Raw genomic sequence first — 72,089 nt, 5'->3', positions numbered from 1 at the left:
TCGACCGTTATCGAATGTATTTTTCCCCATTAAATCAGAGGATGCCCGTCCATTTACTGCTCTGAGCCCTCTTGATAGACAAAGACTCTTCAGTTGGATTGCTACTGTGCTCCATTTTCTAATTGCTGGGATATCCAGTTGGGGAATTCTCCACTTGGTATCCTCATCTTCGGCCAGGGTCCTATCCTCTTCGCCCAAAGGTTCGAAGGTGGTGTTAAAATCCCCGCCTATTATTACATGGGATAGCACTGGTAGCATTTCAATATAGTGCTCGAGGGTCGTTAGGGTCTCTGATGGTTTACCCCTACCAACTCCCCTGGAATAGAGATTGAACAGGGCTAGTTGTTGACCATTTTGCCAACTAATGTCAAGAGCTATAATATCATTAGAGGGTATAGACCTTTGTTTAACTGAGCAATTCAATGTTTGACGTACCCAAATTAACAGGCCCCCAGAGTGTCGACCCACTCGGTTTCTTATGGCTGGGACATGAAAGTTCAAATATCCTTGCCGGAAAATTGGGGTGAGCGCCCAAGTTTCTTGCAACATTATTATATCGTGAAGGTCGATAAAATCGACCCAATCTGGGATGTTTAGCTTGTTTGTAATGCCAGCTATATTCCAAGAAATAATAGATAATGGCAATATGTCCAGTTGGTGCTGAATCTGATCAATATCAGAAGTGTATATTCGATCTTCGAGTTCTATACCTGGCGCTAAGTCACCATTCAATATTGGTGGATTCTCAATTACCTCTAGTGTTCTTTTTTGCCCCATCCAAACTCTACTTAGATCCTCTGGGGAGGGAGTGGGGGATGCCTTAGAGACCGGGGTCAATTTATCTAATACAGGCTCATTAGAAATAAGAGTCCTATCATGTCCCTGGTGCAGCTGGATTTCAGGAGCGACAGGAAAAGCACATGCGAGTCAATCACACTCGTTTAGGTCAGATAGCGCGGAGTAGGGGTTATCCAACCTTAACCCCCACTCGTATAATGGGTCAGTCCTGGCCCTTCTATTTCCCACAACTGTCCACTTTGTTCTCAATATGCTAGGTTTAGCTACTAGTCCTCTTCTACTATAGAAGAAATCCAGTGTCAGTGGTATTATTTCTGCTGTTCTAAGTTGTGGAGGGAAGATGTTCCGTAGGACATCAGATAAAACTTCAGGGCCCTTAAAATTCAAAACCACACAATCCCCTTGAAATTTCTTTGCCTTAGTGCCTATCCACTTAACCCTTCTTGCTATGAGCAGATCATCAGATAATTTTTCCTTACCCCAGGGGGATATGTGCATGTTATTGCTAAGCCACTGCAAAGCCTTATTTCGTAAGGAGTCCGAAGACTCGATCTGCCCTATTTTCAGCGTTGGTGTGTTTGCAAGTACTAGAATCAAGGGGGAAGCTTCAACGATTAATTCAACTGGGCCAGTTTCTGGATTAAGAGTCTCAGAGGCAGTATTGCCTACTGGTTGTACTGTTTCTAATGTTGAGGCGGTATTAGGAGTCTCACCCTGTCCAGAGCAGGCTTGATGAATATGTTCAGGTGGAATTTGTAGGCCTGTATTTATAATTCCCCCAAGTGTTTTCCCTGCAGCCTCTATATGTTCATTTGCTTGATAGAAGGACTTTCTATTAATTGATTGTAGTGGTGTGCTACTTCACTTAAGAGAACATAGGCTAGGGCTATTCATTTTTTAATTTGATATGCAAAATTCAATTTTTGGCATATTCTACACTTAAGGTAGAATTTTGTAGATGGCACCATATACTTTGGTTAAAGTGATAGTAGCATCCTTGTATTGCTGTGTGGGGATACATTTTTAAAATAGCTTATATCATTGCTTGTTCAAAGTCAATGAATATTTTTGGGGCGTAGTAATTATTAGTTAGTTCTTTTAATTTGTGTTAACAGTTCTATATAAGTTGTTGATTGTTTCTTAGGTACTGCTGCTTATATTAAAGGGATATTGTTTCTAAGGTACTGCTGCTTATATTAAAGGGATATTGGTGTTGTGGTATTTCCCATGGTTGGTATATAGTTGGTAAAATAGTTTGGGACACATTTTAAATGCCCCTTCCATCATCCATGTTTTGCATTGTCCCAACTTTGTATATTAGTGGAGGGGTAGAAAAGACAACAATTATTTTTCATGACATAGATAAGGAATTGTTATATTTTTGTGTGCAATTGTGAATTCGGGTAGGATTTCTTCTTCTCTAAATGTTTTTGGGGCTGGTGATGTTTTGCTGGTGAATTTTTTGGTTCTCACTATTGGGCGTTTTAGAATTGGGATTGCAGGTAACTGGCCAGTTACGTGCTCTAGAACATGGGTAAGATATTTTTTTATATTTCAGTACTTGGTTGTTGTGAGCTACTGCTTGCTTCATTAATGTTTTCTAAAAAGTACTCTAACATAAATTTCAGTGACGCTGGGGGGGGGGTGATTATGTTCTTTTACATTTATCACTGTAGTTTCCTAAATTGCTGCCTTCCTATAGCAGGAATAAGAGTAGCATATGGAAAATCTTTAATGAATATGGTTAGATAATGTGTAGCCCATGTAACAGAGAAAAGATTCACTTTTTGAGATGATATAAATTTAGCCCCTTTTTTTCATTTTCTGGGTTATACTCTAAATGTATATATAAATATAAATTAGCAAATGCAATGGCTATATTTTCACTGTCACATTTCCATTTAATTAAATACTTGCATATATGTTGTGCTTGTATATCTTTTTGTTTTTTCCTACTTTCACGTTGCTGTTTGGACCTGTTGGGGTTGGGGGAAATGTAATTAGTATTCAGAACTAAATGTTATTTAAGTCAAGTTTAGTTATGGGCAGTTAGAGGTTAACTGCTTTGTATCTAGTTTTTTTTAAAAAAGCTGGCTATTTTTGTTCATTTAACAAATTTAGATTTTTTGAAGTTTGTGATGGCTGTAGAAGAGAGGAAAAAAGTTGGAAAACTTTTATTAGTTATATTTGTTAGGAAATTTTGTTAGTTAGCTAGATTTTCAAATCAATTAGCGGTCATACTTTCTGTGCCTTATATATAATTGGTTTATTTTCTTGTGTCTGTAATATGTTGTTGCTAAAATGTTGCACAGATTGTTAACTCCGCAGCGTTTATTTTTGGTTAGGTTTGTTAGTTTAAGGTGTTTAGATTTGTGGAAATGAGAACAAATGGGCATATGATTATTTATTTAATTTTCCATGTTTTACTTGTTTTAAGTTTAGTTAGAGTATTTCTTAGATATATTAGCTATTCTACTTACTTTGTAGTTAGGATTTTGATGTAGAGGTTTTGAAGATCTTCAGTTGGGGTAGCAATCTGGCAGCATTTTGTTCTTTTCCAATCTCTGTAGGTTGTGATGTAATTTTTTGTTAAATAATTGTCTTCTTTTATACTGTTGTTTTAATTAGTTGAATGTTTCTATTGGTTTTTGTTGTTTATGCTATTTTTGTATCTGATATTAATTCTGTAGACTCTTTTACCAATGGAATTTTTTATGGATATTTTTGTATTTCTAATAGTAAGTATATCTATTTTATATTTTTATATGCGATATTAGTGTCTCAATATTTTTGTGGGTTGAAATTGTAGGTGTTGATATTGTGTCAGCATTTGTGTGCTAACATTATCTGGATACCTCAAATGGGCAATTAATCAGCCAAGAAAGTTTTAGGAAAATTTGCTGCTGCTTTATTTTAGATGTAATTCTTTCTGTATTCTCTTAGATTCTTGCCTTCTTTTGGTGAATTCAGTTTTGCTGGCTACAGGGCTATGCACTCTTTCCTTCTGCTAACCAGTGATAAAGAGTTTGAGCTCTCCTCTAAACATTTTAGAATTTGCATACCCTAAATTGGCACCTTTACTTTACTTTTTCTCAGATGAAGTACTTCTTCCATAGAATATGGTGATACATGTACCCATGGCCTGTATAATAAATGCTACTCGTGGGCTGCACCATGCATCTTGCCACCAGGTAAAATAGCACTGTGAAACATGTCTCCAGGTCTGCTACTGAAGCCTGCGTGTGCATTTCTAAACTGACATTTCGACCAGGCAAAACAAACCTTTGGCCAGGTATAAACTTTAATTGTTAATACTTATATGTCACCCGTAAGGTAGGCCCAAAATAACCACAGAGTGTGCTGCATGGTATTTAGAAAATAGGCTGTGGCAGTGTAAAACTTCCAAAACCATTTATCACATTTGCAAAGATTGCCTCCCCCATAGGTTAACACTGGTTTACACGGGTACATTTGATAGGTGCTATATCCAGCATTAGAGTAGCCAGAAAAATGGTTCAAGAACCCATTTTATTGATAATTTAAAATACAACAGAATGTTCAAGTCAGATTTTATATTACAATTTTGGAAATACTACTTTTAGCAAGATGTCATTTACCTGCCTAGAAACCAAAAGGCTTTCCTGCCAGTGTACAGCTGTCAACTGACCCCTAGTGTCAACCCTGCGGTGAGATGCATATTGTTCCGAGACCGCGGACATAGGGCTCTGGGAGTGGGGAGCAGGACCCCTTCCTTGATGAAATGGCCTGGGACCTGTACCTAGCTCCCTTCCTGAGCTTTAAAGGATGCCTACCTTGTCAATGGCAAATACCGCTCAAGCATAGGACTGTCTCAATTTTTTGTTTCTAGTCACGCATGCTCTGCAAAACGTGGGAGGGGCAGAACAGACCATAACTGGTTTAGGGTGGGACAAAGAGTTTCCCAGCAGTGTGTATAAAAGTGGACCCCATACACCCCTCCTCCAAACACTGACTCCAACGGGCAGTTGGCCGACCTTCTGTTTTAACTATAGAGACACATCATACTTCCAGAGGCCTCCCTCCCTGCAACTGCCCAGTTAACCAGTTCTAACTGGATCTGCCCTTGATCCTGCTACTGTCTTCTTATGGAGTGAGTCCTAACTCGTAAATGGGGACTCCAGGTCTGGACCCTTGGCTAATATTAGAGTGTTCTCCTCCTGTCCCCATACAGAGAAAAAAAATCCGTACAGATTAAGGTGCCGATCACGATCCGGCAAAAACCGGGTACGAACCGTCGGACGGAGCATATTCTCCGTCCGACGCGTACCTGGTCGTCAAAATTTACAAACAAGGAATTACGATTTGCACGGAACACCATTTCCGTACGATTCGTAAAAAAGCCCGACCGAACAAAATAAACCTACCAATGCGATCCGGGAAAGCGCCGACCTGACGTCGGGACGCTCGCAGCCTGCCATTCACGAACCAGGAATCACGATTCGCACCGACGTCATCCCGCACGGTGAATATTTTCCGGCTGCCAAAAACTGCCGGGAAATCAGGACGACGCGAACAAGGACCACCAGTACGCGACGGACAGACAGGACGACGCGAACAAAGAGGACCAGTACGCGACAGGACAACGCGATCAAGGAGTACCAGTACGCGACGGACACACAGGACGACGCGATCAAGGAGGACCAGTACGCGACGGACACACAGGACGACGCAAACAAGGAGGACCCGTACGCGACGGACAGACATGGACCCAAACCTACGTGTCATCCCGGCCCTCATAGCAGTCCACCTCCTCTACAGGTTACGACGCAGACGCCGCAGAAGGTCAGAATAACTAAGGGAGGGGGGAAAGTGGGGTGGGGTGGGGGTGGCAGGACCAGGGCAGGCCACAAAACCCCCACCAAAGTCACACACCACACATGCCCAGGACATACCTGACACCCATGCCCTGGTCACTACGAGGGGGTGGGGGCGTGTCCAGCTTAGCCAGCGACCGCCACAACGGAAGTCCGTCACCACGCGAACCAGCAACACAACCAGACCGGTACGTCCCGTACCCACGCCTGAAGAGCGTGGGTACGAGACGTACCACGCCCACACCCACGTCACCCCAACAATGGCGGGACGGATCGTACCCACGTGGCAAAGGCCTGGGTACGGCCCGCACAAGCATCACATAGCGTGGGGACGGATATGTACGGACCCTACCCCCACCCGCGTACGTATGGAGCGTACACCCACCCCAACAGTGTAAGTACGACTCGTACCCTCACCCGCGGACGTACGGACCGTACCCTCACCCCCACCAGTGTAAGTACGACACGTACCCCCACCCCCGTAGGCATGGAGCCCACCCCCACCCCACCAGAGTAAGTACGACTCGTACCCTCACCCCGTATGCATGGAGCGTACCCCCAGCCCACCAGTGTAACTACGACTCGTACCCTCACCTCGAATGCATGGAGCGTACCCCCACCGTGTATGTTCCAAGCGTACATATCCAGAAATAGGAGGTGTGTGTGCAGAGTCCTCCCAGCAGTGCCTTGAGACAGGAGGGGTGGGTGCCTAACACTCCCAGCAGTGCCCTCAGACAGGAGGGGTGGGTGCAGAGTCCTCCCAGCAGTGCCCTGAGACAGGAGGGGTGGGTGCAGAGTCCTCCCAGCAGTGCCCTGAGACAGGAGGGGTGGGTGCAGAGTCCTCCCAGCAGTGCCCTGACACAGGAGGGGTGGGTGCCTAACACTCCCAGCAGTGCCCAGTCACAAGAGAAGTGGGTGCAGAGTCCTCCCAGCAGTGCCCAGACACAGGAGGGGTGGGTGCCTAACACTCCCAGCAGTGCCCTGAGACAGGAGGGGTGGGTGCAGAGTCCTCCCAGCAGTGCCCTGAGACAGGAGGGGTGGGTGCAGAGTCCTCCCAGCAGTGCCCTGAGACAGGAGGGGTGGGTGCAGAGTCCTCCCAGCAGTGCCCTGAGACAGGAGGGGTGGATGCCTAACACTCCCAGCAGTGCCCAGAGTCAGGAGGGGTGTGTGCAGAGTCCTCCTAGCAGTGCCCTGAGATAGGAGGGGTGGGTGCAGAGTCCTCCCAGCAGTGCCCTGAGACAGGAGGGGTGGGTGCCTAACACTCCCAGCAGTGACCAGAGTCAGGAGGGGTGTGTGCAGAGTCCTCCCAGCAGTGCCCTGAGACAGGAGGGGTGGGTGCAGAGTCCTCCCAGCAGTGCCCTGACACAGGAGGGTGGGTGCCTAACACTCCCAGCAGTGCCCAGTCACAAGAGAAGTGGGTGCAGAGTCCTCCCAGCAGTGCCCAGACACAGGAGGGGTGGGTGCCTAACACTCCCAGCAGTGCCCTGAGACAGGAGGGGTGGGTGCCTAACACTCCCAGCAGTGCCCAGAGTCAGGAGGGGTGTGTGCAGAGTCCTCCCAGCAGTGCCCTGAGACAGGAGGGGTGGGTGCAGAGTCCTCCCAGCAGTGCCCTGAGACAGGAGGGGTGGATGCCTAACACTCCCAGCAGTGACCAGAGTCAGGAGGGGTGTGTGCAGAGTCCTCTCAGCAGTGCCCTGAGACAGGAGGGGTGGGTGCAGAGTCCTCCCAGCAGTGCCCTGACACAGGAGGGGTGGGTGCCTAACACTCCCAGCAGTGCCCAGTCACAAGAGAAGTGGGTGCAGAGTCCTCCCAGCAGTGCCCAGACACAGGAGGGGTGGGTGCCTAACACTCCCAGCAGTGCCCAGAGTCAGGAGGGGTGTGTGCAGAGTCCTCCCAGCAGTGCCCTGAGACAGGAGGGGTGGGTGCAGAGTCCTCCCAGCAGTGCCCTGACACAGGAGGGGTGGGTGCCTAACACTCCCAGCAGTGCCCAGTCACAAGAGAAGTGGGTGCAGAGTCCTCCCAGCAGTGCCCTGAGACAGGAGGGGTGGGTGCAGAGTCCTCCCAGCAGTGCCCTGAGACAGGAGGGGTGTAACACATGTGTGTGAGGCTGGAAGTACACACATGCATACTGCCTACAAGGGAACATGTCCCCATGAACTCATGTCAACAGACTCCATACACATGTACAGTGATCACCAAGGATGCCACGAATGTTGCAGGTGGAGACATGGCCCTGCATGCATGGCCAAAGTAGAAGGGCTCCGTCACACACACAGCTCATGTAGACACAGCTCTGCGCTAAATAATGGGAACACCCTGCAGGGAAGATATCAGGGTACACAGAGGGAGGAATACACCCTGGGACAATTGCACCATGCAGTAACTGCTTACATGAACAAAGAAAGTTAGCTAACACCTTGTGATGGCACACAGATCCCAGGGTCCCCCCAATGAGCAGCCCACTACTACATTTCCCACACACCCAACACATAAACACCACCCAAAACCATGTAGCAGCCCCACCAACACCAATACCAGCATAGCAGTAGTGTCAGAATGAAAAAAAAAGTAAAGCTTTATTCAGCATGATCACAGTGTCCGTGGATCGCAGGCAGTTAAATATTCACAAAGCCCATAGGGCAGTCAATAAGTCTCAGCTGGATGGGGGACACAGTGCGATGCGTGTCCCCTAGCTTGCCTGCACAGTTACATGCCGTCGTCTTCCACAGGGGTGAGGGCATCAGGGGGGGGGAGCACCAGGCACCGCAGGGACATCAGGGCAAAGGGGAGGCGTTGTGGGTGCAGGGATGGAGGACTCCACCACAGGGGGTGGGGCAGGGCCAAAGGCGGAGGCCAGGATGGCACTACACACCTTTGCAAGGTCCGCCAGGGATTCCCCTGCACCCGAAGGATCCACAGGCCCCAAGGAGGGGGGGGTCAGAGGGATGGGTCGCAGCGCCACTGTGGGAGGGTGTAGACAGGGGGGGAATCAAGCACCCTGACCGGGGACCTCCTTGACCGCTTGCGGGGTGGTGTCACTGTGGGGCTCAGGGACAGAGCGGCCATGAAGGAGTCTTTGGGGGAGAGGTGGCCAGGAGAGCTGAGGAGAGGGGATTTGGAGGGAGTGGATTGTGTGGAATGCGGACTCCCACTCTGGCTGCGTGTCACACGTTTGGCCCCCGACCCAGTGGGTGTGCCTACCTCACCCTGTGTGTGCGTGTCAGGAGGAGTGCGGTGGACCTTCCCTGCTGGTGTGGTGCCTGTGTCTGTTGATGTGGGTGCATGCCGACGTCTGGGTGTACGTGGGACAGGCATGGGTGTGGGAAGTGTGGATGGGGCAGGGGTAGGTGGTGGGAGGTCGCGCTGCAGGAGACCCACTGCTGCAGTCAGTGTCGAGTCTATCGACCTCAGCAAGCTGCGTTGGTCAGCCTGCGATGAATGAATGCCCTCCAAGTATGCCTCGATGTTGTTGAGGGTCTGGCCGTGGGCATGGAGGACATTAAGGATTGCAGCCTGACCAACCTGCAGCTGCCGCTGGATGTCCACAGACTCGGCATAGGCGGCAGCAGTGGAGACAGGGGCAGGGGGTGCGGTGCCTGGCATGAAGGAGACATGCGGTGACCGGGCACGCTGGGAAGGGACACGAGCAAGTGGGAGGCGGCTGATGGGAACGGAGGGGGTGGTGCGAGGTGTTGTTCCGCTGTCAGCTGCTGGTGCAGCCTCCGCCCACTCGGAGACATCCTCCTCGGACCTGTCAGCTTCGTATTCTGACGTGCCAGTCGACAGGTCCTCGGCCACACTCTCCTCCGCCTCTGTCCCACTCGATGTGCCAGCCACGATGTCACGGCTGGCACTGGTGCTCGGTCCCTCCGCCTGGTCTGTGTCCATGTCTCCCTCTGTGTCCCCCGACGATGCTGTGGGCAGGGTGGAGAGACAGAAATTAATCAGACACCTGTACACATCTGTCACATGAGTCCAATCTACATAGGTTACATTGCATAGCCTGAAAAGGAAGATCCCTAACATCTACTAAACAAGGTACCGATGTAGGGCATGAAACACACAGTTGGTTGACCCACCATGCCACTGAAATACCATGGAGAGCATGAGACAATAGCAAATGATAGGAAACGGAGTCTGACATAGCACCCAGGCCCTGGGGACAATCCAGCACTGCATCTGCACCACACAGCGTTGGCGAAAATAGGGATGACCTGGGACCATATCCATGAACTTGAGACACATGCTGCATAAGTAATGCTGAAAACATGCCCAACATGACTGGGTCACTGCACCTTGTGTGTATGTCCAGACAAACATCACACACTGCCCATACCCAGCAAGTAGAAATCAGGATTTTACATATAGGCTTTGCCCGCCCCAACCACCCCCTACACGAGGCAAATTGTTGAGACACAGGTGGCACCAACATCTCATAGTCTGGGTGATAAACACCGGGGCAGGCAAAATGCAAGATTGGACGCCAAACACCCAAGGTGCGCCTGTACAAATAATGAGGTACCAGTGCCCATCCTCAGATGAGTATAACAAGTAGGCCTGGGCGGTAAATTCCGTTCCGTTCGCGGAATTTGCGGAATTTGGGTAATTTCGCGTTCCGCGGAGAACGCGAAATTGCCCAAAAATCTGCGTTCCGCGACTTCGCGAAATTTTTTGCTTGTTCGCGTTCTCAATATGCGTGTTCGCGAGATATTTCACCCCGAGCACGCAAACAGCGATCGCGAACAGGCAAAAAGTATCGCGAACAAGCAATTCCGCGTGTTCGCGGAACTTCTGCGTGTTCGCGGAGATTTTTTACCGTTTCGCGGAGATTTGCGTAACGCGATTACGCAAATTCCGCCCACCCCTAATAACAAGACACACAGGCACTGGCAACTGTGAGTATGAAGAAGGACATTCAGGTCAGGCTGCACAGTGGACACCTGTATTAAATTTCACGTCTATATACATGGTGCCAGGGGACAATGGCACAGAGCACAACCTACGCTGTCGACACTGAGAGTGTCCACGTTTTTGGATGACACATACAACACCGAGGAAAAGGTGCCCCAGGGGACAGTAGTGGCCACACAACTCCATGCTCCTGAATGGTAATGACTGCAACACACGCCACCATCCCTGCACTATGCGTATCGCACACTCATGCACATCATGTCACAAGCCACTACATAGGACATGCGCGCTGTAAGGCATGACACTTGAGAGACTAACTCCCATGTCTGGACTCAGCATCAGTGCCAACTGACATGGAACCCACATGCAGTGAACTGGACAGGGCACAGGCAAGGTCCCAAAACCTGTTACACACCACCCCCACACATGATGCTACAGGCATAGTTCTCGTGGACAAAGCGCCAGCCTACATTACCTTGTGAAGGAGTGACCACACACAGACCAGGGAACACATTGCAAGGAGGGGAAGGGTGGCAGGAGCTCTGCGCTATACTGGGGCAAACTGGATCTGCACAGCACCTTTAAACCCTGGCAGTGAATTCATGCTACTGTGCCCTTACAAATGCCGGTGACACACAACAAACACACATGTACCTACCCCCTTCCGGCTGCTGCATCTCCTGTAAGCGCCTCTCCAAGTCTGGAAAGACCACCGGCAGCACACGCCTGTGGAGGTGGCTCAGACGGCGGCGCCCGCGGTTCTTGTGGCTCACAGGTGAGTCCCCCAGCAGGACCCGTGCGATCCTCCGCGTCCAGCACCGGATATCCTGCCAGGCTCTGCCTCCGACCATCCACACCCCTCACGGCACTGACGGCGGTCAGCCAGATCTGCTCCTTGGCAGTGGCGCCTACCTGTGAGGAAGAACAAGTGACACCACATCAATACACCAGCCACATGTCACAGAGAGACATATGAGGAAAAATTAGCTGGTTACAACAAGGCATGTCATGCAGCCAACGCATTGCACCTTTGTCATGGGGACATGATCCTCTGGGGAGGGAAGAAGCAGTACGTGCCATTGTAGGTACACAGGTGGAATGATGGCAATGTCACAATCAATGATCAAGGCTCACACTGTGCATCACACCCACCCCTCCTGTCTCAGGGCACTGCTGGGAGTGTTAGGCACCCACCCCTCCTGTCTCAGGGCACTGCTGGGAGGACTCTGCACCCACCCCTCCTGTCTCAGGGCACTGCTGGGAGGACTCTGCACCCACCCCTCCTGTCTCAGGGCACTGCTGGGAGGACTCTGCACCCAGCCCTCCTGTCTCAGGGCACTGCTGGGAGTGTTAGGCACCCACCCCTCCTGTGTCAGGGCACTGCTGGGAGGACTCTGTACCCACCCCTCCTGTCTCAGGGCACTGCTGGGAGGACTCTGCACCCACCCCTCCTGTCTCAGGGCACTGCTGGGAGTGTTAGGCACCCACCCCTCCTGTCTCAGGGCACTGCTGGGAGGACTCTGCACCCACCCCTCCTGTCTCAGGGCACTGCTGGGAGGACTCTGCACCCACCCCTCCTGTCTCAGGGCACTGCTGGGAGTGTAAGGCACCCACCCCTCCTGTCTCAGGGCACTGCTGGGAGGACTCTGCACCCACCCCTCCTGTCTCAGGGCACTGCTGGGAGGACTCTGCACACACACCTCCTGTGTCTGGCCAGCACCTCAAAGCAGTCACATGCCACAGGCCACTGACGCCACCTCAGCAGAGTACACAGACACAGGACATTCACCTGCCATTACCAAATGCAGATACAAACCTCACTGCACATGTGCCACTAGATCGGGGGGGCTCACAGGTGTGGGGCTGGCTCTGCACGTCAGACACACAGCACTGCTCCCTGCTCACATGAGATGTGCAGGGCATATCCAGGCCTCATGCATCTGGGGTGGTCCACTACACATATGCACCCACACAAATGACATTGGACTTACACACACAGATGTCCAGGGGACGAACACATCATGTGGACACTCTCAGCATAGGTACAGTGGACAAACACACATCTGTAGGTACAGTCACCTGTCACACTGGGGTAACCACAGAATCACAGGAGGACTGTAGTAGCTCCATACCCTGGAGGATTAGAAAGGCAGAATGTGTAATGCCACATGCAGTGAATGTCACAGTAAACACAATGCAAGTGAGGAGAGCAGACATGCACCACAGCATGCTCTGGCTGGGAGACATCAGGCATCCCCCCCCTGGGACCCCCCCTACAGTACATAGCATGTGTGTCACACCAGGACACAATGCCAGAAGTCACAGTCACAACAAAGGGACAGTCTGTGCCAGTGGCCTATGCACTCACCTGATACCCTGGTCGCCCATACAGAAAGGGGTACTGTGGGAGGTTCACATCCAGCAATGCCAGGTTCTCCTCCAGGGTGAATGGCTGTGTCCTCTCCACAGCCCTTGACATGGTTCCAGGGAATCAGTAGCAGCAGCTGGGTCGACGAATTCAAAGATGTGCAGGCAAGTTCTCCCTCATGGGACCTGGCTGCCTTATATCTTCCTTTCTGCCCTGTCTCATGCACAGGAGTACAGAGTGATTGGTCACTCACATTTGCATCCTATGTGTCCTCCAATCCCTTCAAACCTAGCAGTCTGTGGGTTCTCTATCGGTTTCATTCTCCTGCATGATGTCAGCCCCACAAACACATTGCAACAAAGTTGATTAATTCCAACTGACTTCTGCTGTGCACCTTCCAGAACAAATTCAAATTTTGAACTTGGTCTCCATGACAACCAGCATGCATGTAGGCCTTAATATTTGTCCCTCATGTGTCCCCTATGTAATTTGGAGCTTCACACACACAGGTACGGTGCGTTCCGGGGCCCTAGGGCACCCCAAATGCCTTGCAACGGGCCGTACACGCGTGCCTACGTTCACTATCACTATGGGTGTCCTCGCGTAGGCGTACACGTTGTGATAGGGAGCGTACAGGCGTGTGTACGGCCCATACCACTATGGGTGTTCTTGCGTATGCGTAGTCGTAGTGGTACGGGCCGTACACATGCCTGTACGCTCACTATCACAACGTGTACGCATACGCGAGGACACCCATACTGATAGGGAGCGTACAGGCGTGTGTACGGTCCGTACCACTACGAGTACGCATACGCGAGGCCACCCATACTGATAGGGAGCGTACAGGCGTGTGTACGGCCCGTACCACTATGGGTGGCCTCGCGTATGCGTAGTCGTAGTGGTACGGGCCGTACACATGCCTGTACGCTCACTATCACAACGTGTACGCATACGCGAGGACACCCATAGTGATAGTGAGCGTACAGGCGTGTGTACGGCCCGTACCAATACGAGTACGCATACGCGAGGCCACCCATAGTGATAGGGAGCGTACAGGCGTGTGTACGGCCCGTACCACTACGACTACGCATACGCGAGGACACCCATTGTGATAGGGAGCGTACAGGCGTGTGTCCGGCCCGTACCACTACGAGTACGCATACGCGAGGCCACCCATACTGATAGGGAGCGTACAGGCGTGTGTACGGCCCGTACCACTATGGGTGGCCTCGCGTATGCGTAGTCGTAGTGGTACGGGCCGTACACATGCCTGTACGCTCACTATCACAAAGTGTACGCATACGCGAGGACACCCATAGTGATAGGGAGCGTACAGGCGTGTGTACGGCCCGTACCACTACGAGTACGCATACGCGAGGCCACCCATACTGATAGGGAGCGTACAGGCGTGTGTACGGTCCGTACCACTATGGGTGGCCTCGCGTATGCGTAGTCGTAGTCGTACGGGCCGTACACATGCCTGTACGCTCACTATCACAACGTGTACGCATACGCGAGGACACCCATAGTGATAGTGAGCGTACAGGCGTGTGTACGGCCCGTACCACTACGAGTACGCATACGCGAGGCCACCCATAGTGATAGAGAGCGTACAGGCGTGTGTACGGCCCGTACCACTACGACTACGCATACGCGAGGACACCCATAGTGATAGGGAGCGTACAGGCGTGTGTACGGCCCGTACCACTACGAGTACGCATACGCGAGGCCACCCATACTGATAGGGAGCGTACAGGCGTGTGTACGGCCCGTACCACTATGGGTGGCCTCGCGTATGCGTACTCGTAGTGGTACGGGCCGTACACATGCCTGTACGCTCGCCATCACGATGGGTACACATACGGCAGCACTCCCATAGTGATATGGGAACGTACACAGGCACTCTTGGCAGCAGTACAGCGGTTTTCACACATCACAGTGGTGACAGGCGGCACACAGGTAGGGATAGGGCGGACATACTTGTACATGGATGGACATACTTGTCCATTAATTGACATCGAGGCATCGTCTGTGCATCACTACATGTGTGGGGCACAGGTGTGACGGCCTGTGATGTGGAACATTACTCCTGAGTCGAGAAGGCACCAGATGTATGATGAGATGTGTACAGATGTACTGTGTGATGGTGCGATGTGTGCCAGGCATGCCCTTGACTCCTTTGACATGTGTGCATGTCGTACTGCGCACTTGGGGTGAGCGTCACTGGCATGGCACGGACAACAACACACGGAAGTGTCCCCTGATGCCCGGTACAGGGGTTATGACACCTGACTTGTCACTACCCGTGGTGCACAATGTGACTATGTCATGTATGTGTGGGGGCTTCCCATCAGGTTGATGTTGGAGCACCCTCAAAAGCTGCAGCCGTTGCCGCAACCAACATGTGTCTGTGTGTAGATTGTCATTGCACACTGTTCCGCACACCATGCCACATGTGCTATCGGAGTTGAGGTGCACATGTATGCATGGGACACGGAGTAGCGTGACAAGGACATGTCAGCATCCTCACAAGGTATGTGTGGTGAGTCATGACATGTGCACCTTCATGGCAAGGTGTGTGGGCTGTCCTAGTGTAATGTCATGTGACCTGTGGCTCCAGTGTTCCGCTACCAGTCTCTGCAATCGGCATCCTACTGCTGCTGATGTGTGGGCGTATGTCACTCCTGTGTTGCGTCTGGCTGTTCACTTGCACTGGGACACAGCTATTCCCATGGCGTGGCATGGGGAGGTTCTCAATCTCCGTGTGTAGCTGGGTCTTGGAAGGAGTGTCACCTTGCATCCATACGTGTCCTGGCCATGTAGCACATACCTGACTCCCTATGTAGCATGTGTGTATTGACAGATTAACATGTGCTCAGTACACATGAGTTGTTGTCGTAGTGCACTCACTCTTCCTTGTCACTTCAAAATTACTGCAGAGCGCCGCCTCTTGCCCGAAGAATTCCAGACTTGGCTGCCATGCAGGAGAATGACAGCATCCGGCTCTACCGCTTCACCCAACCGTTGATTCTGGAGTTGACGGCGAGACTGGCACCACACCTGCAACCGCAGCACAGGTATCCCACGGCACTGACACCCCAGCTGAAGGTAATGGCTGCCCTACATTTTCTTGCCACGGGTACCTTTCAAAATACCATAGCTCATGTTGGTGGCATGTCCCAGAGCACGTTCAGCGGTGTGCTGCATGATTTCTTAGAGGCCATGTTGATTCACCTGGATGACTTCATCAAGTTCCCAACCCCTGAACAGATGACTGAGGTCAAGCGTGGATTCTATGCCCTGGGAGGGATGCCCCATGTCATTGGGTCCATAGATGGTACACATGTAGCTTTGGTACCACCACACGCACGGGAGGTGGCGTACCGCAATCGGAAGCACTACCACTCCATCAATGCCCTTGTGGTGTGTCAGTCCAACATGGTGATTTCACATGTCTGTGCTCGTTTTCCAGGATCAGCACACGATGCCTACATCATGAGACGTAGCGGGATGCCTGATATGATGATGCAGCTGCGCAACGAACGGGCATGTGTTGTTGGTGGGTACAGTCTGTCTGTCCTGTATTCTGTATAGCCTACCAGCACGACCGCTTCACCACTTCTAACGATGAGCATGTGCTTCTCATTTTGGGGACGCTGGCTATCCCAACATGGCTTGGCTGCTCACACCTCTCCGCAACCCCATCACGCCGGCCCAGCTCCGCTACAACACCGCCCATGGCCGGACAAGGGGAGTGATAGAGAGGACGTTTGGCATGCTGAAGAGCCGATTCAGGTGCCTCCACAAGACCGGCGGCGCACTCCCATATGCCCCGGCGAAGGTCTGCAAGATCTTCATGGTCTGCTGCATGCTGCACAACATGGCAGTTGAAAGAGCTGTGCCACTTATCCTGGATCAACATGACGAGGAGCATCCACCCGTGGAGGACGAAGGGCTTCGCAATGGGGCTAGTGATGTGGAGGATGTGGAGCCGCAAGAGGACATCCGGACTCGGCTCATACGCGACTTCTTTGCTTAGTGGTGAGTACCAGTGTCTGAGTGTGCACGCATTTGGCCCCGTGTGGCATGCGTTGTGATGTGTGTCTCCACCTGCATGTATGGCACGTGAGTCAGAGGTGTGTGTGGGTGTGTCACTGGAGTGATGGTGCCAGTGATGGTTGTACTTCCCCAGTCATAATTGTGACCTAGCATGTTGTCATCCATACATGTGTCGAGTAAATGCACATGCAAGTGGCTGTGCTTTTTGTGGCTGACTTCTTGTGTGTCTCTCTTCCCCAGGTACTTGCGCATGCCGTCTGCTGCTTGCATTGTTGTGGCACTGCTATTCCTCAGGGATACGTCATCGTGGGCTGACTCAGCGTTACAGGCACGGACACGTTTGGAAGTCTCCATAGGGTAAGGGATGCATCAGGGGTGTATTGGGTGTGGCAGTTGTTCACGATGTATGCACACTGCCCCTGTCGATGTTTGGTTCCTCTGCAGCCATGTCGCATCCCCATGGGACACGACATGCAGCTGTGTACACCTGAATAGATGGTCTGCCTGGTTGACAGTCATCAGTGATGGGATAGGGGATTGTGATGATGGCATCAATGTGTGTGACACTGCCCTCGGACACATACGGTTAGCTTTGGCTTGACATGGTGTGGGACTTCGACATCAGCGGATCTATGGTGTATGGCAGGCTCTCCGTGTGCAGCTGTGGGTATTTAGCTGTTAGCCGACGCTTGTGTGCCAGTTCCATGGCGAACACGCATGTGTGCTGCTGAAGGGGGGTGCCAGTGTTGGACCCACATGTTACTCCACATGATGTGTTCATGTGTACTTCGAGTTGCCTCAGCAATCCCGAATACATGACTAATAAAGGTGTCCCTATGCCTCCAAGGTGCCTCTTCTCAGTCAATGCTGGTGTATTGCCACGGTGCATCCTGCTTGTCTGGCATGGTATTCCCTGATTGTGGTATGTGTCAATGTGTCGAGTGGCAAGATGCAAGCTGTGTGTGTGGGCTGAGACTGTGTATTGGGCATGATGTCCATGACTGTGTGGGTATTGTGACATGTGCCATCCCCATGCATCCAACGTTGGCCAGGCCCCCATTCTCTGCATCCACCGGACTCAAGCTTGCAGGACATGGTTCTGCCACCTGTCTACACATACCTGGGTGCCCCCCAGGACACTGGACTGGATCCCTGACCTCTGCGCATGACTGTTGCTGTACTCAATGTGTGTGTCAGCACGGTTGTTCGGTAACCCCCTCAGCTGGTTGGGCCCATCACGGGTGTGTATGGTGCTCCATGTCTGTCTTGCCTAATACACTGTGACCCATGTGTCCTGTGCCAGACTCAGGCCCCAGGGTGTGGGTGGTTGAAGACAAAAGATGACTCAGGCATGTTTTGACTTTACAAGACACATGTTAGATAATAATGCTACCAGCAGGCATCTACTCTTCATAGTGTGATTTATTATTGGGGGAGGGGGGGGACAAAGTGAGGGTCTTTCCGGGATTTTGGAATCCAAAGTTCAGTAGGGGAGTTGGTGTTCTTGCCATTGGAAATCCTCAGAGTCCATGCTACAGTCTTTGTCAACATTGGTCAGCCAGTGACCAGCAGGGCCATGTGGCAGAGAATGTCTCTTGATGCTGTGATGCTGTTGCTCCAGTGGGCCAGGTGCCAGGCCAGGTGTCCTGGGAGATGGTGATGTAGCGCCGACCCTCACGGTCCTTTCCGTTGACGACCCGCCCTCCTTCGGGGAACCTCAGCAGCAGGCCGTGACGACATCTGGGATGCTCCGTCGGATGTTTCCTCCTCCTCCTCCTGATCCCTCCCTGTGGGTGGTGATGTTCTCCGCCTTCTGGCACAGGGAGGGTCGGCCATGTTGTCGGCCATCCGACGGAGTGTAGCGTAAATCCCCTGGAATGCCGTCACTTGCTCAGCCTGTCTGTCCTCCATCCTCCGTTGGTGTACCAGTAGACAGGCATGTAGCTCCGCATGTTGCTGGGCCTGCTGGGTCTTTATCTCATCGAGGCTCCCCTTGATCTCATTGAGGGTGGACACAACCTGGGCCATGCCCGTGGTGTCCTGCCGGTATGAGTCCAGGATGTTACGGACATGGGAAAATACCGGATCCCCAGCCAACTGGTCAGGCTCGCGCCTCCGCCGTCCTCCACTCCCACCACCCCTGCCCACTTGCGCCTGGCCTGCCCTTGTGGGCACATCGGGTCTCCGGAAACCCCTGAGGGGTGGCATTGGCGTTGTCGCCTGCCTCCTCCTGGGTGCCCGGGACACCGTGTCCCTCCTGGCCAGCCTGGCTGCATTGTGGTGTTGGGGCAGGGATCCTGGGTGTCTCCTGGGATGTGGCAGGAGTGGGGGTGGTGGTTGGCACAGTTGTACCTGACGCAGGTGCTGCAGGTGGTTGGACACCAGAGGGGCCAGGTCGGTCGGGGTCGTCCACAGAGTGGTGAGAGTGGTCGCTGCCGGTGGGATAGGGCTCCTGCAGATCCAGGTCCTGTGAGTCTTCCCCCCCTGTGTTGGGGGGTGCACCACGAAGTTGACCTGTGTGTGAGAGAGACAATGTTAATTTTGGTCCATGCAACATCCATGTTTCATCAGTTTCAAAGTTGGCACATTTCCTCTTGGAATTAGGATCTGTCTTGCATTCCACTCACAGTGCACTTGTGCATGATTGTGTCCCTTGGGCACCACTTTGTCCCCTTTAACTATGTGTGGCACAGTCTTACTTGCTGCGTCAAGTGTGACTGCAGTCAGCAGTGGAGTGGGCAGGTGTGGCGAGCCATGCATTGGCGCCTTCCGTGTAGCACTGTACATGTGCACATGGAGTGGATCCACACACTTATATGATCCAGGTAGCTGTCGTTGTGCTCGTGAACAGGTTGTGACATGGCCCTGTGTTTTGCCATGGTGAAGAGGGGGGGTTCTGGGACTGGCCACCCTTGTCTACATGCACGCAGTCTACCTGCTGACGAGCAGACATTCGCACACGCCACACGGCTGATTTGCTCTCCCTGTGTCTCGCTCCCTCTCTGTCCCCCTCTCCCTCCCTCTCTGTCCCCCTCTCCCTCCCTCTGTGTCCCCCTCTCCCTCCCTCTGTGTGTCAGCCTCCTCCCTCTGTCCGTCTCCCTCCCTCTCTGTCCCCCTCTCCCTCCCTCTCTGTCCCCCTCTCCCTCCCTCTGTGTGTCAGCCTCCTCCCTCTGTCCGTCTCCCTGTGTCTCCCTCCCTCTCTGTCCCCCTCTCCCTCCCTCTCTGTCCCCCTCTCCCTCCCTCTGTGTGTCAGCCTCCTCCCTCTGTCCGTCTCCCTGTGTCTCCCTCCCTCTCTGTCCCCCTCTCCCTCCCTCTCTGTCCCCCTCTCCCTCCCTCTGTGTGTCACCCTCTGTCACCTCAGCCCAGCTTCCTGGGCACACACTGTTAGCAGATCTTTGAGTGGCCCTTAACTTGTTGATGTGAGTTTGTTTCTGATTTCCAGGCACCCATTGGGTGTGATGTGTGTCTGTGCGCTGCTGCTGTGGTGGTGTGTGCTGCCACTCTTTCACAATGTTGGCTGTTCATTAGCTGCTGTCATGTGCAAAACAGTGCCTTCACCCCCATGTGTTGATGCAAGGCGTCCGCCATTTGCTGGCAAGTCATTCCTGTGTTGGGACACACTGTTTGTCTGGCTGTGACCTAGGCCATATGGGCAGAGTGCATTGTTGTCTGCTTCGGAGTCGCACTATGTGATTTTTGGTGCCCAGCCTCCCGCCATCCGGGTTACCGTGTCATGTGTTGTTGTCTTCTGTGGCCTGTGACTTGACATTGTCCAGCTGGGTGCATGGGGCATGGTGGCAGCAGTGGCATGTGCGTGCTCATGGAGTGTGGTTGAGTCATGCGATGGCTTGTGGTGGTTGCGTGCCTGTTAGTGATTTTGGTTGTGGATGCCGTTCCCCCCATGTGAGGTGCGTTGTTTGTGTACTCACCCGGGTCTCGGAGTCCTTCTAATCCTTCGACTGCCTCCACCGGCAGTATGGCCATCACCCTCTCCTCCCAGGGATGGTAGTGTACGGGTCTGCGGGAGGGCCCTCCTCCGGTGGCGTTGGCCTGGTCGTGTTCCTCCTGCCTCTTGGCTCGGACCCTCCTCCGCAGATCGTACCACCTGTTCTGGCATTCCTGCCTGGTCCTTCTGGTGTCCGCAACAGCATTCACAGCATCGACGATGGTCTGCCACATGGCTGTTTTTGCTGCCAGGCTGGTGTTTCTGACCAATGTTCCAAAGATCTGTGGCTCGACTCTGAGGATTTGATCAACAAGGACCTCCAACTCTCGGTTACTGAACTTTGAATTCTTGGTAGTGGGCATGGTGAGGGGTGTGGGTGGGGATGGTGGGGGGGGTGTGTGGATGTTGGGGGGGGTGTGGATGGTTGTGGGTGTGTGTGTGTGAATGTGATGAGGGGATGTTTGTGAAGGTGGTTGTGTGAAGGTGTGCAAGTGTAAGGTGTGGTGTAGCTTGTAGTATGGTTCTGTGGTGTCTGGCAGCAGTGAGTCTGTTGCAAAGGCTCATGGTTTGTGTATGTGGGCCCTTTTTATTCGTCCATGGGTGGGTGTGGCAGTGTTTGAAGTTTGGGTGGGTGTGTTATAAGTAGTGGTGGTGTTTTGGGCCTCTGTTTGTCTTTGGCAGTTGCAGGTCAGTGAAGGTGTTTTTGTAGTGTTTGTTGGCCATGTTTAGTGGCTTTGTGCCATTCGTATGGTGTATTCTTGTGTTGTTTAGTTTTGGCCTGGTTGCGTACGTGCGTTTTGAGCGTGTGTACGGTGTGTACATGGGCCATTTGGTTGTACGGTGCTGTCCTTGTGTGTGGGTTGGTACGACTCGTACATGCGGGTGTGATGTTGGGGCCTGGGGTGCGCTCCGTACTTAGGAGGTTGTGTTGGGGGTAGGACCGGAACGTACTGGGGTGTAGGTACACGATGGTACGACACGTACAGGGGTGGGGGTACGACTCGAACGTACTGGGGTGTACTTAGACGGTGGTACGACACGTACAGGGGTGGGGGTACGAATCGAACGTACTGGGGTGTAGGTACACGGGGGTATGACACGTACAGGGGTGGGGGTAGGACTCGAACGTACTGGGGTGTAGGTACACGGGGGTATGACACGTACAGGGGTGGGGGTACGACTCGAACGTACTGGGGTATACATAGACGGTGGTACGGCTCGTACAGGGGTGGGGGTACGACTCGAACGTACTGGGGTGTACATAGACGGTGGTATGGCTCGTACAGGGGTGGGGGTACGACTCGAATGTACTGGGGTGTGGGTACACGGTGGTACGACACGTACAGGGGTGGGGGTACGACTCGAACGTACTGGGGTGTACTTAGACGGTGGTATGACACGTACAGGGGTGGGCGTACGAATCGAACGTACTGGGGTGTAGGTACACGGGGGTACGACACGTACAGGGGTGGGGGTACGACTCGAACATACTGGGGTGTGGGTACACGGTGGTACGACACGTACAGGGGTGGGGGTACGACTCGAACGTACTGGGGTGTACTTAGACGGTGGTACGACACGTACAGGGGTGGGGGTACGACTCGAACGTACTGGGGTGTAGGTACACGGGGGTACGACACGTACAGGGGTGGGGGTACGACTCGAACGTACTGGGGTGTGGGTACACGGTGGTACGACACGTACAGGGGTGGGGGTACGACTCGAACGTACTGGGGTGTACTTAGACGGTGGTACGACACGTACAGGGGTGGGGGTACGAATCGAACGTACTGGGGTGTAGGTACATGGGGGTACGACACGTACAGGGGTGGGGGTAGGACTCGAACGTACTGGGGTGTAGGTACACAGGGGTATGACACGTACAGGGGTGGGGGTACGACTCGAACGTACTGGGGTGTACATAGACGGTGGTACGGCTCGTACAGGGGTGGGAGTACGACTCGAACGTACTGGGGTGTGGGTACACGGTGGTACGACACGTACAGGGGTGGGGGTACGACTCGAACGTACTGGGGTGTACTTAGACGGTGGTACGACACGTACAGGGGTGGGGGTACGAATCGAACGTACTGGGGTGTAGGTACACGGGGGTACGACACGTACAGGGGTGGGGGTACGACTCGAACGTACTGGGGTGTGGGTACACGGTGGTACGACACGTACAGGGGTGGGGGTACGACTCGAACGTACTGGGGTGTACTTAGACGGTGGTACGACACGTACAGGGGTGGGGGTACGACTCGAACGTACTGGGGTGTAGGTACACGGGGGTACGACACGTACAGGGGTGGGGGTACGACTCGAACGTACTGGGGTGTGGGTACACGGTGGTACGACACGTACAGGGGTGGGGGTACGACTCGAACGTACTGGGGTGTACTTAGACGGTGGTACGACACGTACAGGGGTGGGGGTACGAATCGAACATACTGGGGTGTAGGTACACGGGGGTACGACACGTACAGGGGTGGGGGTAGGACTCGAACGTACTGGGGTGTAGGTACACAGGGGTATGACACCGTACAGGGGTGGGGGTATGACTCGAACGTACTGGGGTGTACATAGACGGTGGTACGGCTCGTACAGGGGTGGGGGTACGACTCGAACGTACTGGGGTGTACCTAGACGGGTGGGGGTGTACATACACGGGGGGTACGTGTCGGACGTACGGGGGCTGGGGGGAGTGTTGGGCGCGTATGCGGGCACATGTCTCCATGGTTGCTATAGGAGTTCGGTGCGGACGGTGTTTTTTCCATACGGTTGTACCCTCGGACGCACGGGATGGATCGTGATTCCTCGGTCGGACTTGACTTTTCACGTTTGTACGGTAAATCGTCCGAGGACGTGTCGGACACATTTTCCGACCCGAGGACGTGTGGGGAATGATTCCCAATGCGGTTCGTATGGACTTTTTACCATGCGAATCGTGATTGCCAGTTCGTACGGCACTTGTACGATTCGTACGGTAAAAAGACCGGATACGAGTCGCACGGGGAAATTTTTTACCGGATCGTGATCGGCGCCTAGATGTATTAATTTTCCTGGAAAAAGAAGAAATAGTTGTTTCAAAATTAAACCTTAACTTTAACCCTAAAATAAATAATTGCAATGATAATCACAAAGTTGTCGAAATTTGTATTACAGCTACGCATGTACAATAAGGCTGAATTAACAAAAAGCCAGATGAGCTAGTTATTATGTCTAATATCAACTAACATTCTTTGAAATCTGTCCTTGGCCGTAAGCTCCATGAAACACGTTGGTGCATATAAGAAATATCCAAAAGTCAATGAAGAGTGGTTAAACTAGTACTAAGATCAGGAATGGAAGGATCAAAAAGGATGGTGGGTCCCTGCCCCGCTAAATATCCACTGCTGCTATGAAGAAATTGAGGCTGTCAGGTGACCATTACAGTTGCTGCCATGATGGGAGGAATACATCCAGTGAAAAAAGCATGTTATGTTATGCTGTGCTCCTGGACCACAGCAGACTAATATTCACAAATCTGTGTAGAAGCCTTGTGGCCAATACATGTAGCAGTTTAACATAAATCAGCAGTTTAAACTATGAGAATGTAGTGCTGGAGGCAGAGGACTGTGTTACCCCCATACCAGTAAAAGTGGCACAGGCAGGAATTATGACTACTGAGGGTGAGCTCATAGAAGGAGTTATATATATGATGTCATGCAGTCCTCAGTAGAGGCTGTGACAGCAGGAAGTAGGACAGATTCCCACAAGCTAGGGAGACGAGCTTCAGTAACTACATTTGACAGACAGAGCATTTTGTGAATGTATCCCATCCCTAAAACATTTTCCTGTTGATGATTGTACGATGAGTCATTCCACAGCTCATTCTTGGAAATACCATTCAGGGAAAGAGCAATTTGCTTCCTGGGAACCATCAGTTTTACAAATGCAGAGGAAGACACTGTGCCCACAACCTTCATAAATAATGAGCAATGGAGCAGGATTGACGCATTAAGTGAAATCATTCATTCTGGTGTTCTCTGCAGGCCATGTTTCTAATCAATGCATTTCTCGGAGAGTGGACTGTGTGATAAAAGGCAACCTATTCAAGTTCTCAGTTACTGCAGTGACCTCCCCACGGTTCCTGAACTCGGTGCAGTGGTCCTGTAGCGTCTCTCTGATGAGCACCTTCTTACAAAGGGACACATAAGTCTCTCAGTAGAACCTGATGTAGGTCAGAATTGAAATGCATGCATTGTCTGAGCTGTGCTCGTTTCAGTGTTGAAATAAGGTCCTCATTCTCAGTATGTCATGATAGCTGTGGCATTTCCTGCACTTGTTAAATTCTAGCACACACAGTTGAGGGAATACCTCTCATTGAGATGTTTGGAGGGTGAAAATGACATAACATTCAGATGAGGTATTAAGTGCACTGAATCCCCCATGCTTTATCGTCTTATCTCAAACTTTCTCCTGATACATTTTAGAAGGTTTGGCTTGCCATAATCTGCCAGAGGAAAACAGAGGGATTATTATTATTCTCATTACACAACTCAAAATTTCTGTTGCTTGAACATGAACTACATTGAAAAAATGGGAGACAAGAGGCGTTTTGCAACACAGGAACAGTTTGTCTAATTAAATAATGTGGCTGAGAGCACAGTCAGAGGCACAGAGTCTGAGGACTGTCTCAAATTACAATTGGTCTAACACAGACTTTTGTACAGTTCATTGAATGTAATAAAATGTGTCCGGTGATCCCTTTTTGGTCAGGAATGTGTACCTGTGTCTATGGAGCCATAAATTAAGGTACTGGATGAGGAATCCAGGTGGGCATCAACCTTACGTGGACACAATGCTGCTAGTAGGTAACGTGTCCAGATATCCGGCATATGGAGCACGTGATTACTGTGTGTACTGTGTGTACTGTGTCTTGATTGGCTAAGAGTTCCTAACTTCATGTGCATCTGACTTTATGGTGTTTTGGGAATGCGTGCACCCCTCTGGCAATGTGTGCTTCTTTGGGGCCAATCGCCCTGTGTTATTGTGCTATCTCCGCGCCTATCTATGGGGTCGATTCGGGATTTCCTGTTCGGGCATTTGACTGCTGGCTATATGCACCCCACCTGTGACCTATCAATCAGTGACTGCCTACTTACATATTTCTGACATGGAGTTTACAAAGGGCGAATTTGTCAATAAAGATGCAATTTCGTTTTTATACATGAATGTATTGAAATTCATTTTGACATTGACTTTTTCAATATCAACATTCCAATCCCTGTACAATTATCTCGTTGCTCAGCATTAAGAGTCAGTTCTTACTGTGTGTGATTCCCAAAACTGAAATAACTTGTGAGCTTTAGGTCAGGGTTGAGTCACAATGATCAATGATCTTTGCAAATACAATTTTGCACATGCAGTATCAAAAGTCAGCAGCATCACCGGGACATGCAAACAGTACTTTAGCAGGGTGGCCAGGCTTGTTTGCAGCTACGTGGAAATGAACAGCACTTTCTGCAAGTAATACAGCATTAGTTTCCATGCAGGTCTGTGTCAGAGAAGGTGTTCGATGCTGGACAGAACCTCCAGCTGACATGTCTATGTCAGGGAACTTGGACAGCCACCAACTGCTAATCACAGTTAGCATATCCTTTGCAGTTTGCAAATCCAGTATCGGTGTGCAGCTGGCTATGTACAACCTTCAAGGGCCTGCACTGGAGGAAAACCCTGTTTTCCCCAGACTAGTAACAGAGTCAAAGAGGCCAACAGGTGAATAAATAGTAAGGGTGAGATACGATGGAGGAGTGGAAAAACTATTTCTAAAAGAATAAGACATAAGGAAAACTCAGAACAAAGAGGAAAATGGTGGGAGGGATGACACAGAGGTACTAAAATGAGAGAGTCAGAGCTGTTCAACTTGTAAGTTGTCCTTATTTGCGAATGACATTTTGAAAATAGCATGGGGCTTACTTATCAAGATTGAATGTATTGTAACTGGTGTATATGTCAAGTGACATGTTAGTGGGAGATCTGCAAATCAAGACATTGTTACATTAGTGGACTTGTGTTTTGTATGTTCATCTCCATAATTGTATACGGAGTATCTGCAGTTCAGAACTAAGGTGTATTTTCAGGGATTTGAGCAATTTCATTTTGGAATAGAAAGGGAGCCGCAAGTAAATAACTACATTTAAAGCTCCGTTATGGTGGGAAAATCTCAAATCAAGGATGAAGTATACTGGCAGAATGATGTATGTGGAGGTTAATTGTTAGATTAAAGGTGAATATTACTGCTAGGGTTACGTTTTGTGCTATCTTCTTTGATATTTTCCATATAGATGTCCTTATGGACAAAAAGGTTAATTTTCTTCTTTTTTTGCCCTTGAATATTTCTCTTGTGCATGCTTGGTCGAGGTGGTCTTTCATTCACATGAAGAAGACTGATCTGAAGATGGGGAGGAGGAAGTGGCAGGAGAGTATCTCAAAATACTTGAGTGTGGTAGAGGTGCTAAAAGTGCAGGTGTGTATGGCTCTTTAGAGTGTGCGGTGTATCTGCTGGATGCTAAGACTATCAGAGTTGAGAATGTCCAGAATCTCTGAGGAGGAGAGTGTAAACCAGGCTTCAGTGATGATATCATCTAAGTTGTGTTGAATGATGATGTTAGTGACGTCTGGAGAATGTGTGACTGCAGACTTTGAATTGATGAGCCTCAGTTGAGTGTTTGTGTTAGAGAAGCAAGTGTGATTGGTATGTGGATGGAATTGGGGTTAGAGTGGATGGTCTGCGTGTGAGTGTAGTAACAGTGTGAAAATTAATGTTTTTGGGACACAACTAGTCCAAATAGGTGATGCACTTGTCTGTGTATGCGTTTAGTTGGGGATGTAAGGGCAATAGGACACACTGAACAAATGACTGAAGTAAGGGAGGAGGCAGGTAATGTCAGACAGCCTCAGAATGTGGTCCTTATTTCAATGCTGAGATGAGCACTGCTTAGCCAACTCATGCCTTTCAATTCTAACCTAGAACAAGTCTTACTGAGAGAATTATGTGTCTCTTTGTAAGAATGAGCTCATCAGAGAGGCACTTCACCTATTTCATGAACTGTGGGGCAGTAAACTCAATTAGGCTGACTTTTATCACACAAACCATGCTCCAAGAAATGAATTGCTTAGATAAATGGCCAGCAGAAATCGCCAGTATTAATGATTTCACTTCATGTGTCACTCCTGCTCCATTACTCATTATAAATGTTGCTGGCACAGTGTCTTCCTCTCATTTGTAAAACACATTTCTCACAGAAAACTAATTGTTGCGTCGCTGAATTGTTAATTTCGAGGATATGCTGTGTAATGACTCATCATGCAAATATCAATGTAATTTTTTTTAATTGATTTGATTCATTCAAGAAATTCTATGGCCTGTCACGAGTAGTTACTACAGATTGGCTCCCCTGTTTAGGGGAATCAGCTACTTCATGTAGATTTTGATGATGGGAAACTAGTAGATGCCGTCCTTTTGAAATTGATACTGAGAAATGAGGTCAGCTTGTCTGGCTTCCTCTTTTAAGAACAAATGGTATAGGTAAGAAACCAATTATGTTACTTCTTCTAGAGATGGATGATTTCAAATCTGGAGATGGTTTCCAATTGAGATAGGTGTTGGAAAAAATGACCACTGGGAAAAAGCACAGGCTACAACTTTCAGTCGAGTTTAAGAAATGGGATACAGTACAATAAAGCAACAGGAACTAGAGAATGTGTAATTTTTCCCCTTCACCCTATCTGAACATGTGCATGTTCAGATAGGGGGTTGTGGGTTTCCAGACTCAATCATGGCTCATAGTGAATTGTTATTTAATAAATATATGTAGTATATTCATTTTTAGAAAGGAATATTTCTAATACAAGAATTTAATGATTCATTTTTTCAATTACATTTGGTTTTCACCTTCCACCTCTCTGATCTTAGTATATTTGTTAGACTACACAGTGTCCATATAGAAGGCATTTGAGCTACTGCTCATTGTAGAGGCCATGAAAGCTTCAGACAGAGGTTTGTGCTAGTGATTAATGCACAGCTTTATAGGTCCATGTCTACAAAGATAGGAGAAGCGACTGCAGGTGGGGCTTCACTTTCCCAGGGCTATGATTCGGTGCTACCCAACATTTCTCCCTTTCCTCATCAGGTTCTTACTATGATTTACCATTATAAAGATGGCTGACAAAGGGTAACTGCTAGTCAAATTTAGTGAATACTTTGCTTGGACTTCTACTTGCAACAAGCATGGTGCACCTCTCTGTGAAATTTGCCGGTGATTATGGGTTGGGGGAGAAAGATGCAGAATCCCACTCCACAGGACTGCCTCCATCCAGTCTCTTTAAGCCAAGCAGTGGAAATAAACAGGCGAACAGGACCAGATTCTTCTGTGTCACTCTTCTGGGTAGAGATAGATTTCCTTCTAAAATGCCTCTCTACCTTAGTATAAGCATCTGCTCTTACAACTTACCACTTGCCTTGCTTTCTCTAAACTTGGTCAATTGACTTTTAATTTACTTAACATGGTGCAGTAGGATTATCTTCTGTTCTATATTTCTACCAACCATAACATGTTCTGTAGGGGACTTAAGGTTGTATTTAAGAAACATTCACAGAAAAGCCCATGAAATCGAGAGTAATATTTAAATACTTATGTGATTACACTTTTGTACTTGGTCCTCTCTGCAAGTCATCACCAGACATTTTGCTTTCTTCCCTCCTGTTTTCAGAATTTCATTTTTGTTGGTTTTAGGACTGCTAAGCAGTGCTAAAGTGCTTTAGCCTGCCCCCCCCCCTATAACATTGTACAATTGGCTACACCTGATTGACATATTTAATTAAGTTATAGGTCCCTAGTAAAGTGGTATACCATATACCCAGGGCCAGTAAAGGATACTGGTGAGCCTGGAGCACTTATTGTGCCACCCACCTACATATTCCTCTAAAACATGTCTCAGGCCTGCCTGGCAAGCCTGTATGAAGATTTAAACTACCAATTGGAAAAATAACCCTTTTACAAGTCTAAAATTCTCTATTTAATACGTATAGTCACCTCTTGGGGAGGCCCTAAACTGCCCTGAGGGTAGGGTTAATGCATTTAAACAGTTGAACATTTTCTTTTAAGTTTTAAGTTTTACATTTCATGGTATAGAGGCTTAGCTCTCCAATTGAAGTACAATGGGTTACTTTATTGAGTCTAGGAAGTATTAACTCTTGTTCAAGAATAGGTCAAAATATCATGTTTGGTGTCTAAGGAATTCTAATTTAAAACCCTCTTTAATTGTTAAGTAGGATTTTAAGTCACAATTCTGAAAATGACACTTTTAGAAAGATGGCATTTTCTTTTCCTAACAATTTGGTGGCTGCAGTTTGTTTCCTGAGTCACATGACTAGGAATAGTTGGAAGTTGGCCTTTGTGTATTCCTCTCAGACAGTCCCACAAAAAGGGGACTGGGTGTTGGCAAAGTGGGCCATCCTTATAGGGTGGATAGGGCGGAGTTGTGTACAGCCTTACTTACACTTCAAAGAAGCTGCCTCTTCCCACACCCAAAAATAATTCACACTAGCCTTTTGTGGCCTCAGACTTCCTAGGTCCAGGGCAGGGAGGAAAGAAATTCTAAAATCATCTGTATGAGAAAATCTCTATAAGTTTCTTCCACTTCAAAGATGGCACCAGTTATAAAATTAGGACCCTCAGACTCACTCTTCAGTTCACTTCTGGACTTTCAGAGGATGCTCAGAAGACTGTGATGCTGCCTTTGGTGTGCTGTATACTTCAGAGGACTGTGCCCTCAGATAACTGCTCTGTTGCTTGAGACCCGCTTTTATGGTCTAGGACTACCAGACTGACTCAAAGGGCTAGTAGGATGGCCTCCTGATCAGAGCCTCAGGGACAGTAAAGGCTCCAACCATCTTGAACCGACAGCCCATGTGAGTCCTGACCCACCAAGTCCTGCCCCTCCAGTCCTGAAACCTTGTAAGTGGTGATAAAGGTACCCAAATAGCCTAAATATAATACTTGGGACTTTCAAAATGTTCAGCAGAAAAGTGACCAGAGAACTGAGAGGAGACTGGGACCAACCAGCGCGTTGATCTACCCAAGGTATATCACCGGTCATCCCGAATTAGCAATAGCTCCCACTTTGTTCTTCTCTGCAACAACAAATCCTGTTCACTGCCTACTCTCAGGAGGGGTATCTGGCCTCATAGAGCCATCATCAGCCATAGCCTGCAGCTTCGCCCGCTAGAGATTTTTGACTTCCATAAAAGAGACTAAGCCTGAACGGTAACTCTTCAAAAGAAATTTTCTCCTTGATGATGAAGCCTGCTCCGTGGGCAAAGCTGGCTTTCTTTCCCCACTGACCTTTTCTTTCAAAAACATTTCTTCTAAAGTTCTTCAAAGTTTGAAGGTAAGCAAAGACTGTGCACAATCCACTTCATGTATTCAAACCTCGCCCCATTGCAGTTGGCCATAACTTTTGACTTTGCCCCCGTCTCATATGACTAGATGTCTGCTGTTGACCATTTAGGCTCTATTTTTCACTTTAAACTTTAAAAATGCAGAACTCTGGTTCTACTGAGTGGATTTTTGTCATTTTAGAATCAACTAATGTATTAACGCTTAACCCTTACTTAATTTTTTTAATTAGTGTGGGATTTTTCTTGTATTGTGTTTTCACTTCATTACAGCTTGAGTGCTGCATAAATACTTTACACATTGCCTCTCAGTTATGTCAGACTCCTTTTGAGCCAAGCTACCAAAGGGATAAGCACAGGCTAATTGAATGACTCTTGGTGGTTCATCCTGAAAAGGTTTCACCCCCCCAACCAACAATCCAATTTGTCACATACGCACAAAAGTGAATGCTCATAATTATACTCTAAAGATTATTGAAGGTGATTAACTGATTAACACTGCACCCAAATCAAATGAGTGCAATATCTGGTTTGTACAAAAGAAGACATTTTGCATTAGTTTATGAAATTTGGCCAAATTACTGTTACTTTGTCCTATAGTTAGAAAGGTGATGTAGTGCTATAGAACCTGCTCCAATTATTTATTTTGGAAGATGAGCATAGATATAGTAATTACTGTGCAAAAACTGCAGATGTTATCATACTGTAAATACATTGAAAATAATAGTGTTTCCTACAATGGAAATGATGTAATGGCATAAAAAGCATTTGTGTGATGACATTTTCTATTTACCTCAGATGAACAATTTATCTGATCAAGTTAAATCATTTACGAAAATGGACTACTGCTTCACCTTGGACTTATTGCTTTCAATGAGTCAGACCAAAATATTAGTTTCCATTCCGACTTCTAAATTGCAGCAAATTACAGATTCAGTTTTATTGCATTGATTGTTGACCATAAAAAGGAAAATGCACAACGACAACTTTGACAGGATTTTTTTAGGTGAATCACATAGAAGAATACAGGACCATCTTCTATCAAAAAAAGGCATAGAATATGAGAAAGTGAGGATATGTCTGATGTCCACTGCCACTGTTGAAAGAATCAAATTTAATGCATGCATTTTCGTTGAAAAGGATAAAAGAGTTATTTAAAAATTAAACCTTAATTGTATTTATAACCCTAAAAGTCATAACTGTTATGAAAATCACAAAGTTGTCTACATTTCAGCAAGAGACATGGGTGCACATTAAACTTGAATTCATAAAAAGACCAAGGGGCATATCAGCAACACCCGGCGATAATTATTGCTCAACGCTCTTAGCGTGAGGATAATTATTGCCGGGTAACGTGGATTTTTATTGCTGAGATAGCATGCTATTAGCAACGCTTATCTCCTCAGCGATAAAAATCCTCATGCTAACTGCCTAATGTGAGATTATCGCTGGAAACCCAGCGATAATCTCACGCAATGTGGTGTTAGCTTGCTGATAGGGACTCACAAACTTAGCCATGATATCCACCCTCCATAGGATATCATGGCTAAGTCAGTCCTGAAGCAGGCGTAAGGAAAGTAGCGATAACAGGGGTTATCGCTACTTTTCCTGACGCCATGCTTCATAGCGTGGGGCTTGATGATAGGAGAAATGTCGCTTAGCGACATTTCTCCTGTCATATTAGGTCAGGAACTCCCACTTTGCATCTCATTAGAGATGCAAAGCTGGGCGTTAGGAATCCCCATGCTAAAGCAAGGTTTCACGCGTTAGCGTGGCCTTGCTAATTAGGCGATAAAATTGTCGCTTGGCGACATTTCTCCTGTCATGTTAGGTCAGGAACGCCCACTTTGCATCTCATTAGAGACGCAAAGCTGGGCGTTAGGAATCCCCACGCTAAAGCAAGGTTTCACCCGTTAGTGTGGCCTTGCTAATTAGGCGAGAAAATTATCGCCGCTTTTCGGCTGAAAACGGTCGCAAAAGTGGCATTAAGTTTTTTATCGCCTGCTTGTAAATATGCCCACAAATTTGATAGTTATTGTGTCTGATGGCAACTGATTTTATTCAAAATCTTTCCTTGGTTGTAAAATTCATTAAACATATCCATAAACATAATAAATGTACAAAAGTAGGAGCAATCTCTTGATCTCTTTACCTGTTGTCAGCAGTGCGGGCAGGGGACCTGATTAAAAGTCTGCTTCCAGCTGGTAGGAGCATTTTTAAAGCTCCTACCCGCTGGGAGCAGTCTTTGGGCCTGATTTACATCTTGGTGGATGTTTGACGTGGCATCCTTGGCGTGGTTTCCCCTGACTTTTTGCCTCTACCTCATATATTTTTGACAATGTGCTGGAATTCGTTTTTGCGGGTTTAGATGCTTTGGGCACTTTGCCACTGCTGATCAGTGCCAAAGTGCAAGTGCTCCCTGTTTAAATTATTATTGTGATTGGTTATCCATGATTGGCATATTTGTTTTAACAGTAGGTCCCTAGTAAAGTGAACTGAGTGTGCCAGGTCTGTTGATTCAAATGCTACTAGTGGGCATGCAGCACTGATTGTGCCACCCACATGAGTAGCCCTAAAATGGTGTCTCAGGCCTGCTACTGCAGTGCCTGTGCGCAGTTTGTTAACTGCCATGTTGTCCTGGCCAGTGTACACACTTGCCAGGCCTGACCCTTCCCTTTTCTTACACATTGGACACCCCTATGGTAGGCCCAAAGTACCCCACTGGGCAGGGTGCAGTGTATGTGAAAGGTAGGACAATTTCATTTTTCACTATTGAAAGGCTATCTTGCCCATAGGATAACATGGGGAATGCAGTGTAACATGTTTACCTGCATATCTTCCCATAGCAGCAAGAGAGAAAGTTGGAATCTGGTATCCCTGAACTCAAAATGAAATAACACATCTTTTAGTGAAGATGTTTTTTAAATTCTATGGCCCACATGCATCAAAGCAAAAACCGGTCGCAAACGGGCAGATTCTCAGAATCTGTCCCTTTGCGACCGGTATTTTTGCATTTGGGATGCATCATCCCAAATGCAAAAATCGCAATTTAAGTAATCTCTAAATTGCGATTACTTAAATTGCCATTGCATTTAAGGAATCGCAAATTGAGTTTCCTTAAATGCAATGCGTTAAAGTATAAAAACTAGCTATTTCGCTAATAGGAGGAGCAAATTACCTTGAAGTTGAACTTCATGGTAATTTGCAAAAACTTAGAAAAATGCACTAAAGTGCATTTTTCAAAGTTCAATTTTATACACACACATGCCCTTGGGGCATGTGTGTATGCAAGATGTACTCATATGTAGATTTCAGGGGTGCAACAGGGTGTCCTTTTGACACCCTGGCACCCTTGAAATTGTATTCTCAATTTGCGATTCTCTAATTGAGAATAACAAATTGAGAATGTCTTCCCATTCAGAATGGGGAGGTATTCCTTAATTGCGACTCGCAATTTGCTAGTCGCAATTAGGGAATGTTTACAAATCGCAATTTTTTAAGCGATTTGTACATGCATAGCCTATTGCTATTCCTTATTAGCGAATCCTTATTTTTCGCTAATAAGGAATCGCAAATGGCATTGTTGATGCATGTGCCAGTAAGTTTGGAAATAGCACTTTTAAAAAGTGGCTATTTTCTTGTTCACCCTTTCTGTGTGCCTCTGCCTGTTTGTGGATTGACTGTCTTGTTTGTGAGTGACAGGGTCTGGGGTGGCTCCATGAGGCTGTGTGAGTCAGCACTGGGCAGAATAGATCTATCTGCATATAGAGTGGTGGGAGGAGTAGCACCTGGGACTGAATGGGGCCGTGCCTGTCTTCCACAATGCTGGCTCCACCTCCTGCAGTGCGTCTGATGGCCATGGCCCACACTCACAAAGTAAGAAGATGTGCACTGGCAGAGTGCACCCAGAACTGGTTCGGACTGGGTCCAGGAACCCTCATACATGAAGAACAAAGACATTTGGGGTATAAATATCTGAGCTGAAACCCCTAGAATTTAGATTAGGAAAAACTTTGTGATCAAGAAGGAATCCCTGCCAAAGTAGGAAGGCAGGAAAAGTGCTCCCATTGCTGAGTGTCTGAGAGCTGACCTGCAGTTGCTGTTATTGCTGAGGAAGAGGACTAAGGAACTTTCTGCTGTGTGCTGTGTCCCCCTTGCTTGAAGAGGAGCTATGCTGTGTGCTTTGCCCCCCTCTGAAGTCTACCTGTCTCCAAAGGCCTGAGAAGAGCTGGCCTCCTGTTGCAAACTCAGGGACACAAAAGTTTGCCAAGGACTTCTGCAACTCGCCCTACATCGTGCTCAGCTGTCCCTGCTGTCCTTGGGGTTATTTTTGTGTTCCTAGGACGTCCTTTGTTTCACTGTGCAGCCCGGCTTGTTGGCACGCTTGGCTGCTCTCCACCAGTACTGAGAGCGCCGCGTACATCACCGCCGACGGCCCGTGATCAAGACAGCGCACTGAGAGCCGGTATCTCTTTCCCACAGGCCCCTGATTGCCAAGATTGCGTGCATACTTTAAATTCACCGCCGTCTGCCCGAGTCTGGGTTTGCTGGAAAGAGGAGCTGCATTGCAGCAGAGCCGGAGGGTTGCCTGGCAACCAAGAAGCGTTCCAAAGGCCTCGCTGTTGTGGGAGGAACTGCCCAGCTGGGCATCATCACCGCGCTGAGCCAAGAAGTGAGAGGCGCCACCGAACAACCCGACTCCACCACGGGAGAAGAACTGTTGGTGACAACGCTGGCCTGAAGACGTGCAGCCGGAGGAGCAGAGGCGGCGAGGTAACCCCCCGCCAGGTAACCGCTCGGACTCCGGTCCAGCATGGCTGTGTGCAAGTACCTGTGCAAGTACCTGGAAGGGAGTGGGAAAGAGGCAGTATCCAGGCTGGTGGAGCCTCCACGCCCGGTCCTTCCCGGTGACCCGTCCCAGCAAAGCTGACATGCTGTGGTATCGAAGCCCGCTCGCAGGAGCTGGACACTTCCCTCCGAAATTGATTAAAGCCGCAACTTTTACATTTACAATGGGGGCAACACGAAGGAACGCATCCTTTTGATGTGTTTATGTACAGCGGGGGCAACGTGAAGGACATGTCTTTTTGATTTGTTTAAGTACATTGGGGGTAACATGAAGGACAGCGTCCTTTTGATGTGTTTAAGTACAGCATGGGCAACGTGAAGGACAGCGTCCTTTTGATTTTCAAAGGGATCAGCGCTACTATCTGGAGGTAACCAAGAGGGATAATCTCTACACTTGTTTCCTTTACAAATTGAAAAGTTAACTTTTTACCATAGAAACATTGCTAGAGAGAGATTATTTTTGCATGTGGGATTTATGTCGTTTTGACTCTGCCTAATCAAAATAAAGTGATTTATATTTTTATAAATAACTTGTGTAGCGTCCATTTGTGGTGTTTCACTATATTACTGTGAGTGTTGGTACAAATACTTTACACATTAACTTGGGGATACGCCTGTCTGCTTGTGCCAAGATAATAAGGGGGTGAGCAGGGGTTATCAACATTGTGTTTCCCCATTACCCTGACTAGACGCAAGGGTCCCTATTTGGTCAAAGGTACTTACCTCTGCCAACTACAGACCCCCAGATCTAACAGTGGACGTGTTACTCCATCACAACAGTGACCGAGATCTAATCCTCCGAAATATAAATACCGTAGTATATCATGGGATTTATATTTTGGTAGATGGGATATCCGCCACTGTTGTGACAGAGTAACCCATCCGCCAAGAACTAAATCAGGCCCTTTGTGTTTGCTCCTGCATGGTGGGAGATTTAAAAATGCTCCTGCTTGGTAGGAGTAAACACAAGTATCCCAGACCCTCCCCGTGTGGACAGGGAAACTGCTGTGTGCCGCAATGTCTCCCCGTGACAGAGTATGTGATGCGGCCCCAGGGATGGGGTCCCCTTGGATATAGAAAGCTTAGGGATGGGGCCTCACGGATCTCCTCCAACTTAAAAAGTTTAGTGGCCCCGGGCTGTGTGGTCCTTGGGGCCTTTAAAGGCTCCAGGAGAGGGCCGCATGGTCCCCCTCCCCTTCAATAGCTCAGGAGGGGGGCTGCATGGTCTTCCCCCGTCAATTAAATATATCGGCTCTGTGGGTGGGGTCCCAGGGGCATTTGAAGGTTCCGGGAATTGGGCCTTCTCCCCTTTTTTTGACCTTTTGGCCCCAAGGGTGGGCTCCACAGGGCCTATATTGACTCTGGGAGGGGAGCCACGTGCCCCCCTCTTCTTAAATAAACAATGCAATGTGGTGCAATTTTGGGAGGGCTTTGGTCTAGCGGGTGTCCCGTGGGATCATGGCAAATATTTCAGATATTTTTTTTTGCTTTGCCCTGGGGATGACTCTGGGTCGCCTCATGGGGCCTAGGGGGGTAGGGTATCCCTACCCTGCCCCCTTATATATATATATTTTTTTTTTTTACTTCAGGGCAGTGGCCTGAGTCCTGCAATGGCTATCAGCAACATTTTTCTCATGTTGCTGGCAGCCAATCAAGTGCTCAGAGAGAATTGGTCCAATTAAATTAAAGCTCCCTGGGCCAATAAGAACGCTCTATTTTTAAATTCATGCTCTTGAAAGAGTCTCTTGAGCCTCTTGAAGACCCAACAGTCTAGATATACAAATGTTTTTGGCAATTAGTTTCTGAAAGCTACTGAACGTATTTACACCAAATCACAAAACACACAATCTACTACCTAAGATCTAGCTTCTTGACAAATTTGGTGTAATTCTGTGACAGATCACCCCGAAACTTTCCATGCTCAAACTAGGCAGGAAAGAGTTCTTCTGTGAAAAGTTTCAGGGAGATTCTTAAAACATGGCTAAAGTTATTAGCAAAACAAAAAAAGTATTTTTTTAAGTGAATTTGTCAGTGACAGCATTAACGTTTTGAACATAAAATGACAGAAATTCACCAGTAATAGTTAGGACTGCTAACTATAACTTATGCCCCCGATGCACTGCTTATGACCTCACATAAGACATCACTTATGACATGTTCTAAGAAATCATTTATGACATCACTGATGACATCTCAAGTGTCATCATTGATGACATGATGACATCATCCAATTAGTGTGTTAGTTTGTTTTATAGTTTACATAATTACCATTGTACTTCTCAACATAATTTTGTACAGCGTGTATTCAGGTGTAAGTTTTTTACAAAACGCTTACTCTCGGAATGCACCATAGCTGTGCAGAAGCATTGAACACATAATAAATGTTTGCATTCAGGAGTAAATCTGTGTGCAGGTGACAGTTGACTTATATTTACAGTGCTCCACATAATGTTTTGCGTCTGCAGAAAACGTTTCCAGCAGGAGAAAGATTCTATTTACTACATACTAACATTTGTAAGCAGCCTTGAGTTATTAGAGAGAATCATGTCAGCATGATCATTTATACTTAACATACAAAATAGAAGAGTCTGTGAACCAGGTACATACCTATGTGCACATGCTTGTCTTGCTTCAGAAGATGGGGTATCTACAAAGTTTTTACCACAACATGAAGGGTGCAGGTAGTATGATCTTTAGCACCTTCGGATCTTGGTTTATTTTAGCTATAGTGTCTCCTTTGACAACTGTTGCATAGAATGTACACTGTTCTTAGTAGATTATTTTGAATACACTGAGGTGTATTTCTTTTGAGAGTTTTAGCGTTTGCCAACAGTGCGGTATAGAATGAACTCTCTCCATCGAGTAAACTCTGTTTACAGTACTCAGTTCTCTAATGATATCAACTTCATTTCTTAATGTAGGTTCTGTGTGTGTCAGTGGTTTTATACAGATAAAAGCTTTCAGTAATAGGGCCATGAAAGTGAGTAGGATGATTGCAAGAAGTGAAAGGTAATATTAGTACAGATTATATAATGATAAAAAGGAAATTTGATCATGAGGAAATTACAATGCAAAGTTGGGAGGAGAACCAGAACACAGGTAAACAGTAATGCAGGCTCTGAGAGAACACGTGAACCAGTAATGTATGCAATGAAATAGAAAGTATTATTGTATGCATATACTTATGTAAACAGCAATAGAGTGATAGATTAAAACAATTTGTTTTATCCTCATGCTTATACTAATACAGTCAGTATAGTAAACTATGGATTGGGATATTAAAGTACACATTATCTATACAGTAATGCAGTAATCGATAAAGGTACGTAGTAATGGGATACTTGTACACCTATGTACGGATAGGTAGGTAATGATATAATTAAAGTACATATACTAATGCAGGGCGAAACACATGAAAGTAGAGTGTAAGTTATTGATAAACATAGGAATACGTATATGTGTATTTATAGGCCCAGATATAGAGTGGGAGACTATGTAATTAAAGTGTGTGTAATATTACTGTGAGGACTGCCTATTCACATACCCAAACAGATACTTTTATATAAACCAATACAGAGACTCTCACGTCCTCTCAGATGACCATATATTGACTTTTACACCTCCTCACATACCCATACAGTGTCACACCCATTGACATACCCACACAAAGATTCTCTTTTCACATACCTATACAGATCTCTTTTGTTTCAATTCCTATACTCACACCTCTCACATACCCATACATACAGTGTCACAACCATTCACAGACTTGTACAGATACTGTGACATCCTCTGACATAGCTATGCAGAAACCCTTATACCCTTTCACATACCCATAAAAAGTATTTCACACCCTCTCACATTCCCATCCAGACCTCTTATATTCCCACTCACATACTTATACCGTGTGCTACCAATTCACATACCCATGCAGAGACTCAGAGACTCTCACACCCTCTCACATACCCATAGAGGGACTCTCAAACCCTATCACATATCCATACAGACAACCTTATACCCATTTACATACTCATACACAGACACTCACACCCTTTCACATACCTATGCATAACTCTTTTATTCTCACTCACATACCTACACAGACAGTGTCACATCCATTCAGATACCCATTCAGCGAATCTCACACTCTCTGATACCCACGTAGACAACTTTACCAATTCACATACCCATACATAGACTGTCACACCCTCTCACATACCCATTCAGATATTGTCATGACCATTCACATGGAAAGACTATCACACACTCTCACATACACATGTAGACACCATTTTATTCATTCACATACCTGTACACAGACTCCCACACCCACTCACTTACCCATACATAGACTGTTAGACCATCTCACATACCCATACAGTGTCACAACCATTCACATACCTGTACAGATACTCTCACATCCTATGACATATCCATATAGATACATGTATTTCCATTCACATATCCATTGAGAGTCTCACACCCTTTTACATACTCATTCAGACCTCCTTTATTCCCATTCACATACTTATACACACATTGTGACATTCATTCATGTACCCATAAAGAGACTTTCACACCCTCTCACATACCCACACATAGAGTGTCAGACCATCTCAAATACCCATACAGTGTCACAACTATTCACATGCCTGTAAAGATATTCTAAAACCCTCTGACATATCAATATAGACACCCTTATACTCATTCACATACCCATAGAGAGTCTTTCACACCCTTTTACATACTCAGTCAGACCTTTTGTTTCCATTCACATACTTATATAGACAGTGTGACATTCATTTCCATTTCCATACAGAGGCTCTCACACTCTCTCACATATCCATGCATAGACTGTCACACCCTCTCACATACCCATACAGGCACCTTAATACCTATTCACATACTTATACAGATACTCTCACACCTTCCCACATATTCATTCAGACACTCTTGCATCCATTCACATAGCTATACACATACTCTGACACCCTTTCACATATTCATACAGACCTCCTTTATTCCCATTTGCATACTCATTCAGACAGTGTGACACCCATTCAGATACTCATGCAGAGGCTCCTATTCCATCTCACATGTCCATACACACACCGTTATACCCATTAACATACTGATACAGAGACTCTGGTATCCTCTCAAATACCCATAGAGAAACTCTCACACCCTCTTGCATACCCATACCATACATAGACTGTCACACCCTGTCACATACCCATTCAGACCTCCTTCTTTCCCATCTGCACACCCATATAGTGTGACACCCATTCAAATATCCATACAGAGACTGTCACACCCTCTCACATACCCATGCAGAGAATCTCGCATACCCATGTAGACACTCTTGTACCCATTCTCATACCTATATTGAGAGTCTCACACCCTCTGATATGGCAATGTAGACACGGTAGTTCAGAACACAGGCTCCCATTGATGTCAATGGGAGTCTGACAGAACAGTGTGCGGAACCATCCAGCCGGTTGGACTCCCCAAATCCGATTCAGTCGGAAACCATTCCGAAACCGAGTCGGTCATAATGCTTTCCGACCGACATCATAATGAGGCCCTTAGTTGTGCTGCATACGCCTGGGATGATCTGCTTGTATTTTAGAGGAAGGCAAATTCAAATATTGAGGACAGTAATGTAAAGACAGCAGGAGAACTTTGCTCTTTGGATCCTGCTAATGTTGGCAATTATTTTAACCACAGTTTCCAAGCCATGTTGTCTATCATCTGCAACAAAGGTTGTCGTCCTCTTGGTGAAGTAACTGATTTATTTTGCCGTAAAAAGTGCAAAGCAAGAGGTGCTCTCATTCCCCATATTCACGTGCTGTTATGGATAAAAGATGCTCCAAAATTTGGAACAGAGAGTGATGAGTGTCTGTTCTCTTCCATCATATAATATGTGATGTGCGCCATCCTGAAACACACTACTGACAAAGGCCAGAGGCAACAAGCTCTGCGCTTTCAAACATTTAGGTGTGGAAAATAATGCCATTGAAAATACAGATCTAAAAGAACGTTTTACACTAGATGCCATTTTAGATTCCCACAACCTGTTATTTCACAAGGCAGAGTTAACAGCTTTTTGTCTGCAGTGAGACATACAGTAATTCAAAAGTACCAAAAAAACACATACAATCTGAGAAGAAAAGAGGCGTCCAAATACATTAATGATTACAATGAAGTCATTCTGAAAATGTGGAATACTAATAAGGACATACAATTTGTTGTCCAGCTTCAGTTTAAAAATATTGTCACATAGGGAGATTAGTTCTTGTGAATGCTGGAACTGGTTGAGCTTGGCACTTTTGTACTCTAAGTCTAGAGGAATACTTTGGGTAAGTTTAGGCATTGCAAGTACACGTAATACAGTTTTTAAGTATTTTCTGGATATTCATTATCCAGCAGAGTGTGACCCGGAAAGTACAGACACAGTAAAAACAAACATGTTGGATACATACTACCCAAGAAGAAGTCTATATTTGTAAAACATATGCCTATATGAAATTCTTCAGCATTACAGATATAGGGGCAGATTTATGTTCTCTGGCGCATCCCTGCAAATCAGCATGGATGCGCCAGGGAAGATGCGTCACGAAAGTTTACCCTTGCGCCACAATAGAGGCACCGCATTTACCATGCAGCGCATCGTGGCGCAAGGATAAACAGATGCGTGACGCATCTGATGGCGGAAGGTTGGCGCATTGCTGGAGTTGCGTCGCAAGCGCGACGCAGCTCCAGCAAGGCTCGGGGGTGCCCTATCGTTACAATGCTGCGTCAATCCTTACGTCTGCTTGAAGCAGGCGCATGGTTTTGACGCATCATGGCCGGAAAAGTGACTGAGTGAAATCTTGTAGATCTTGAAGCCACATTTCGGAGGCGTTCCTGCGCCGGAACGCCCCCCCCCCCCTGTGCAGGTACGCCCACATGTGGCGCAAGCTTTACAACGTGACGCATCTCCCTAGATGCGTCACGTTGTAAATGGGGCGCAACATGGCGCAGGGTTTACGCCGCAACTGCGTGACAAAAGTGACGCAACGGCGGCGTAAAAGTGGCGCAAGTCCGTTATAAATCTGCCCCATAGTACCCATGTGAAAGAAATCATAGAAGACGGCAAATTTGCAGTTCTCAGATGTTGAGGTTGTTTAGTGAAACATTGAAAAAGGAAATCTCATTGACCACAGGAATCTTAGTTGCCAAACGCAAAAGAAAAGAGAGTTTTTCTATTGGCACTTCTTCAAGTTTTAGAACCTTGGCATGCAGAATCTGAATAACTTGGAGGCTAGATTAGCTATGAAGATTCATGTAATGCTGTAAAAGGCACTTTTCAATCTTCCAAAATTGTATGCAAATGTTAAGTGATGAGATTCAACAGGAAGAAGCAATTGCTGCAGAGGTAGCTAGGGAAAGTGCTCAAATCAGTCAAAGTTCTGAACCACACAGGGCCAAATTATGATGTTGGGCAGACTCAACTGTTGTGGTCTGGAACCGACCATCCATAGGTCAGCGGTTCCAACTGGCAGATTTTGATGCGACCGTGGTTGGAAAAATTCCTTTCCCAATGGCAGCTTGTGCGGTGGGCGGAAAAGGCCCGCAGAACAAGCTTCCATTGGGAAATGGATGTTTTCAAACATCCCTGCACCGTGTGGCAGGCACCATAGTGGAGGGCCAGGGGGAAGGAGGCCCAGCTAGTGCCCCCAAAGACACTTTCCAAAAGCCTTTCCAAGTCCATCATAATTCCAACGGCGAAGCCGAGCCTGGCTCCAGCATCATAAGGGGATTATGGTGGCTACTGACAATATGACGGGCTCCTTGAGCCTGTCAGAAGCGCATCAGAATAGCCCCACAGGTTTCACTCCGACTTTCATCATTCTAATATAGCAGTCGTACTGAAGCCTACAATGTCAGGTGGAAACCCTCCAACAGCTGGTTAGAGACTTTCCACCCGACATCATAATTAGGCTCTTAATCAAGATCCTCTTAGAGCCAGGGGTGCAACACAGGCCCCCGCAGCCCCTGCGGTGCGGGGGGGCCCCGCGCTCCAGGAGCCCCCTCACTTACTTCATCATGAATTGAATGGTGGTGCACGGTGCGCAATGCGCACGGCACCTTTAGTAAATGAAATGGTGCTCAAGTGCGGCCTGCACACAACAGGGGCGTAACACAGGACCCCACAGCCCCCACGGTGCGGGGGGGCCCCCACGCTCCAAGGGCCCACTCACTTACTTCATCATGAATTGAATGGTGGTGCACCGTGCGCAGTGCACACAGCACCTTTAATAAATGAAATGGTGCGCAAGTGCGGCCTGCACACAAATAAGAAAAGCGCTGATGTGCATCCATCAGTTTGATTTCGTCAGTCAGTGGAGAAAGTAGGTAGAGCTGGGGGAAGTGGGTGTCTACTCCTAAAAATATTTTGGAGCACCTGCACTTAATATTTTACAACTTAAGCACTGGCGCAAGGCATGCATGCCTGGGCCCCCGCCGGGTGGTGGGCCTCAGAAGCTAATCTCTAATTAAATGCAGCGTGCGCAGAGGCTTGCCCCAGTCTGCATGAATTAAATGGTGCACAACAACAACTGCTGCACACGCGCGGGCCCCGGCCGGGGACTCTGAGGCTCTTAATAAATGGTGACTGGCCATGGCCCCTGTGGCTCTTCATAAATGGTGCCCGTCCCCGGCCGGGGCCCCTGGGGCTCTTTATATTAAATGGTTCTGGTGGGTGCGCGCGACGCGTATGCGGATTCTTTGGGGTGGGGTAGGGCTGGTGACCAATGTCCTGATTTAAATTTGTCTGACATCCGCATATAGCGTGCACAATTAAAAGTGCGCGTGAGACTGAGTTGTGGCATCCATTCCCAAGAAGACCCAGCCACGCTCCTACGCAGGACTCACTGTCCAAAGTCCGTCACCGGGCCATAATTTAAATTAATGTATTACTAGCCCCCTGGCCCCTGCCTGGCTAGCCTTGCCCTGCCTGCCCCTGCCTTCTGCTGCCTGCCCGTCCCGCTCGCGCCTAACTCTGAAGCTGCAGGCCAGGCCCAGCCCTCAGGTCAGGTGAGTCTGCGTCTGAGGCCGAGCCTAGTAGCAGCAGGGGAGTGTCTGTGGGTGGTGGCGAGGACCGACGGAGTCTCAGTGGGTGGCGGGGTCGTAATCAGAATTATCAGATAATTTGGATTGGAATCAGGGAGGGCATCATGGTGGAACTCGGCCGGCAATAAAAGTAAAACAAACATAGTGTGTCTTATGCTGCTCAGCCTCACCTCCCTGTCTGTCCTTTGGCTTTTTAGCCTCCCTCAATCACCTCATCATTCGACTGCTACCAGAAGGATCCAGTCTTTGCAGCTATTTGTCTCTGTGTGGGAGAGTGCAGTGTGTGCTGCTATGCCTGTGACGCGCACAGTCGAGAAAGGTTCTCAGAAAAGAACCACTTTGCTATGGTAACTTTCAAAACTGAAATATTGCAGGGCAGTACATCCTGTCCATGGGTTCCACGTCGAAAGTAAACTAATTTGGGCCTTAAGTATATTTCACACATTTAATAAGTGAAAGGAGGAGTACTCGTAACAACATTTATTCAAAGACTAAAGAAAGATCACTTAGGGTAGAGGGGCACAATGTTTAAACTGGCGGGTCTGTCACAGTTAATGATGCTTCTCAAGAGCAGGGTGTACCCGGGGCTCGGCCAGGGCGTGGGGTGAAAGGGCAGACACTGAATCCGCCCCTTATGGACAGGTGGCATGTATACAGTGGGGGGTCAGTGGTAATGGTGAAGCTCTTTGCTTCAGAACCGAGAGCCCCTCACACACAGCAGTATGTGGGGATCTGGCCCTGTGTGCACTGGCTGCAGAGCCAAGGAGAGGTGGGCAGACTCTGGGTGGGCTCCATTGCAGCAGGGAAGGTGGGCAGCCCCAGGGGAGGTAGGCGTGTCTATGTTGCCTGCAGAGCCCCAGGGGAGCTGGGCAGTGTCTGTGCTGGGTGCAGAGCCCCAGGGGAGGTGGGCAGTGTCTGTGTTGCCTCCGGAACCCCAGGGGAGGAGGGCAGTGTCTGTGCTGGGTGCAGAGCCCCAGGGGAGGTGGGCAGTGTCTGTGCTGGGTGCAGAGCCCCAGGGGAGGTGGGCAGTGTTTGTGTTGCCTGCAGAGCCCCAGGGGAGGTGGGCAGTGTCTGTGCTGGGTGCAGAGCCCCAGGGGAGGTGGGCAGTGTCTGTGTTGCCTGCAGAGCCCCAGGGGAGGTGGGCAGTGTCTGTGTTGCCTGTAGAGCCCCAGAGGAGGTGGGCAGTGTCTGTGCTGGGTGCAGAGCCCCAGGGGAGGTGGGCAGTGTCTGTGTTGCCTGTAGAGCCCCAGGGGAGCTGGGCAGTGTCTGTGCTGGGTGCAGAGGCCCAGGGGAGGTTTGCGGTACACTATACTAAGCACAGATTTTTAGCTTAGGTATTTTTAGCCACGTCCATAATTGCATCGAAGAAACACTTTGGAGAGACCCCCCATATTTTTCAACCCACATAAAAACCCAGAAACAACACCATGTCACTGTCACCTCATGGCCTGGCACTGTGCATCATGCATGACAAGTTTCCAGATTGCCTATGTGCAGAGACATAGTGAACCCTCCCCCACCGAACCCCGCCCCTTGCTTTAGGAACTACGGCAAATTCCTTGATGGGCCTCTTCTGTCTGCAACTCTGCAGACAAAGGCTCAGCTCATAATTAATATGAAAAGGTGGGCAAGTGAGTAGGTGAAGGAAAGGATGGATGGCTGGATGGATTAGTGAAAGGGTGAATGGATGAATGAAAGGTTAAATAGATGGATAATGAGAGGATGGATGGATGAGTGAGTGGAAGGATGGATGAGAGAAAAGGTAAATAGATGGATGGATGGGTGGAAGGGGAGATGGATGGGTAAAAGGGTAGATGGATGAGTGAAAGGATGGATGGATGAGTGAAAGGATGGATGGATGAGTGAAAGGGTGGATGATGAGCATGTGAGTGGGTGGATGGATGAGTGAAATGATGGATTGATGAATTGATAAGTGAAAGGGTGAATGGATGGATGGATGAGTGATAGGGTGGATGTAAGGATGGATGAGTGAGTGAAAGGGAGGGTAGATGGACAAAAGGATGGATAGATGAGTGAAGAAGTGAAAGGATAGATGGATAAGAGAAAGGACGGATGGGTGATAGGATCAATGGATGGATTCATGAGTGGATGAGTAGATGGATGGGTGGATGGGTGGGTGGAAGGAAGGATGGCTAAGTGAAAGGGTCGATGGAGAGAGAAAGGGAGGATGGATGGATGGATGGATGACTGAAAGGGTGAATGGGTTGAAGGATGAGGGACTGGGTGGATGTATGAGTAAGTGAAAGGGTGGCTGGATGGGTGAATGGGTAAATGGCTGGATGGATGAGTAGATGGATGGATGGGTGGAAGAGTGGATGGATGAGTGTACAGATGGATAGGGTGAAAGGGTGGATGGATGAATAATGGATGGATGAGTGAAAGGGTGGATGGAGGGATGGATGAGTGAAATGATAGATGGAAGGATACATGATGCAAATCGTTGAACATGTTTGGATACGGATGTGCTTACTTATTTACTATTGCACGACCTCCTCTGATGTGTCTGTAAAACGTACCTTTTGTTCTGAAGTTATGCCCTGAATTTTGACCTCCTGTCCTGAATTTTGACCCGTGGTAGGGCAAAGTGGTAGGTGGTGGGCTGGGCCGCCGGGGGGGGGGGCCCTCCATGTGCTTTGCAGGGGGGCCCCTCAAGTTTCGCTACGCCACTGCTTAGAGCACCTATTATCCAAAATAAAACTGCAATAGTAATGCATAAGGTGAAAGCTGCAATGGTATAAGCTAGACAGGAAACTGAACATCTGGAACAGTTAGTTGCACAACTCAACAACGAACAGAAAGACATTTATATGGAAGAATAAAAAGTAGAACATGGATTTCTCCACAACAACAAAGAATGCAGTTTCTCTTCCTTTAAACCAATTCAGTTATACATTAGTGGTCAAGCTGGCACTGGGAACAGCTTTTTAATTTAAGTGTTGACCCCTACAGGGGACAACACATTCACATTTGTCATGTGCAGTAAAAGCACTAACTTGATTAGCTGCACACAATATTAAAGTAATTATTCAACATCGCCTACTGATGCTACCAGTGGAACATGACAATAAACTGGAATACCAGTAGTTATCTGGTGATACATATCATGTGTTGGCAAGAGTTTTAAAGAAAATGAAGCTTTTATTCATTAATGAGGTGTTATGAGCCCTAATATACCCCAATCTAGGCCTAGGTAGGTGCAGAACCTTTTACCTACATTTGTCCTACCTTGCTCTACATAACGGCTCTGGTGCTGACCTTTTACCTAGTTATAGACCGAATAAATGTTGTGTGGTTTTCTTCGAAAACTAGCCTAATTTAATATGTATGAGGATTCTTAGTATCACAGCAGGATTACTGTCTTCTGCATAAAAACTCTGTACAAAAGTCACCACTATCGTCAACCTTGGCAGTCAGACCCACAGTACCATGACACATCTGGCTAGAACCCCTGAGGATACCTTTCAGTTATAAAGTCCCACATCTTCGCTGGGAAACCCAGAGGAGAAAAACGTCCATGCTGACACAGATGTGCTGAAGTCCCTGCATGCAGACACTCCAGCACTCAGCGTGGTGTGAAATCTCTCGCAGGGTGTCCAACTCGAGACCAAGACAGCATCCTTTGTTCTCTCCCATTAGGTAATGAGGTTGGCTCTTCCCTTGGGAGATTCTTGGCTATACACCTACATACATTCTAGGTACACATCGGTACATCTAGTCAGGGTTTGCAACATATGAGTACTCATGATTACTGCCATCTATATGCCTTCATGTATACATTGTTTTAGTATCATGGTAGAATTCTGCCTTTTATTTACTATGTTGGTGCTTATAACCACATACACCTGTTTCTGTCTAGTGGTTGTTGCAGCACACTAATATACTAGAATGACACTGGTTCAATAAATACTTATTGAAATCATCCCCATTGTTTATTCTGTATATTTCTCTGAGAATGAGTTAGCACAAGTGACTGAGCAAAACGTACTGTACTGTTTCCATGATTCCTGAGGGGTCAGGGTTGTCATGTTTGATAGTTGCCAGAAACTCTTCATTCCTTGGTACAGTTGTGAGGCCTATGGTGGCACTGTGTTCTAGCTGGTCTACAGACCTTTGGGGGTGTCTGGAATCAGTCTAGACACCAATCCCTTAGTTAATGTTGTCTAAACATGCAGATCCTATATAGAATTGTAGGAACTACACAACAGAGGTAAGCATGGTCTCAAACGTAATGCTTGCTTTCATTCACTTAAGAATGCAACACATTTTAAGCACAGAGCACAATTTTCTCTTTGGCGTAAAGCATTTAATTGGGTTTGGTGACCTTCTCCAGCTAACCCCCAGGAAAAGACATCCTCTTTTCAAGACAAACATGTAATTCATTAGGAATTATTGGAAATGTGAACATATGGCTGAATTTTCAATACAAGGACCTGTTGAAAAATATGTGTCAAGCTTCTGATGAGGTATATGGAATATTCTCAAGGATATTAGAGTTGGAATTCTAGCCAAGGAAGGTAAAAGTACCTTACAAATTCAACTTATCAAAAAACTATTCTCCTCTAACAAGACACCAGCACAGTTCATGTTCAATTTGATTGAAGATGTAGGATCTATACTGTGTTTAATGCCTCCACTTCAAGAGTGCAGCAATTTCAATGAAGAAGTACTGAAATTGGCAAAAAAGGAAATTTTTGAACTAACACTATTGTTAAAATGGAGCACCAAGGAGTTCATGTAACTTCAGGACCCTACACTGTGTACTTAAAAACTCTAAGTGGATGGCCAGAAAGCAATGACATTTAAACATAAACTGCCTTTTAAACTTCCAAATTCATACCTTTTCTTTTTGCAACCAAAGATCTAGGAAGGATTTCTCTTTAAAAAGTGGGTTACTGTTTTTGTACTGTATGGATTATCAGTCTTTAAGACATCATTCTGCCTAATAAAGGTAATGTCTTCAAAATGGACTCTTACATATGGATATAAGTTACATCTATTTTCGTAAAAGGACTACTTGAATATCATACTATTCTTTGGGCAGTTTATAGTAGAGTAGCTCCAAGTAAAATGCATTTTAGTGCTTTGTAGTGAGTGCATGCACAGTGTCAAATATGTACAATGTTATACTGTGTACGTTTTTTTTTTTTGTTTTCCAACAATTTATGTGATCGTTTTTTTCCCTGCTGTTCAGCGATGAAACTTCATAACGTATACTGTTTAAGGTGTATAGGTATGAAAGCTGAGAACAGCACAAAAATAAAAATGAAATGTTTAAGATAAATGCTTAATTGCTTTAGAAAGTTGCAGCTCTGTAATGATTCTTTATTAACTAGACTATTTACATTGCAGAAACATAAACTTTGTTGTGTAAATCTATGCTATGTAACATTGACCAATCTTTATGTTTTCACTCTTTTATCACAGATCCAAGGAATGCTTTATTGCAGTAATGTGGTTACCTAATTATATCCTTACCTTTATAATAATCCAAAAACACAATAATGCACACACTAAGACACCTACTCCGTGAGGCCTTTGTTTTACAGATTAGAATATTCAGTCCTCTAGGTTTAGTTTTAGCAATGCTTTAATAGTCTTAGAGCCCTCCATAGCGGGTTCCACTGGCGGTTAAAGCTTTGCTCCCTTGTTAAAGGTCCTTGCCTTTGGCTCAGGCCTTTAATGCTGGAGTGGGCATTTAATAGCCAGTAGAGCCCACTACAGCAGACTCTAAGGCTATAGTAAAAGTGCAGTGCAAGCAATAAAATTGTATAGGAAAGAGATAGATATTTTAAAAACTCTTCAGTTTTTAAAAAGTAAGAAAAAAACAATGGAAACTATTCTGTTTTTTTAACATGATGATAATGTCATCTTATTTTTAAATAACAACTTCTTGGGACTTCAAAAAATTGAGGACCACTATTTTAACTCCAATACAGGTTGATGGTGTTTCAATTTTCATAGACGGTTAGCTGAGGGTACATGTTCCTGCGTCTCCGTTACTTCAGGAACTTTTGGTCTCCTCTATAACTGTCACATAAAGACACTTATGGTTCCTGTTTAAAAGCTTCAAGAAGGATAATGTGGCACAACAAACAAAAAAAAAATAACAATGGTGTATCTTCACCTTCTCCAACATGGTGATTCAAGCTCTTGGCACTTAGAACAATGAACAACCATTTCTTTAAACTCAGTGCTGGTCTGTGAAATGCTAGGATTTGCAGAAGATTGGCTGAGTGTAGATGATGATGCTCCTGTGTCAGTAGATGATGTTGCTCTCTCCTTCAGTATTCTCAAATTTGCCCACTCATGGTTGCTTTTGATGTGCTTCCACATGAATGATGTATCATACCTGTACTTTTTCATAGTGCCTCTAGAAAGCTGCTCCCCACACAGCTTATATTCAACATATCTGGCAATGGCTTTCTTCTTTCCAGAAGTCACAACTGAACAGTCCTACAGATCACTCTAGTTTTGGGTGGAAGTAACTTCTTCTTAAGTCACTACTCCTTCTTCCTCTTGTGCAGCTAAATGATCTAGTACATTTGCTTCTGCCTAAATGTAATGCACTTATCACCTTTGCATCTTTCTCCACCAACGCCTGTTGCAGGGATCCTGCCTAATAATAGAACTATACATAGGATCATGGGCCCTCAGTACATAGGGACTGAGTCATCCTACCACCTTAGTACCCATGAGCCCACGACCGAGAAGCTATAGTGTCTCACTTTCCTACCTACTCACTCGCAGAGAAACAAGTGATTAGACACCCCACAACTCAACACTCCTGAATCTCTCAGGAATCGCGGTTGCAAGGAACACCCTTTTGCTTGCACTCTTGTACTTGTCCACAATGAAATCTGACAGAGACATGAACCAGTTTAAAATATTTATTTGAGCTAACGTGCCCTAACATGCAGTATACGTGCCACAACAAGCAGGAACATGAATGATATAAATACAGTCAGCATAGCAGCTAGTCCATAAATAATGAAAGGAGAACTCATGGTGAAAAGACAATATAGCCTAACCTCCCTCCCCTTGCTAAGAAGCAGTATTATTATACAATAAAAGATTTCTGGGTATTGTCTGCAGACCCCAGACCTAAGTCTATAAATGATAGATCTACTTCATAGGTGCTGTCTCGCTATTCTTCCTGATAAGGTACCTCTCCAATTGTGTCCTACCTATTTGTGTATTCCAATAAAACCAAAGTATGTTGTACCAAACCACAGCTGCATCAGTATGTTTTGTCTAGGTGCTAAGGCCTGGCCAGACCAGAATAACAAGAGGCATTGTTGTTTGACCTTGCTCACAATGTTCAGAATAAATCCAAGGAACCCCCAGAGTGTGAACACAGCGACAAGTTCCCATGTGAAAATGGCGAAAGAGACATTTACAAAAATGAAGTCATATAGTAACGTGCACAAAACAGTGTACTGTCTGTAGCGTGCTCATACTAACTTAACGACAATGTCCCCATGGGCCATGCGACACACCCATGATCAAAGTGACCCTTTGGAGTGTGGTTGAAAAGGAACCAATTGAAATTAAGGTTTGGTTTTTATTATCGAGCAAGTCTGCGGAATCCGGCGCAAATCCTTGGATTCGCGTAGTAATAAATTAACTAATTGCAGCAGGAAATTGAAAAGAAATATAAAAAATACAATAATGTAATGATAAACTTACTATAACACTAAAATAATTATTTAGTATTTCAGCGAATCTGCGGGTCGGATCCACAAGTTCGTTGGTGGCAAGTGATCGGATCAAAAACCATAGAGTTAGAACCGGAGAAGCCCTGCGGTTCTGCGGAAAAAATATTAAATGTGTGTAATAATTTTTCGCCCAAAAAATACTATCATTATCTTAATTTTACTATGATTATCACTTGTCTGTCATCTATTTTTGATCTCTATGTACTATATTCTTTCATACCTTTTTACAACATTGTCACAGCTTTCATTTTACCATTTTTGTACTATTTACAGCACTGTCTGAATCTATTTAAAAAAATAATACTTTCACCTTTTTATATTATATTTTGCATCTGCATAGTCTTTCTTTTTTTAATGCTGTGTAAACCAATATTAATGTATGGGATTGGCCAATGATTGTGAACAATAAAACGCAACATTAAAAAAGAATGCAAATTGACTTTGAAAAAAGGAGAGAGACGTTATAGTTAGAAAGCATACTTTGGAAAAATATAGTAATTCAGTAAAAAAAACAAAGGTTAGAAGAATTTTATGCTAAAAAAATGTAAAGAAAAACTAATTTACAAGACAAACTGAAATTTACAGGGACATTAATATTAGGAAATAGAACAAATCTCCTTACTAGGAACCTAGCACCCATTGTAGTGCTTGACTCTCTCAGGGTAGCGAAGCAGACCAGTCCAAGCTCCGGGGAGGTGGTGTGGTCTAGTAATTACTGTTCACTGGCATGCAGCAATAACACTCAATACATGAGTGTCCAGTCAGTGCTATTCCTTTAGAAAAAGGAAAAGTACATTTATTATGCACACACTTCTAAATACTATGCACTAATTTACATATTTGTATATAGGTAGATGGACAATACCATAGATGACATTGCGTAATCACCTTTGACCCCCTAGAGGGGTCTTACAAACATATAGGATAAGTCTATATGCTTGGTAAAAGGTTCTGGTGGAACAAACCACATGATAAAGACATCATTTTGTATGCAATCAACAATAATTATAATCATGTGTAAACTCACTTATTACTGGTAATAAAGCATATTCACTGTGAGCGATAATCATTGTCAACATTATCACAATAAATCATTTAAACTGACCAAAACATGTGTTTGTGTATTTCTTATAAATGTTCCATCCATGTAAATGCAATTATAAAGGCAGCCCCTAGAGGGGATCACATTTTGACTACATTATTTTTATCAATAGACTAATCCCTAGAAGGTGCTCCTGTACATACATCTCCTCTATACACCTTCAAGCCATAATTATTGTGGCCATAAAGTAAACCCTAGAGAGTGCTGCACTCTCAGATTTATAGCAAAATCTCCACCCTAGGGAGGTCTTGGGAAACATTGGACAATTCTAGAAGGGTGCTGGATTTCTTGACCCTGTAAGCAGAGGGTCAGTACTTTGGCTTCTCATGCTTCCTTTGTGACGTTGGTGGTGCCCCTGCCATCCTTGAGCCCCCACGAGGTGAGAAACACATGTAAACTGAAGAGCATTAGGGGGCACTCCTCCATGATCGGTGATACTTAATATGCTGAGCTGGGAAGAGCTATTGGTTTGTTTTTTGCCTGATGCCACGTGGCTCCTCTTTTTGTTCCTTTTGTTATTGGGGGGTGCCCATTCCAACCGGGCATTCCCATGCCTTCATTATTCAGGGTCATTTGAGGGAGCCCACCCCTTGCTGCCCCGCCGATGTGAGGCCACAAGTCCGGCAGCATCTCTCTCCCTGCCCACTCCAGCTGGCAGGTCGCAGGCTTCTGAGGTGGCTGACCCACTACTTCCAGACACGGGCATGGGGAGCAGGGGCGAGGCCACCACCATTGGGGGAATGCAACAGAGTTCCCCCATCCTCCCTGGTTTTGGGGACTGGGGATGAGATCTTGGCCCCCCTTTTGGCATAAACGGACTGGGGGATGGGGTCCCCGGCCAGGAATGAGTCCTGGAAGAGGGCCCCACCAAAGCCCCCGGTTTGAAGATATTAAATAGATCAATCTTGCACCAACCCCTGTTCTTTGGCCCACCTCGGGTGTAAGATAAGGATTTACACCAGATCCTCTGCCGGTGAAAAGGTCAAAGGTTGACAATCTTTACAATGCCGTAACTCAGGCCCCTTTGGGCTGATTTTGACAATCTTGGATTCCTTTTACTCCTGGTGGCAGGCTTTACCCACTTGGGCCATTGCAGGGGACCTCCTCACCTCCAAAGTGGTGTAATACTCATAGAGCTAGTTTTCCTGGCTCCTTTCATCAGCCATCCCCCTGGTCTCTGGGCACAGAAGTCCAGGGATTTCCTTCAACTACACCTCTGGAGTTTTAAGGGGGACAGCTCACTGACCCTTGGAGAGAACCACTGGTCCTGGGGTCAACTGGACAGAGTGCTAGTTGTTTTTGGGCATCAGGGGGTGCTTTCTTTCAGTTGTGCATGTTGGCCCCCACGGTCCAGCAATGAAGAAAAGAAAAGTCACCAAGCAAGAAAGAGTCCCCACCATGAGCAAGAGTTTTTAAGGAGGTGTGGAAGGTTCCAGAAGCCAGACACCCCTGGCCATACCTAGGGTATCACATCACCTCTGCCCCAACCCTACTGAAAAGCATGATGGGACCCTTCAAAATGGTGTCATTCCAGAGTCACTAGCAACATCAACTCTGGGGACCTGAGCTCCGCCTCTCGCTAGCATCACTGTCAGGGCCTTTCTCATCAACTTTTTCAAGGGGAGCCCCCGCCTGTGTTGCCTCCAGAGGTCTGGACTCCCTCCTTTCTTCAGTGGGCTTAGGCAGGCTCATCCCTGGTAAAGTGTGACAGCTGAGAGATTGATGCAGATCCTTCAGCACCACCTGTTTCCTCCGGAGGAGCTAGGTAAAGCACTGTAAATGGATCCCTTTGTGTGGGGAGACCTTTGTTCTTGCTTCAGTAAAAAAAAAAAAGTAACCTGGCACAGCAGGTCGGCAAACCCCTGGGCTCAGATCCTGAGCTGAGCTAGAGAAATATGACAATTAAGGATGATGAATAAGTTGCACAGATATCTTTTTGGAAAATGCAGATTTGATTTTCTGACACAGGTTACACCCCATTTTGACACATTACTAGTTTATGTATGCCAACGAGAAGTGTAACTGCACTCTAAAGCAGTTCCCCCACTAAGTGTACAATAAAGTGTCACTACAGACAAAACATTATCTCCAACTGACTGTCCCTATTAATGTACACTAACATTATAAGTCCTACCCAAGGTTAATATCTAATGCTGCAGAGTTCCCTCTGTACAAGCCAACCTGTGTGCAGTTACTAGGCTGCACACAACAGTAGTCTCCCCATGCGCAGGCTGTACACATGTGAACACGTGTTCATGTGTAATGAACTCAGTGACCCCTTACACTTGCTGTGTCGCAGTGGCCATATCTTAAAAGGCAGACACTGGAGGTACAGATGTGCAGTCCACTTGCTATGTGATTACCTTTGTTGAGAATCATGCAGTGGGCCCTACTGAGAGTAAAAAGTCCAGAATCGAGTGACCCTAGAGGCAAAAATCTGGGCGGAACATAATTGCAACACAAACCATAATGCTTTTTAAACCATCAGACAGAAAATGGATTGATTGATAAAAAACACACAAGTTATGATGCCCGCCATCTTACACAATAACAATTCAGTAACAGTCTAAATGAATAATGCTCCTGAAAAAAAAAGTGCTTCTACATTGATAATAGTCCCTGGCCATGATAGTTATCTACCATGGTGAGGGGGGTACTTTTTTGCATTTTGCACTGCCCCTTACAACCATTTTGGACCATCATTTTGCCAGAAAGTTGCTGTGGCAGCAGAATACCCCTTCTGCCAACATATAAATTAGGCCCTTAATAGTATCATGTTATTACAGTGACTAGAATCCAAAAGCTAGTTTTACTGTATCGACTGGCCTACAGAGAAACACTGAGAGGCAATATTAAATAATATTTTTGCTATTTCAATGTAGTGACCAGCTAGAATTATGATTCAACAGTACTTTCTAATATTTATCAAAAGCCCAATTTAATTGAGGTTTGAATTTTGATAAATATGAAAGGTAAGTAACTGCTATAAAGCTACCTTTTTGAGGCTAATTTGCATTTACCACCAGCTGCTGCCATCTGAGTGCTCAAGCCCTGAGTCAGGTGTGAAAACTGCTCCCCGAGCAGAGACAAAGGCCTGGGTGTGAGGATGCAGGATGACCATTTGGACTGGGCCCTGTAACAGAATTTGCTCACAGATATGCCTCCTTGATCAGAAACAGATGTCAGATGACCCCTGGAAAGCCCCCTCCCCTTGTTACCCCAGTCAGGCAGGCACCGATCCCAGTGGGAGAGGAGCTGACCACAGAAGAGAACAGAGGAGTGGCTGCTCATTACCTTGGTGGGAACACAAGGGAATAAGGGTTTAATTTCTTGGATTTAGGTAGAAAAAGGTGCTGTGGAACGGTTTGCAGTAGGGAACAGAGGAACTACTGCTCAAGAACAGAGGGTTGCTCCTAGCAACTTTTACCCTATTCTTTAGCAAAGGGTCAAGAGTCATCCCTACCCAGAGGCTGGTACCTGGCATAAATGTGGCATCCTCTGGAGAAAGATCACAAGAGAACTGGCTATGCTCTCTGTAACCGGAGAGGATAGCCAAAGGACTAGAAATGCTGCCTTTGGCAACCAGGAAAGAGAAGTTGACTTCTTCTTCAAGCTACTGGGACACACCAAGCTACACGTGGTCTTCTTCTGCAACTACCCAGCTGACCAGTTCCAACTGGACCTGTCCTAGTCCTTTTTGCTGTCCTCTGCTGAAGTACATCCAGACAGCCAACTGCTTTTCCTGAGGGGTTGGAATTCTTGGCTGTATCTGCCTGGACTTCTACTTCCCCTGGAAAAATGGGTGTTGAAAACATTTTTACCTTCAAGACCTCTGGAGGACCAGTTTAAACGTGCCAAGCCAATCCAAATGATGCTGCTTGGTTAAGGATTCAGATTTGTATCAATCACAGCGCTTTCCGACAGCAGCAAATCAGATTCAGCTGTTCTGGTGGAGAAGGTATTCAGCCTTGTGGATCACTCTTCAGATACAACCTGCAGTACTGCATTGCTGAAGGATTCTGAGTTCTGAAAAAGTGGCAGAGATCCTTATGATGAGTTTTGGTGATCAGGAACAGGACTGCCCCACTCCTGCACCTCCAAACCTGTGGTTGAACCGCCCGCCAGATTAAGAGTTTTCTCCTGTCTGGTGGGCGGGTCTTTGGAGTTCCCAGGGCGGTGCCTATGAAATACGCATTGCGGTGGGAATGTCAAATCAGTACCTGCACGGCATAGACTGCCGCAGTCCATGCTGTGCAGGTACTAGGGTGCATGCACACAGGGGGGCACAACATGTGCCCCCCTGCATAATCTCCATAGGGCAGAGGCAGATGAGGGCCGTTTATGGAGGTCTCACTGTCATGAATAGGTCTGACAGTGAGGAAACTCGCAACTTGTAATATGCTTGTCGGGATTGCAGTGACGCCGCTATGCATTTTGGAGCCTCAAGACAGTTGTACCACCGCCAAGGATCCTTGATCCCTGGGGGTTGTGGTGGTCTCAGGGGAGTCCAACCGCCCTGATCTTAAAAGAGCAGTCAAATGACTGCCACCACCACACCCCCAAGAGTCTGGCGGTCCGTAGTCCACCAGACTCGTAATGATGCCCTAAGTGTGAATGTAGATATCTTGATGGCTGTAGGCACCAAAAGTATGCAGTCAATGATGGCCTTCCCTGAGCACGAAATTCAAACTTCTCCTGCTCTAACTTTCCCGCCATAATACGATTGGCTCCACGGGACCGGGTACACGAGCTACCCGACCTCATGAAGCCCTCCTCGGCGATAGACAGCTGCCCTACTCAGCTGCCGTCCCAGCGGGCCGGGTGGAGTGGATTTCGGGGGAGGATGATGAGGGAAAATTAAATTAATAATGAACTTTCCGTCGTCATCGTCTCTCGAAATCACCCACACATGGCCCCACCACCCCACTGCTTTTATCTGCACAGATCGAGGCTGGCCCTACTGAAGATTTTGGACTTCCATTTTTTAGACTAATGCTCAGACGTACTAAGGCGTTTTACTGTTGGAAAGGGACAGAATTGCACAATTGTACCATTTGCAACTGCAAAATGGCCTTTGGGTTTGTGACAACATACCAAATCAGTATTTGGAGGGAGCATGTTTAGGGTGTCCCTTCCAAATATCAATTCAAAAAAGTATGTATTAATGTTGTGACAGAAATGCAGTTGCAAAGCATTCATATTTTGCCACCCACTGAAAGGTAATGGTAAACCATTTGCAAGCAGGAAGGGACAAGGTATCAAGATAAGTAGATATGGGGCCGTATTATGCAACGGTGCACTGGGCGCAAACAACGACAATGCGCCCTATTAGAATGTATGTGCTGCCCCCAGGGCAGCCCTGAATCTGACTGCCCTCAGGTCAGCACTTTCATGTGAAAACTCTGAGCAGCTGCTCTGTGTTTTCACAGTGCAGGCGTCAACCGCCTGCACTTTACAGGGAAATAGTGATCCCCTTGCAGGCAGGTGCAGTCAGTTACTGCACCCACTTGCAGGGCCGGCTCTTGTGCTGTGCAGCCGGTACAACAACACCGGGAGCTGATTACGGGTGGGGGCGTTGTGTTTGCAAGCATATTATGGTTTGAAAAGCACCTGCTATCGCTTCTTGGTATCTAACATTTTCGGACAGCAATAAAAATGTCAGGCTAACTCCGGTGTTTAATGTTCTACCTAGAGAGAGATCGGAGGTTTGTTTAGTGGAAGTTTTGACTCATGGTAAGGTAGCGCACTGGGTTAATATGCTTGCTGCAAAGAACGTGTACCATGCAGATCACAAAGTGCATATAATGTAAATAGGTCAGTGGGTTACAGCTTTTGTCAGAGAGATCCTTTTCTAAGTTGCAGTTTATAAGTTATCATTTTAACCCCTTCGCGAATTCCGCCGTGGCGCTGGGGGGGTTCGGGGTCAGCGCGGCGCCGCCATGCTCGTGACGGAACCACTCCGTCATGAGCCACGGGCGCGCTGTGCTCATGACGGAGTGGTTCCGTCACAACTCCGCCCACTTGCATTGATCGCCCGCACAGGCGGGGAATCAGTGCCGCGTGGGCGGAGCGGCCGCCAACGGCCGCAGCATGACTGAACCACTCCGTCATGAGCACACGGCGCCCGTGGCTCATGACGGAGTGGTTCCGTCATGAGCAGGGAACGGGTTAACATAGAACAATGAGCTATTAACCATCATCAAAGAGCTGCATGAAAACTGCAAGTTATAGATTAGAGCACTATGATTATTCCAGTCTTTCATTATCCCAATGTTGGAAAAAGAGTTAATTTGGATAGAAATAAATTCTGATTTTGAAAAAGAACCCCCAACCATGGTGTTACATTTTAAATTCTGAATTTGTGCTTCTCCAGGCCAAGCACTCTTAAACTATACTGTCTACCAGTATGGATGACATGTCACTCCTCCACCTTGTAGTCCTCTGTCTTACATAACATTTCCTATACAATGATTTACACACCTATGATTTGTTATCTCTGTGATGCGTGTGTGATATAAAGTGCTCTGACACGCTACACTGGTATGAGTGACGCTATTAAACTAATAAAATGCAACTGAGAGAGAGTAGTTATGTAGACTTGAGGGTCACTGTTAAAATAAGGTAGTGAGGGAATCCGTGGCGGAGGTGGTCATTGTGGGGCACCAACAAACATTGTTGCACCAGGAGCCACCAGCGCTAAAGCCAGCCCTGCCTGCCTGCAAGGGGATGTCTGGGGGGTCCAAGGGACCCGCTTTACCCCTGCCAGAGGGCTGCCATCAGGGGGCGCACTGACAGTGCGGCACCTTTTAGTTGGCGCACTGTCAGTGCGCCTCCTGAGGGCTTCATTGTCAAAAGAATTCCCTCATTTGTATAGGGAACGCCCCTATGCAAATGAGAACACACCCTCTGAAGGTAGCACTGGCACGTTGAGTGTGGCAGCGCAATTGGTATTATTGAAGGGACGCACAAGTGTCTGTGCCCTCTTCTACAATACCAAAGTGCCCTAGGGGCGCGTAAAACAGGCGCAAATGCCTGTTGTGCCCCCGGGGAAGATATTGTAATACGGCCCATGGTGTATCATCAGAGTAAGCAGATGTGGAGGTAAGAATATATATACTTGTATCAATGATAAATTGGTATTTGGTAATCTTACCACAATATTATTGTAGATCATTAAAAAAGAAATCATCAGGTCTAAAAGTTGTTGATTACAAGATATTGGAGAGTACCATGCAGATTTTGGTGCTCACGACATGTTTTGGTATTTAGCGGACCATTTTTTAAAGGACTAAATGCTGGCAGATTTGAACTGCTAAAGTTTAACTCAGACGGTTATATCGCAACTCAGTGTGATAAAGTCTGCCCTACTCATAATGCTGAACCCTGCGCGGGGTTCGGAATCTATGGGACCACTTGTAATGAGGGTCATAGTGGTAGAACACCAGTATAACGAAAGCAAAAAACAAAAAAAATAATTCTGTGTTACACATTGTTACTTATTTATTCATGTATTAATTTTATCGGTCTACTCCCATGTGTAGTTTCCCAAACAGAAGCCAACCCACTATGCCAAGAGTTACTCTTTCTACATTCTTTGTAATTTCAGAGCACCCTGTGAATTAAGTATTCATCTAACGGAAAGTCATGAGCAAAAAATAATTGCAAATTGACATCTGGCATACGGGTCTGATTTTAGAATAAAAACCAACATTGTCGACCTTAGAGAATAGTTTGGAAAAAACTGAAAAATCATAGGGCCGCTCTTTCACTTTAAACCCGCATTCTTAGATGTTTTTCTTGTATTTATTTTGTTGAACAATTTCAATGATTGCTACGAGACCACACCACATAAGTGCGGGTGCTCATGGGAAAACACTTAAAGGTGTACTAATTATAATTTCAATTTCAGGCTTATGTGGTTTAGTTTTCGAAGCTGTATTGCAACATTTGTCAAAATCATTTTCACATTGCATACATGGTGATAGGGGCTAAAATTGGATTTTGCTTTCACCGGATGAATAAAAGTATAGCAGGCTTATAACGTCACCTACATATTTTTACAATAAATATAGGAACGACTGTTGGACATTGAAAAGTGCAATACGTCTAGCTCCCGTTGTCTTTTTCTCTATTTTAAAATTAACTGTGCCAAACATATTTTAGGTCTATTTAAATGACTAATAAATCAAACTGCTGCAGGGGGAAAGAACATATCCCCTCCTTGGATACCAGCTCATTCTGTTGGCCAAATCTTCAACAAGACTAGGTTTCTGTCCAGAGCTCGTCGTTTATCTGGTCCAAGACTGCAGGTGCTGTGACAGATCCTTAATCATTAGCGGACCATTTTTCCCTAAAATGTATAACTTATGTTGTAGAAGGAAACATGATCAGTGGATAGCCAATGACTGTAAATACACAGCTCATCTTATAGATAAAGTTAAAAACGCTGTCTTAAAGGTTAAGGGGCAGATTTACAAGCCCATTGCGCCTCATTTACCCCGTCCTGCGTCACTTTTGTGACGCAGCGGCGGCGCAAATCCTGCGCCATGGTGCGGGGTACTTACAACGTGACTCATCTGTGCGATGCGTCACGTTGTAAAGCCCTGCGCCACATGTAGGCGTTCCTGCGCGGGGGGGGGGGGGCGTTCTGGCGCAGGAACGCCTCCTAAAAGTGGCTGAGTGAAATCTACAAGATTTCACTCAGTCACTTTTAGGCCCATGCTGCATCAAAACCCTGCACCTGCCTGAAGCAGGAGTAAGGATTGACGCAGCATTCACAAGATAGGGCCTCCCAGAGCATTGCTGGAGCTGCGTCGCGCTTGCGACGCAACTCCAGCAATGCGCCACTTTGACGGCACAGATGCGTCACGCATCTGTGCCGTTTTTGCCCCATGGTGCGTCGCATTGTAAATGCGGCGCATCCATGGTGGCGGAGCTGTGGCGCACAATAACTGGCGCATCCCTGCTGATATGCAGGGATGTGCCAGTTATTGTAAATCTGCCCCTAAGTTTGAAGGGAGTTGTGTGGTCTTTCGTTTCTCTCCTCATTGAATTTGGGCTCTCATCGAGAGTAAATGCTACTGTTATTTTTTATTTACTCCAATTTAGTTGAATTTTCGAAAAAAAACATTTGCAGATTGATTTTTTCAAGCGATAATAATTCACGGCACGTGTGAAATGATATCTCTTTGGCGTCATCATCTCGAGAGATTTAGGGCCATATTATCAAGAACGGCGTTAAAATTATCGCCGTTTAAGCAGCAGGAAACTGCTGCTAAAGTGGCGATAAGGGGCTTGATAATATGCCCTTGTGAATTCCAATAGAATCCCAGGTTTGATGTCCTTCACACCAGAACCTGGGCTTTGATTGGAATTCACAAGGGCATATTATCAAGCCCCTTCTCGCCGCTTTAGCAGCAGTTTCCTGCCGCTAAACCGGCGATAATGTTATCGCCGTTATTGATAATATGGCCCTGGCTTTTTGTCTGCCACAGCTAAATGGATCAGAGAGGAAAATAACCATGTCGTGTGGTCACTCGTATAATTTGCATTATTATTTTGTTTGTGATGTTTATAATGTGCTGTATTAGGTTAAGGATTATCACAGGTCTCTAAGAGGGTCCAGAAATATGATGTTGTATCAGATGACTGGAGCACAAGAGACATTTTATTAAGAAACGTTTGAAAGAAGAACCAGGTTTGAGACAATGTCTCATATAATGCTGATTGCAGAGATGCTAACAAAACCACCTGCACAAGTGGCATTCACCTATTTACAAAGTGACCCATGCAAGTGAGAGCATGCGTATACTAACTATATTTAGACTAAAGGGCGTGACCATGACAGCTCTCTCTTGGAGTATCTCAAACAGTGGGCATGGAGGATCCTTTTTACCTTCAGTATCTTCAAGAGAAATTTCCTTGACGTGGATGAAGCCTGTAAAGATGTACCTAGGAATTCTGTTGTACAGAAACTGCACCAGGTGCTTACCCACGAGGAGGTATCTAGAATTCTCCATAAGTTATTAGCAGCTTTGAAAATGCCCTCCGTCCCTTCGGTTGTGGCTTGTAGTAATGAGTATAGTTTAATATTGAGTAATGTGTAGAATGTAGAATCAACCTGGTCATGTAGTGTTTAGAAACAGAACTACAGAGTGTTCTCATTATATATGTGTAGAATGTTACTGTCAGATGTACTTGAAGTGGTGATACTTCTTCATGCCTGGGCAGTGGTTGGGGTGGCAATAAAAAATAATCTTTATTTAACATAATTGGATTTCCAGGTTGTTACTTCAGGAATTTGGCGATGAGTTTGGCAGCTTCGTGGACCCGTACAGTTGATCAACACGTACGCTGATCTTAGCTGTCGGCGCTCTACTCCCCGTACTTTCGGAGTGAAATTGTCTTTTAGTCCGTATTTAAGTGAGTGTCGGATTAAATGTTTCCTGACTCTTCGAGGCATTTTCTACAACTTCAGAGGATATTACAGAGATTTTCAGTAAGTAATCGGTGTAACTACGGATCACCGCGTGGAGCGTCGCTAGCGAGAATTGGAAACATGTGGGCGCGTGATTTATCTTACCTGCATGTTCCTGTGACACCGGGTGAACCTGCATTCCTCCTGGACCCTAATGCACGTGGATGACAAGTTCGACGTCGGCTTTACGTGTACGAGGTTATTTGTCTGCACAGCAGATTCAACGTCAGCGTGCTCATGTGTGCACACAGGTTGATAACCCTAACATGCCTCCATTTTGAATTCAATCGAACACAATTTAGTCACCGTCTGATTGTGGTCACAAGAAGAAATATTGTCAGAAGTTGCTGAATTTGAATACCAAGGAGCGTTGTAAGTATGTTTATTCTTTATTTCTTGAACTTTCTGTCCTGTTCTAAGAGGATTGATCAGAAGTTACTGACTCTGAATACTAAGGAATTTTGTAAGTACATTTACTTCCTCTTGCTTGAACTTACTGTCCCGGTCTATTTGAATCTGCTTTGGGTGTCCGAACATGCCTACTCCTGAGAAACCACTAAGGAGCAATTCAGCTTTCAATTTAGATTCACCTCAGTAGTTTTTACCATCGCCTGGTGATCCTATGTGGAGAGGTGAGGCTCACTGGTTAGAGGCGGCTGACCCGTAAGCAGAGATTCAGCCAGGGACCAGGGTTCAATTCCCGACGCAGCAGGGTTGTGGACCAGGGTCAAAAACGGACTCGTTAATTCTCGCCTCGGTACCTACTCTAACCAGGAACACACTCGGCAACTCTGGGCATTAAGCTTGCCTCATCTCTACAACAGCCCCCCACAGACACTGGGGATGCCTGGTTTCACCTTGGAGACACCCAGAAAGGGACCATCTCACAGGGAAAGCGAGGACGGGTTCCCCAGCGGTCTTCAGCGCTGGGACACCTCCTTGTGAGGTAGCTGTTCGCGCTCTACAAAATGCTGTATTATTATTATTATTATCCTATTATACAGTGAGTTGAAAGGAAGGAGTATTTATTTATTTATATAGCCAATTTGGAGGATTGCAGTGGTTCCTTTTCTCCTGAAAGGGGAAGAAAAAAAAAATGATGTACTGTTTGGGCCCAGAAGAATTTATAATCAGCTTCAAACGCACAAAGACATGGTGACATGGATGTATTTAAAATAGCATTAATGGATTTGGATGAGCATTTATCACCAACTGTATGTGTAGCCGTTATAAGACATGCCTTTTTCCATGGAAGTAATGAGACAACTCTCAAATGTACATTGCTATCGGAAACTCACCAAGGACCCCACCACTGAAATGCAAGGCAAACTTTTTAACATTCTACAAAAAGGCTTTGACCAAGGATTTCTTGGTAAAAAGGAATACGATTTTTTAAGGAACAAAAATCCAAGGATACCAATCTTTTATGTACTTCCAAAAGTTCATAAGGATCAGAGTAACCCCCCAGGACGTCCGATAGTCTCGGGGTGCGAATCGTTAAATGAATCAATATCCAAATTCGTTGACTTTTTTCTCAAGCCTTTTATGAAGGATGTTAAATCATATATACAAGACACCACAGATTTTTTGGCCAAACTTAACGATATGATTTTTGAGGAAAATGTCCATCTTCTAGCAACATTGGATGTCACCTCACTCTATACAGAGATCCCACAAGATGAGGGTTTGGCGGTCCTGGAGTCATTCCTCAACAGTAGACCTAAACCCGAAAAGGTCCCTACGAATTTCATTATGGAATTAGCCACATTTGCCCTCAAAAACAACTACTTTTGTTTTAAAGAAGATTTTTTTCTGCAAACCAAAGGTGTTGCGATGGGGTGTCCTTTTGCCCCAGAGCTGGCAATTTTGTTTATGTCTAAGTATGAGGATCAATTTGTCTACAACAACAACCCTTTTTCAACCTATATCACGAACTGGGTCCGATATATCGACGATGTGTTCCTGACATGGACTGGTGATGAAATCCAACTCTATGAATTTGTCAACTGGTTAAACAACAGAACGGCTGACATAAAATTCAGCTTGAACTTCTCTAAACATAAGATCCCTTTTTTGGATGTGGAAATCTATCCCAACAATGGCAGCCTAGTGACTACACTCTACAAGAAAAAAACGGACAGGAATAAAGCGTTACACTACTCCAGTAATCATCCTCGCAGCTTAAAAGATAACCTGCCGTACGGCCAATTCTTGCGAATTCGACGGAATTGTAGCTTTAAGGATGAATACCTACACCATGCCGAAAATCTAAAGAACAACTTACTCCAGAGAGGATACCCTAAAAAACTCCTAAAGAAGGCAATCAAACGTGCTTGGTGGACTCCACGTGAATCACTTCTGGAGAGAAAGGCTAAATCTAAAACCAACAGGATTGTCTGTGTATCAACTTATGGACCAACGTCGAACTGGCTAAAAAAGACCATCTCTCAAAATTGGCATTTGATTAAAGAACTGGATGTGTCACTAAAAGAGACACCGTTATTTGCTTTTAAAAAAGATAAGAGCATAGCCAACCAGCTAGTCAGAGCTGCACTGCCAAAAACCAAAAGTCAAGATCTGAGAAGTTTGTTGAATCTGCCTCCAATACAAGGACATCACAAATGCGGGACATGTGTCTGTTGTGACTCCACAATCGAAGGGAATTTTTTCACCCACAAGGGGGTGAATTGGAAACATGACTCCTTCTCAAATTGCAAGACAAAATTTGTAGTGTACGGAATATTGTGCCCTTGCGACAAATTATATATTGGGAAAACTAACCAAGCGATAAAGACAAGGATACAACAGCACAAATCTAGGATCCGCAAGAACGTACCTAATGCCCCGTTGGTGAACCATTGGCTTAACAAAAATCACACTGAAAGAGACGTTAGATGGACTGTAATTTCAAAAGTCACACAGGATATCCGAGGTGGCGACCTTGACGCCAAGTTAGTGAGGAGAGAAGCGATGCTCATTATTAAGTTCAATACGTCAGTGGCTGGTCTGAATGAGCTATCAGAAATTTTTAATCTGTAAGCATATCTTTCTCTCTCGAGTCAGCCAGGCATGCCTTTTTTCAATACGGGTCGCATCTCGAACACGCTGCTTGTCCCCATGGACTGTAATCATCCATGAGCGTGACACACCTGTCGACACCCTCTCTAACAGAGAAAATCCCTGTTTGCTGGACCAGAAAACCAATCACTGTGCGGTATCTACGAGTCATTAAGTCAAGAAAAGCGCACAATGTAAAAATGGGTTTATTCATCTGCCCCCCGTATAGGTGTGGCAAGATGTCTTTAATAATTTGTGTCGTTCCTTCCACATAATCGCGACCAAACTACAACTCCCATAATCCCTTGAGGCACTTGCCTTTGATTGGCCTCCGTCCAAGAATTACAAAATGGCGATAGTAGTATCACTCAAACACAGGCCCTCGTGCACGGTGCAGCTGGGACCCAAGGGCGCTCTAAAAAGAAGATTGATAAGGTAATCCCGTCCTTGGAGGAGGCTGGGAAACACGTGTTCGTCTCTCCAGTTCAACATTTCGGATTGCCTACTGAATATGTCTTTATTTTCTGATGCAGTGACCGGCCGAAATATCACCGAGTCGCTACCCTCGAATCTCCGAGACAGAAGCATTATTTTTCCGCCCTGGCTGATTGAGGAGCCACGGACGTCGATATGAGTCATCTCTGAAAACTACCTGTAAGTTGGTCCCATGAATTTGTTGGCACATTAGCGTTGAGATTAGATGTAGGCTGCTGCTCTGCTCTTTCTCTACTCTAAAACACTGCTTTCTCTACTTTTTGCCGCCTATAGATATGTTCTACCGCAGGCTCACCACCACCTGTTTCATTTGCGGTTGTCTTACTGCAAAGTTTAGGTAAGGCTCCACCTTTGGAAATTAGCAACCTTTGTTCTAAACAACTGCCATGTGTAGGTCTAATGGTCTAATTCAGCTCTGTATATGTTTCTGCCCCCCAGATATTTCTGGTCCTGATGAGAATCCCCGGTGAAGGGATTCGAAACGCGTAGACCTCTCTTTGACTCGTCTTCGCCTTCAACATAATAAAATATTCTTTAAATAGGTTATTCAAGAAGTATAAGTGTTATGCATTGATGCCCTATCTTTTTGTATATAAATGTAAATTTCTAATCGGATGTTGTCTATTGTCTGATCGTTTGAGGTATGTAAGTTGTATGGATATGTTTACGTGTTTATGTAAATGTAAATAATTGTAAAGTAATTCTGTATGTGGTTTTTTTGTTTTTTTGATTTTGTTTGTATATTATTGAATCATTTAAAATACAACCGTGCAAAATAATATGAAAAATTTGCCTAAAATATATCTGATTAAAATCAACCATATAATGGACAAAATGGATTTGTTTAAGTCAGTTCATTTGTTTAATTGTGTCTGAAAGTGCAGTGCAGCATTGGCACCTTCTTTTGTTATATATATTTTTTTTTTTTTTCCAGAGAAAGCAAGAAAAATAAGAGTCTATTGAGGACTATGTTTCTGCATTAATGAAGTTTGCCATTACTTGTAAATTTGGGAACCTTCAAGATGACCTTGTGAGAGATCAAATTATAATGTATACAAAAAACAAATCTATTCAGGAAAGGTTATGGGTAGATGGAGATTATAGTCTTAAAGATATTATGGCAATATATTCGCAAATTTCGCCCACCCCTAGTACTGCGTTGATGCTTTGCACATTTCCTCCAGAGTTTGGCCCACCCAGTCTGCACCACGCTACCCATTTCCAACACCCAGCCATTTGCAAATCAATCTTGACCCTGTGCCTCATGGGAACAGTCCAGCCCAAACTGCCAAGCCAGGTCCTCCCTGGACCGGAAACAAGAATCCTGGGACCGGTTTTGGGGCATCACCCATCGACAGCCAGGCTAGTTGAATCCAGTGGCACAGAGAGCCCAGACAGACATCTGGGCATACCCCATGCACTTAGGGCTTGAATGCAAAAGACACACAGATGATGGACAGAATGCGGAGCAAATCAAACATTCACCCCCAGTCAATAGATCTGGAGTAAATCTATCATTATTTTGCTCACCATGCCACCTCAGTTAATACCCAGCCAAATGCAAATCAGTCATGAACCTGTGCCTCATGGGAACAGTCCAGCCCGAACTGCCAAGCCAGGTCCTACCTGGTTTTGGGGCATCACCCTTCATCAGCCAGGCTAGCTTGAATCCAGTGGCACAGTGAGCCCAGGACCCAAGTCTGGGCATGCCCGGCGCACTTTGGGCGAGAAAGCAAAAGACACACAGGTGATGAACGGAATGCAGAGCAAATCAAACATTCACCTCCTGTCAATAGATCTGGGTTAAATCCATTGTTCTTTTGCTCACCATGCCACCCCACTTTAGGCCCAGCCATCTGCAAATCAGTCTTGACCCTGTGCCTCACGGGAACCCTCCAGCCCAAACTGACAAGCCAGGTCCTCCCTGGACCGGAAACAAGAATCCTAGGACCGGTTTTGGGGCATCACCCATCAACAGCCAGGCTAGTTGAATCCAGTGGCACAGTGAGCCCAGACACACGTCTGGGCATACCCGGCGCACTTAGGGCTTGTATGCAAAAGAAACACAGATGATGGACTGAATGCGGAGCAAATCAAACATTCACCCCCAGTCAATAGCTCTGGAGTAAATCCATCATTCTTTTGCTCACCATGCCACCCCAGTTAAGACCCAGTCACATGCAAATCAGTCATGAACCTGTGCCTCATGGGAACAGTCCAGCCCGAACTGCCAAGCCAGGTCCTCCCTGGACTAGAAACAAGCATTCTGGGACCGGTTTTGGGGCATCACCCCTCATCAGCCAGGCTAACTTGAATCCAGTGGCACAGTGAGACCAAGACCCACATCTGGGCATACCCGGTGAACTTAGGGTGAGAAAGCAAAAGACACACAGAAAATGGACAGAATGCAGAGCAAATCAAACATTTGCCCTCAGGCAATAGACCTGGGTTACATCCATTGTTGTTTTGCTCAGTATGCCACCCCAGTCTAGACCCTGCTATATGCAAATCAGTCTTGACCCTGTGCCGCATGGGAACAGTTCAGCCTGAACTGCCAAGGCAGGTCCTTTCTGGACCGGAAACAAGCATCCCGGGACCTGATTTGGGGCATCACCCCTCATCAGCCAGGCTAGCTTGAATCCAGTGGCACAGTGAGCCCAGGACCCACATTTGGGCATACCCGGTGAACTTAGGGTGAGAAAGCAAAAGACACACAGAAAATGGACAGAATGCAGAGCAAATCAAACATTCACCCTCAGGCAATAGATCTGGGTTACATCCATTGTTCTTTTGCTCAGCATGCCACCCCAATCTAGACCCAGCCATATGCAAATAAGTCTTGAACCTGTGCCGCATGGGAACAGGTCAGCCCGAACTGCCAAGGCAGGTCCTTTCTGGACCGGAAACAAGCACCCTGGGACCTGATTTGGGGCATCACCCCTCATCAGCCAGGCTAGCTTGAATGCTGTGGCACAGTGAGCCCGGGACACAATTCTGGGCATACCCGGCACTTAGGGTGAGAAAGCAAAAGACACATAGATGATGGACGGAATGCAGAGCAAATCAAACATTCACCTCCAGTCAATAGATCTGGGTTAAATCCATCATACCTTTCGCTCACCATGCCACCCCAGTTTAGGGCACATTTGATATGTTTCAGACACTGAAATCCACACACTCAACATGGTGAGATCTGTCATAACAGGGCTTTATAATAAAGTTAGTTACTCAAAATCGAATTATTTTTATAGATATTCTGATACATCAAATGAGAAAGATAAAGAAACACCAAATGTTATGCATACTTATAATATGGCATACATAGGAAATGAAGGAAATATTATGACATTTGTACAACAAATAAAAACAATAGACAGTACAACTGATGACCAAGTCTTAGAGCATACTCAGGTGAATAATCGTGTGTGTGTTAAAAATACAGAAACATTCTGAACATGGCTCCCTTCTCAAAGAATACAAAGGACACAACTTACTACATTTCAGCTCGAAAAGTAAACAGTACCCTGAAATAATCTGAAATGGAATGGCACAGAAGAGAAACATGCATATAGGGAGCTCATTCATTTCTGTCACTGCAAAACCAATGTCAATGCAGGCTGACTAGGCCTGGTCATGTCAAATTGCAGCCTAGTTTTGGGAACTAAAACATGTTTAAATCAAGAATTATTTTCTACTAATGAACAATGTGCTCACAGAATCAGTTGTGTTGAAACCCATCAATAGTTTGAGATGGAACAGAAAGGGCTTTGTGGAGGAAGCGTAGGTGGTTGATAGGATATGATTATAACTGTCAAAGCCAACAGGGTGAAGGATAGGTTTCTTTTCCAGTTTTCAAAGGGTATGTTCTGAGGGATATCAAT

The sequence above is a fragment of the Triturus cristatus genome, chromosome 2_2, assembly GCF_964204655.1.
Source record: "Triturus cristatus chromosome 2_2, aTriCri1.1, whole genome shotgun sequence".
NCBI lineage: Eukaryota > Metazoa > Chordata > Amphibia > Caudata > Salamandridae > Triturus > Triturus cristatus.
The sequence above is the reverse complement of the archived record's forward strand: the minus strand, read 5'-3'. Positions refer to the sequence as shown.